General features: G+C 34.5%; 6 protein-coding genes and 1 pseudogene across 8 annotated transcripts in view; 3 read left to right on the top strand and 4 right to left on the bottom strand.

Annotated features, from left to right (window-relative positions):
• The window catches only part of LOC109710465 (protein decapping 5-like), a 9,053-nt gene extending 1,445 nt beyond the window's left edge, over positions 1-7,608 (top strand). Inside the window, exons 2-8 of one of the 2 annotated variants that reach the window (XM_020233056.1) lie at positions 1,817-1,917; positions 3,722-3,799; positions 3,884-4,795; positions 5,099-5,164; positions 6,132-6,323; positions 6,444-6,554; positions 6,922-7,608. In XM_020233056.1, the coding sequence (XP_020088645.1) occupies positions 1,817-1,917; positions 3,722-3,799; positions 3,884-4,795; positions 5,099-5,164; positions 6,132-6,323; positions 6,444-6,554; positions 6,922-7,101 (1,640 nt within the window). In that variant the 3' untranslated portion in view covers positions 7,102-7,608. Of the gene's footprint in view, positions 1-1,816; positions 1,918-3,721; positions 3,800-3,883; positions 4,796-5,098; positions 5,165-6,131; positions 6,330-6,443; positions 6,555-6,921 lie in introns of both variants that reach the window. The other variant, XM_020233054.1, reaches the window with a different exon arrangement.
• LOC109710730 (transcription factor bHLH83-like) lies at positions 12,097-13,621 on the top strand. The gene is made up of 5 exons (XM_020233469.1): positions 12,097-12,684; positions 12,895-12,996; positions 13,164-13,229; positions 13,317-13,382; positions 13,496-13,621. Exons 1-5 carry the CDS (start codon positions 12,097-12,099, stop codon positions 13,619-13,621), a joined length of 948 nt encoding a protein of 315 aa, XP_020089058.1.
• Positions 21,627-29,970, bottom strand: LOC109710518 (heat shock 70 kDa protein 17). The gene is made up of 14 exons (XM_020233169.1): positions 28,981-29,970; positions 26,738-26,970; positions 26,035-26,194; positions 25,268-25,513; positions 25,018-25,154; positions 24,575-24,911; positions 24,323-24,484; positions 23,857-23,931; positions 23,676-23,776; positions 23,524-23,593; positions 23,326-23,382; positions 23,148-23,209; positions 22,330-22,402; positions 21,627-22,227 (listed from the first exon to the last, which is right to left on the bottom strand). Exons 1-14 carry the CDS (start codon positions 29,764-29,766, stop codon positions 22,036-22,038), a joined length of 2,691 nt encoding a protein of 896 aa, XP_020088758.1. The 5' UTR covers positions 29,767-29,970; the 3' UTR covers positions 21,627-22,035.
• LOC109710729 (protein MOTHER of FT and TFL1 homolog 1-like) lies at positions 40,457-46,042 on the top strand. The gene is made up of 4 exons (XM_020233468.1): positions 40,457-40,516; positions 40,989-41,050; positions 41,210-41,250; positions 45,571-46,042. The coding sequence occupies exons 1-4, from the start codon at positions 40,457-40,459 to the stop codon at positions 45,798-45,800; spliced, it is 393 nt and encodes a 130-aa protein (XP_020089057.1). The 3' UTR covers positions 45,801-46,042.
• On the bottom strand, positions 49,497-60,365 carry LOC109710522 (ATP-dependent DNA helicase homolog RECG, chloroplastic). Its single transcript, XM_020233175.1, has 18 exons — positions 60,294-60,365; positions 60,016-60,087; positions 58,913-59,016; positions 58,683-58,818; positions 57,455-57,928; positions 57,063-57,175; positions 56,729-56,963; positions 56,026-56,189; positions 54,598-54,679; positions 54,317-54,406; positions 53,946-54,179; positions 53,750-53,821; positions 52,974-53,126; positions 52,613-52,756; positions 52,147-52,305; positions 51,884-51,967; positions 50,468-51,040; positions 49,497-49,904 (listed from the first exon to the last, which is right to left on the bottom strand). The coding sequence occupies exons 2-18, from the start codon at positions 60,058-60,060 to the stop codon at positions 49,812-49,814; spliced, it is 2,955 nt and encodes a 984-aa protein (XP_020088764.1). The 5' UTR covers positions 60,061-60,087; positions 60,294-60,365; the 3' UTR covers positions 49,497-49,811.
• Positions 62,178-64,863, bottom strand: LOC109710728 (annotated as a pseudogene).
• Positions 72,055-72,089, bottom strand: part of LOC109711014 (putative receptor-like protein kinase At4g00960) — a 3,079-nt gene continuing 3,044 nt past the window's right edge. For both annotated transcript variants that reach the window (XM_020233881.1, XM_020233882.1), the window contains exon 7: positions 72,055-72,089. This exon is cut by the window's right edge and continues 387 nt beyond it. The gene's annotated coding sequence lies outside the window, so the exon portion shown is untranslated.

The following is a 72,089-nucleotide window of genomic DNA, read 5'->3' as shown; positions in this document are numbered from 1 at the left end:
ATACATCAGTTATGTATTTTTCTTTTCCGCAAATGAGAAAAGAGATTCCTTTTGGTGGTTTATTAAGAAAATAAAAAAGGAACATTTCTGTTTATATATTCAAGCGTTTTTTTTTGCTATTTAGATAGACGAAGCATAGTTCCTCTCTTCTTGCTATCATGAATTTAGACTTTAGTGCTGATTCATGAACACAAAGCCTCAAATTTTAAATGATTTAGGTGAAATTAATCATATTTGGCCCATGTTCCATAGCATACTTTCATTGCCTTATTTTGGCTCGTGCAAAGCAATGACCGAGACTTCCCTTTCTTCTAAGAATCACATTTGAGGCTTCTTGTTTCTTGCTTTCCTTTTGTAAGCTATTAGTTTTTGAGCGAAGGTTTTTGGAATGATGTCAATGATGATTTGGGCAGCAAAAAGGGAGGTAGTTGGATGATATTATGGGTTATTTCAGCAGCAAAAGATAACTTTGTCAGTAATTATCTTTAAGCATTAAGTATAAAGAAGACCATTCACCTCTTTTGTGATTCCCTATTGTTGTTTGTTACGAGAGAGTCAGCTTTTATGTATGTGTAATAAAAAGAATCCATTTTCTTTCTTTTTTTTTTTTTAAAATATTTCTCATCTAATTTATTACATATAGTGGAAGAGGTCTAATAATAAGGATAAGGAAATCAAATAGCTTTCTCCGATTGAAGAGTTGAAAAGGAGTTTATGGGTGGTTATAATAAGCATAGGTTGTTTTGTGCTTCAATTTATTTTAATAGATTTTACAGCTATGTTGTTACAATAACGTTGATGCTGCTTTGCGGATCAACATTTCTATTTAATGTTATATTTTTTATTGTCATTTGTTATATTTTTTCTGGAGACAAGTTCTCTTTTTGCTTGTAAAAAAAAACTTCGCACATGTTCTCTCCTTTAGGGTATTACTGACTAAGGGCATGTTGGATTGAGCATTATTATAACTATAATTTGTAAATATGTTTTGGTGATAAGTTTTATATGACCTGATTTCATGCGTAGTTGTTTGGATGTCAATAGACTTATTAAGAAATTTTTTACTATTGTGCCATTTAGTTCTTGAAATTCAATGTATATTATAATCGTCGGTTCTGAAATCATGATATATCAGGGTATCCATTTGTACTTTTCGGAAAAATAGAGGGCCTCTACTTTTCCTATAACTCTTTTGTTGAAGATGTCCATGCAACCTTCTTACAAACCATATCCCAAATATTATTCGAAGATTGTTTGGGGACATTTTTGTATGAGTTTTGGGTTATTATAACTCCATATATCTAATTCTTTTGTCCAACCTACTGATGTCGTATGCAGCAAGGGGCATGTTTGTTTCACGAAAAGTGGAGGGGTGAAGTTATTTTTGGCTATAAAATGCCCTCTTCTGTTGTTTGGTTCGCAATAAATTAAATTCGTGCGTAACACCACTTTCCTAAAACGCCGTAATTGACTTAGCCCTTGGTGGTGGCGAAGTTAATTATGGACAAGAAAGAGAAAGAAAAAATTAGTAAAAAAATTAACTGCTGTTAGTTTTTTTCACTCTTTAATGTAGTGTGTAAATTTTCAATAAAGCAAACACAACGATAACTACAATTCGAAAGCCGTTGACTTCCCATCAAACAAACAATGGAGCAAATTTCTTTTTCATCTGAACTTTAGTTCAACTGAAAGTTTTTCAATCTGAAGATCAGTTACAGGAAAACTAACAGGTCCTAGTTGCGTAGCTTGTTTCAGTTTTGACCTCAATGTATCTCTTTAATTTGAATTTCTTATTTCTTCTCTTCTTCTCTTGTAGTACAATTATTTGGAACTGAAGGACGAAAGAAAGATGGCCAGCAAATTCCTGCTAGTGACAAAATTTATGAGTATATCCTCTTTCGTGGCACTGATATTAAGGTAATTGAAAATTCAAATGCAGTATATTATTAATATACTTGTAATGCATAAGTTGGTGATTAAGTAGGTGACAACTATGGTCTCCTAGTTTTCTTTGTTTAAGTTGGCGGCATCTTTTACACTGGATCATAGGGAATTAAAGGACAATTTAACCTTGTACTCCTGCTATCTTTCTCCTAATAATGACATGCCTGATGGATTTAATGTGGATGATACATGAACATATAATACATCTAGAGAGCATTAGTGCAATCCTTCTATTCTACTTCTTAGCAATTCCATTGTTATGAAGGGCCTCTTTGGCCTAGTGATCGCGTTGCGATGAGCAAAAGCGCTGGTTAGGGTGACACGGCCGCATGGTGGAATGTAGGTTTTCTTAGGTTGCTGTTCTTGCGGCCGAACAGCCAAAAGCACTGGAAGCATGTTTTGCCATCTCAATAAACCGGTGAAATTGAGCGATGTTTTGATACTGCTACACGATTTTGACTGGCTTTGCTGTTTATAAGGTTGTCAGCTGTTTGTCTTAAAAAACCATTCAGTCTTATGTCACTAAGATGTATGGCTTGATAGAAAGATGGAATGGACAACTAGGACTATATTCTAATATTCTTGGTAGATGGCTTTATTGAAAGAAGGGCAAAAGTGCATACCCTCTTGAGTTGTATTAATGAATATATATAGTACAAGAGATTGTCTTACTATAGTAACAATGACTACTATAGTAAGAGTATAACTAGGATTACATGTTATATAATCCTACTCTATAGAAGGCAATGATACTATTCTATATAAGGCAATAAAACACAATATCCTAATATATCGTAACATCCTAATATAGATAAAATATATCGTAACATTTATCTCATTCTGTTTGTAGTAGACGATGAGATAACCCCTTGCTTCAAATTACGACGTAACACACTTAGGGCATGTTTGTTTCAACGTAAGTAGACTTTGGGTAGAAGTGGACTTTGGGTTGAAGTGGAGTTTAGGTGAAAATTAATTCACTTCCGCTGTTTGTTTCTAACCGTGGAAGTGCAGTTCTGTGAGTTCTGTTGTTTGTTTAGTAGGAAGTAGATGACGTAAAAAGTGTAGCTCTCCACCCCCGGTATACTTACCTCCGAAGTGATATTATTGTCTATTTTGTAACTTAGTGAATAATAAATTATAATAAATAAAAATTAATATAATTATATATGTATATAATTATATATATGTATAATTATAAAATAAAATTTTAAAAAATTATATTATTTGTTTGCATATAAATTATAATAATGCAACAAATAAAATTCTAAAGTTAAAAAATTATTAACATTTAACAAATTCATTTTTTATCATTTTCTAAATATACAAATTAGACAAAAAATATATTAAAACTTACCTAACCAAATTTGATCACATTACCTAACCAAATTTAACAAGTTCCTTTGCCTCTTTGCACTTCACCGGAATTGACTTCGCCCCGTGGGAGGGCGAAGTCAATTACCCTATTTTGGGTGAACTCGACTTTCGGCCGTAATAAAATTACGGCAAAACAAACAACGGAAGTGATAGTTTACGGCGTAAACAACTTCCCCCCTCTCCACTTCCCTCTCACTTTCACCCAAACAAACACACCCTTAGTCATGAGCTTTTCTAAGCCACTAGCGTTTTTTTGATTCATGGAGGTACATATAAATTTAATGACTTCCGACTTTGTTAAATTATTTCCTGAAGTATAATTTTGAAGTATTGTCAAATTTTACATTTACAGAATCCCTGATGCATTTTGCAATTTACAAATTACTTGCTTTTTCCGCAGGACTTGCAAGTTAAGTCCTCGCCAGCGCCAGCGCCAGCTCAAGCTACTTCTGTCCACAACGATCCCGCTATTATTCAGGTAAAATTATTGCACTATCCGACATCATTCTCATACTTTTATCTTTTCTAGTTGTGGCTCATTATCTAATATTCTGTTATGCAGTCGCATTATTCGCACACAACGTCTACAACTTCAACGTTGCCATCTATTACAACTGGAAACATAACCGATCTCAATTCCCACACTGTCCCATTAGGGCTTCAAAGGCCGACGTTTCAGGCCAGTTTCCCTCCGTATCAGCCCGGTGGGGGCTTAGCTCCGCCAATGTACTGGCAAGGTTACTATGCACCATCAAACGCACCTCCTCATTTACAACAACCACCATCTCTGCTACGTCCGCCACCTGGATTGCCTCTACAATACCCTACAATGAATGCATCGTTACCGTCGTTACCGAATTTATCATCTCAGAATTTACCGGAGTTTCCCCCTTCTTTACTACAACCTTCTCTAAGTACTGCCACTACAAGTCAAAGTCAAACCTCTACTATGTTGCCACCTACTACATCACCCAATAACACTTTGCCAAATGTACCTCTGAAACCGTTAACACCTAACGTTGAAAACGATGTAACCATATCTCCAAGTGCTCCTTCTATTGTCAGCAACAAGCCTGTAGCGGTTCCCGGCCCAGTTTTGGCTTATCAAACTGTGCCTAAACTAGTTCCTGGTATGTCTGTTTCTTCATCTAGCGGGGTCCAGGTGGAGACTTCGGTTCCGCTGGCGATGCTAGGTCAGCTTTTGCAGACTGGGGCCTCCATTCAAGATCAGCTTTTGCAGACCGGGCCCTCGAACCCAGGTCAGCCTTCACAGACAGCTCCTACTACGCTAGGTCAGCCTTTGCAAACTGCTCCCTCGACGGTCGCTTCATCTCCGCCCTTGCAAGCGCCTAAAGAGAAAGAAGCTAAACCGTTGGAAACTAAGAGCAAACCTCTATTGCCTGAACCGTCAGAGCATACTTCCAGAGAGACTAGGGAGCCACTGTTGCCACCTCCAGAGCCAACTCCTCAGAAGGTATGTGAGTTTTATTCTAGTAATTGCATCAATTATTTTTTATTCTGAGAGTAGTCGTTTGTGTCTATTTCAGCTTAGTTTGTTCAACTTTTGGCTTATCTGATCCTTTTCATTAGTATAGCGCCTAAAGAGTTTCAGTGCTCATTAGTAATTTCAACAAGCAAATGAAATACTTGCCAAATGGTTCATGATTTTAAATCTTTCTTAAACGTTATAAGCTTGATTTAATCGAAATGTGCTAAACCCTTATATTTGATACTATGTTAATCTTAATGAATATTGATGTAATAATTTGTTTTCCAGATTAATGGAGCTGTCTCATACCCACAGTACAACAACAGGGGCCGTGGAAGAGGAAGAGGGACCGGAGTATGTCATTTCCTTCTCGCTTAAAAGCATAGCCACCGCACATTTTCCGTGCGATCATCTATAATGATGCATATTTTATCATTTCCATGGGCTTGGCTTTACTTATTAAAACCTAATATGGTTTGGTAACTTCATTAGCAGCTTTGTTTGGGGTCTAGGGTTTAGGGTTTAACTTAAATTAACTTTTACATAGGATGTCGATTTGAAGTGTGGTCGTTCTATCTTAGTTACCAAGAAAATTTAAGGTGTTTTAGTGATTATCTTGATTTTCCGAAGCTTTGTGAGAATTTGTACCTCATCTTCCTTGGTGCGCGCGCTCCTTGCACCTCGTGCCTTGTTGCACTTCATGCTTTTTAAACTATAATGCATTATAGTATGGTTAGGCATGTAACTTTTACTAGACATCTTCTGGGGAAGAAGGGCAGGTGGGGGTGGGGGTGGTTGCATAGATACATGTATGCAAAACACGTACTTTACACAAGCACATGTTTAAACTACTGAAATGCCAAACAGCTTATTGTTAAATTCTCCCCTTACTGCCTTATTTTTGCGAATTCTCTCAACATTTCCAAGTGGATCTCAAATCGTGAAATTAGGGTGCACTGCAGGTCTACCTCAGTTTTAGCTGCGTGCTAGTTAAAGATCTGAGCCTATTTTATTAAGAAATTGGAGTTCTCAGTTTTTCCCTGTTTTTTTTAACCATTCACGATAGTCATGGGTATTTTGCTGGTTAATTCACCTTGTTTTTGTGAAGTTACATTATCCATATTTCCAACTTAATTCCTAGCGCATCATTTGCCAATTCTTAAGTTTCCATCTGTCAAAAAATTCTCTCCATTGCATTTTGGAATTTGAGTAGTGTTGTACGCTCTTTAAATGCACCTGCAGAGTTATACTGTTATATTTTTATCCCTCTATTTGCTATCATCACCATTTGTAAACCCTAATTATATTTTTGCTCCATCAGTATTCACGTCCTGTTACGAACTTCACTGAAGACTTTGATTTCACGGCGATGAATGAGAAGTTCAAAAAAGACGAAGTATGGGGCCATCTTGGTAAAAACAAAGCCCAGTTAAGAGATACGGATGGAGAACTGGGAGAGGATGAAGATGACGCTGCTCTGGACTATGATGAAGCAGAGGCTATTAAGTCAGAGGTTAAGGTTGGAGATTTGTTTCGCTTTCTTTTACGGATTACATCCTCCTTATCCTTAATGTTGCTAACAACAATAATTTTGTTCCCCTTTTTTTTTTTTTATTTCCTTTTCCCTGTATAGCCTGTTTATGTTAAAGACGACTTTTTCGATTCGCTGTCTTGTGGTTCAATGGACCGGGGGGCACGGAATGGGCGGACCAGGTTTTCTGAGCAGCTGAGAATTGATACGGAGGTACGTATATGGTGGAAGCCATTTTCATGGCTTTTAAATGCTTTTTAGACTTGGCTTCAGATTTGCTTTTCTACTCGAGAAGCAGAAGTCAGATGTCTAACAAATGTTTAAGTTCGGAGATTTTTACCTGTGATAGGAAGCCAGCAAAAAAATTAGCTTCTAAGATCCAAAAGAACAAAACCCCAATCCCCAATTCTTGAAGCTCTTCTAGAATTTTCTTTTTTTTTTTTTTTTGAAGTTAAGAAAAACATTTTAGAGCTTTGTCAAATAGTTCTTCTAAAAAGTGCTTTTACAAAAGGTCCAGCTGGGCCTTACGGAATATATATCATGTCCTACCACTTTGTTTTTGTTTTTGTTTTTCCTACAGACTTTCGGTGATTTCCCAAGGCACCGGCCGATGCGAGGTGGTGGCGGACGGGGTTATCGCGGTGGCGGCGGTGGTCGGGCACAGGGCTTCTACGGTCGCAGGGGGTACGGCTACATGGGCAGGGGGTACGGCTACATGGGCAGGGGCCGTGGCCATTATTTCCCAAACCACGATTCCTAAGGGGAAAAAACAAGCCCCTCATGCGCGAAATTCTCAAACGAAACTGCGAGGGAGAAAGGGGAAAAAAATATTGGGGGCTATGCTTGTAACTATAGCTGGAGGTTTAGGATCCATGCTTGCGTAAAAATACCGAAATAAATGTGTTCCACCGCGATGGAAATAATGTTGTATCAGCCTTTTATGGGAATTGAATTTGAAGAAATTTGCGTTGCGGTCGCCATGGATCCAACCCTACTTCTATATTTTGATATCCTCCATGTGTATTATCGTATCGAAAATGCTGCCGTGTATCAAATAATCTCCTGTTGTTGCATCAAGAGGATGTGTGGTGTCAGATAAATGCCAAGAAACTCGTAATATTTTGGGCTTTTGTTGGTGTCATTTTCAGATCATAACCTTTCTTTTTGTCGGTATTGGCTGTTGTTGGTGTCATTTTCAGATCATAACCTTTCGTTTTGTCGGTATTGGCTGTGAATCTAAGTTGAAGTTAAGACATTGCGATGTTGAGTTTTCGGTGCGCATCGAGTCTATCTGGTTCAGAATCCTCTGAACTTATGTACTGCAGCAATCTGAATTTTCTGCGCAAGCTGTGAACTATTTGCAGGTCTGTTTTTTTGTTTTTGTTTTTGTTTTTTTTGTGATTTTGTGTTTGGAAGACAACTTGCTGAGTATCTCAGATTGAATTGCTACTCTTGGACATGAATACTCTCCACTTTCAGAAATATTTAGGTTTTCGATTCTCTCAACTAATTCACAATCGTTTCGTGTTCTTAATATTTAGCACAGTTGGTAGAAATACTTTTTATTTATTTTTTGCAATTTGATTTTTTTTCTTTCTATTGTTGATTGGTTTATGCATGCAGTTCGAGTCGTCTTGTAAATACAGTCCCAACAGCTATGACTTTGGTATATAGTCTATTAATATACGTGGTCATTTTGATAAAATTTTTAACTTAATAACCATAAAAAAGCTCAAATAAAAAAAATAAAAAAATTATTTTTTTCTAATATAAGTAAAAATAATTTGGTCGTTCATCAGGATATTTCTGAAATTTTAAAAGAATAAAATATATATAAATTTTTGAAAGTAAAAAAAAATAGTAAAAAAATATATATTTATAGGAGGTACATATAGTAGAGCAGAGAATGTGGAGTCTAGGGTTTCTGAAAGTGGTGGTGGGCATGCATCATGCATGGCATGCTTAAGTTGCTGCAGCCGCAATTCTCATCTCAGCTTCTACACTCTGATGTGACAAGAAACTAATATAAAAAATTTTAAAAAAATCAAATTAAGCTGCATTAAATGCATAGCAAGTCTCTTCTTTGTGTTATATATATATATATAACACGAGGAGAAAGCTTTATTATTGTTATTATTATTATTATTATATAGCGTTGAGCGGGATTACTATTAGTAGTAAACGAACTCCATTGCCATCTATTTATTTTTGATGATCGTACTTTCAAATCGATGATCGATACTGTCGAATATGATCTATACCACTGGAAGCATTTAGAAACAAAATTTCATACTTTTTCGATATTATTCTCTTCTCCATTAAGTGGACACAAAAATGATCGTCAACTTGAAGGCTCCATCATCGAAAACAAATGGGTGGCAACAAAATTTGTTTGCTACCGATAACATTTCGGCCCAACTCTTATTATATATATATATATAGAGAGAGAGAGAGTTCGGTTACTATACTATCAATAGTACCAAGCGTTTGGTACTATCGAATTTTTTATTGTTAAATCTATCCCTTTGACCATTTTCACCTGTTAAATTATACTATTCAATCAACCACTCACTCAACAACCCTAGGAGACCACTATCATTCTAACCGCACATCTTTTTATTCAAGAGCCGAAAACCCGATAGCATCAAGCGCTTAGTACTATCGACAGTATTATAGCATATATATATATATATATATATATATATATATATATATATATATATATATATATAGAACTAGGTTGGATACTCATCATACATATGCAATTGGTGTATTAGGTTTTCGGCCCTTGGATTGAGAAATTGTAGTTAGAATGATGTGGGCCCCTAGGTTGAGTGGTGGTTGGTTGAATAGTATAATCTAACGGATAAAAATAATCAAAGGGGTTAATCTAACGGCAGAAACTTGGATAGCACCAAATACTTTGTGCTATCGATAGCATAGCAGCCGAACTCTTTCTCGCTCTATATATATATACATAAAAATGCATATATATATATATATATATATATAAATATATATATAATATATATATAACTCGGATCATTTTCAGCCATTAGATTACTATTCAACCACACTCACTTAACCCTAGGGCCCACATCATCCTAACCGCATATTCTCTTAATCCAATGGCTAAAAACGCTACAAACACCAATAGCTTGATACTTTTAAAAATATAAGAGCTCAATTATATATATATATATATATATATATATATATATATGATATATATATATATATATTATAGTCCGGCTATGGGCTTGTAAAAGTATCAAGTATTTGGTGCTTGTAAATTTTTTACCGTTGAATCTACGCCTTTGATCATTTTCACCCGTTAGATTAACTATAGTCAACCACCCACTTAACCTCAAGGGGTCCACATCATGTTAACCGCATATCCCTTAATCCAAGGGCTAAAAACATACAAGCACTAATGACTTGATACTTTTAAAAATAGAAGCTCAATTTATATATATAATATATATATATAATATATATATATATATATATATAAATATAATATATATATATATAAAACCACGTGGCTTTCAGCGCCACGTGATGTAGAACTCTTAATTTTATGGAGAGAGAGAGAGATAGAGAGAGAAGAGAGAGAGAGAGAGAGAGACGAAAATTAATTTATGGAATCTTAGACGTGGGGTTGCGATTAGATCCGCAGCTTGTGTCTCTTCATTCGGGGCTTGGGACGTCAACTGATCAGATTGATCATCGATCCATTAACAAAAAATCGGATCCTACGATCCAACTATCAAAACCTGAAATTTATATCTCAGCTTGAATTCGACAGATTTTAAATCAAGAACGTTCCAAATCCGAACCCGAATAACTATTTTTATGTACTATATTTCAAAACATATTATATTAAATCAAAAATATTAGTTAAAATATAAATTTAAATAGAATATCAAATATTCATATTATATTCTATAAAACTAAAATCAATTCGGTTTTGTGTCGGGCGCAAAGATAAAATCCATACTCAAATTCAAATCTGCAGTGTTTTTTATTTTTTGTATCTGTATTCGAAACTATATCCGTTTAGCATCGGATAAATCTGCCCTATTCAGATTTAGGTTCGGATTCGAAAAAAGTTTCGGATATCTTTATCCATTGACATCCCTATTTGGGAAGAGGAAGAAGGGAGAGAAGAGCAAGAGTACTTTGGTACATAATTTTTAGCGTAAATTGCACGTTTGGTCCTCAAATAATGAGTTAGATGATATTTTGGTCCTCAAATTTTAAATTGTTACAAATTTTTGGCTCCAACTTTTTAAATTGTTGCAATTTTGTCTCATCACCTACTTTCTAACTTGTTGTAATAAAACCCTATAGTACAATTTAGTCTATCAAATAATGATGCGCGGCTAATGTAGTATTGACATAGCAGTATTATAGCTGATGACGAGAAATGTGACTAAGAAATCACATCATTATCGCATCAACGACACATCATCATTCAGCCAACTAAATACATCGGAGGATTTGATCACATCAATATAGAAAGTATGGGTCAAAAATTATAATAAATTAAAGTTTATAAAAACTTTTTTTAAAATTTTGTGGCTATTTGGATTTGTTCTGTTTCTTTTTCTACTTTTGCTAGAGAATAGTTTTGTACATATTTTCTAAAAAAAAAAAACTCTTTGCAAAAGACTGTGCTCAATTGTTTGTACCCATTTATGTTTCTGCTTTCATTTATAAAATTATAATTATCATCAGCAAAATACTTGGTAATAGAATTATTTGAAAATCTTTAACCCATAGAAAGCACAGATAAAATAAGTCAAAATTAGAAGTTCTAATATTAATTTAAAATCTTTACATGATCAAGATTAAAAATTTTGAATATTTCGAGGCAAAAACTTTTGATGAGTCTTAAAACTAATCAATTTCTAAGCCGTTTAAATATTTCAGATCACATTCGACAATGTCGACCTTCAATTTGAAAGTTTTATCATTAAATTTAATACATGTGTTAGGATGAAGACCTTCAAACTTATTACATGAAAACATCCCCACCAAACTCAATCTGTATAATAATTAATAATATATATGTGTACATGCATGAATTATTTATTACACACAATTAATGCTTTTGGTAATTAGTTTAATTTAAAATCCCTGGAGACTTGAAGCAATCCCTACTAGAGACTTGAAGCTTCCAAAGTTAATGCCTACCTCCCTCTCTCTCTCTCTCTCTCTCTCTCTCTCTCTCTAATAAAGCAGTATAAATTACACTTTGGTCCTCAAATTATAAGACAAGTGATATTTTGATTCACAAATTTTAATTTATTATAATTTCTAACTTGAACTCTCACAATTGTTGAAATTAAATTCTGCAACACAATTCAGTTGACTAAATGTAAAAATAATATAACGTTTGTGTTATTGGGCGCATCATTGATCACAGTGCTGCTGTATCACTTTTACATTAGCAGTGTATCGATATTTAGTAAGCTAAATTAGCCTTATAGGACTTGATTGCTGTAATTCTGAAATTTCGAATAAAAAATTATAATAAATTAAAGTTTGATAATCAAAGTGCCATCTGACTCATAGTTTGAGAACCAAACTTGCAATTTACCCATAAAATAAGATTGAGATCACTTGGCCATGCATTCACAATATCACTAAGCACTCTCACAAAGGAGTATATATATGTAAGCTTCTCTTCTTCCTTGAGCCCATCTTTGCCAGAATCTCTCTCTCTCTCTCTCTCTCTCTCTCTCTCTCCATGGCTTTTGCAAAGGAGCAAGCACCGAAAGAGTCGACGAGGCCGCATTCGATCTACGACACCATTTCCCTCGAGCTTTTCGGCTATAAAGGCCATCGCCACACTTCTTCATTGCTCAATGAGGTGAGCTACTGCGAGGGGCTCCCTCCGATCCTCGCCGACACTAGCAACTCGTCTTCTAGTGCATCGTTCGCGCTCGGAGTGCTCAACTCTCCACCGCAAGAAGCACACTCCGGCTTGAGCAGCTCGAAGACGAAGTCTGATAGTTGTTGGGCCTACTCGACATCTTCGGTGCTCAGCTTCGACCTAGGGGATCAATTTCCGCATAGTAGTTACGCGAATCACAACGACCAAGAGGAGGAATGTGATGTGTGGATCAATGCAATGGATCAAAATCACACCATGAATCAATCTAGCTTTGAGTATTCTTGGATTGTTCACGATCATAGTTACGAGACGAGAAGCGCCGCAAAGGATGACGCGTACGGAGAAGAGCAATTTGCGTTGCTACATCCGAGTTCGATCTCCATGAACGGCGCGCAAGAGGTTTCGCGGCAAGACAAGCTCTCTCAAAAGCGCCCTTATGCGGTTATTATCAGCTCAATTTGTTAAAGAATGTTGTTAAATAACTGATTTTCTCTAAAACCTTAAGCTATCAGAGAACGGTGCTTTTTATATATATATATTTTATGTTCAACGTGATTCTTCTATTGTATATATTGAAGAATTAAGTGATTCCATATATGGTTTACCATTTAGGGATCATATGTTAATGTGCACTAGTTACTATTCGCATAGGGTGATCACGAGATGCCGACTCCGAAGAAGCAACGCGGAATCAACAGGAACACAAAGACGAAGCCTACGCCACCGAAGGATCCACAAAGCGTTGCAGCAAAGGTGTGCGAATTAACTTATACATATAACGTACAATCAATCTATTGTTGCATAATTGATTTATCTAAACATTACAATCTCTTATAAAGTTTAACTAGTTAGTAAGATTATTGAATTATGCAAGCAATTGATGAACTTCAACTTTTATTACTTGTTATATTTTGTAACAGGTTCGGAGAGAGCGCATTAGCGAGCGCCTCAAGATTTTGCAAGATCTTGTGCCTAATGGAACAAAAGTGAGCCTCATCTGTAAAACAACCCCTTCATACATATATTTTTCTTATATATGTTCTTAAATCCTTTCGCCACGAACTCTTTCGTAGGTTGATTTGGTTACAATGCTCGAGAAAGCCATAAATTATGTGAAGTTCCTCCAATTGCAAGTGAAGGTATAGATGCATACATACATATTTATTTCTTTCCTCTCGACTAGCTCGATCTCCTTGTTTAATTTGGCGAAAGAGATTCGTGAACGATTGCATTCGATCTTAAATTTGTGCAGGTGTTGTCGACCGACGAGTTTTGGCCTGCGCAAGGGGGAAAAGTGCCGGATATTTCACAAGTTAGGGAGGCCATTGATGCCATTTTGTGCTCTCAAAGAGACATGAGCTCAAACTCTAAGAAGTGAACTCCATGGAGCATATGGAGGAGAAGAATTAAACTAATATATCATAAAAAGGTTAAATATTTATACATAGGAACTTCCTCATGCAAAGAGATCAAATATAAAGAGATATATATATACAGATTAATTTGAGCTCAATTAATAACTAGTGTTGGAGAGAAATTAAGGAAATGGCCCTTAATTATATTTTGTTTGTTCTCCTTAGTTTTATATCTTTCGGATATGTAACCATAGTTATAATTGCAGTTAAGGCTTATTTTTGCTCTCTTTTTGACAGAGTGTATTCAAATTTCTCATTTGAAATTCTGATGAGTAATGATTATATAATAACTATTGTAGTGTATCTTTTATATGGATTCATTTTTCTCAGAAATAGTAGCTTTAAGTGCCAAAATCAACAAATTAAGAGAAATGTTGAGATAATTTTATGGTGTGTTTTCTCTCAAGGGTGATTTATAAGGTTAGAAGCCTATTTCGAGCTAGGGTACATTAATTCAATGCAACCTACATTTTGGCGCATTATGCATGTATGATTTCTAAAAGATCAATATAATAAGAAGTGGCAATCAGAAATAATCTTAACACACTTGCTCACACGCATAATAGAAATTACATGAATCATGCCATGCATATTGATTGCAGAGCAGAGGTAATGGAAGAGAAAACTAATGAAGTTTTAATTTGATTACGTGGTTTGACAAACTTATGAAACTGATATCGATCATTTAAGACGGACTCGGATACCTCCTCCTCTTTCTTAAGCTATTAGAGTAGAAGTTTCTTGATATGGAACTAGCTAGAGGTAGGTATCTTGACTCTATGTATCATTTAACTTCCTCCTATTTATTTGAAATTCACATGTTAGGCTTGTGGTGGATTAGACCTCTTATTTCAAGCACTAATTACCCTCATCTGAAGTGCAAACGCGTTTATAAATAAAAGATCAACTAGAATTACAACCCTACGTACAGATGAGAAGGTGCCAAAGAATTGGCAGATGATCACATCGATCTGATGGTGTGGATCATTGATTTAGATACCCTTTCGCTAAACAAGTGAGAAGGGCTCGGTGATCAATTTGAACTGTGTAAGTTGATGCAAAGTCCCCAAGTGCTAATAGTGCAAGAAAGATTCATTTAAATAGATTGAGAAGCTACAAAGAAACATAATTTAGAAGGGTTATATATATAGTGATCTACTGTGCATGCTAAAATGGGAAAAAAGTGCACTTTGTGATCATAAAGCTATATAATTAAGAATTAAATTCTTTGAATGCCATATCTGTAACAGTACTAAAGATGTGTGGAAACATGTATAAACATTTAATGGGTCAGCCAAAACCTAATTTGACACTATATATATAATATTTAAACTAGATTATTAGTGGGTGATTAATTGTGGCCCTTATTATTTAACACCATTTTGCTTGACTACTAAGGGAGCTGCAAATTAAGAGTTCATTAAATAATTAATGCACAATAGTTAGAAGTACCTGGTAGAAACCCTAAATATGGGTTACTTATTATAATATTGGTAGACACTATATTCATTAATTAGGGAAAAGGAAAAAAATAAACAATTAACACACATCTTTTTTTCTTTCTCTTTTTCTTTTTCTGAAATTTCATTATTCTGAATGGAGCTTCTAGTGGACCCCTACCTTACATTCATTTCAAATTACAAGGGAAAAAAAAAAATATAATCATCTTGAAATAGGATACAGGTTTCTATTTATTCTAAGCAACTTGTAAAAACAATTAGAATAGAGGAAGAAATGTGTTGGAAGCTTACAAATACAATTTGGCTACTTACACCTACCATGCATGTGCTCAATAAAAAATTAAACTACATCTTCCTTATGAATTATAATTATAATTATAATTAATTATGGCCTTAATTAATGAGGAGGTGATCCCTAGTAGGATTCTTGTCCCTCCTAGGGAAATAGCCAAAAAATTATTTGCATCACCCCCTTCCTCTCGATCGTTGCCGTCGATTGATTGATCTAGCGGTGCACGTATCACGCCCGTGCGCCTGCCTGATCTCGATCGCGATGCGCGGTGAGTCGGTCATGAGACCCCTTATTACATGCTTTAGTTAATGCATCATACATCTTTAATTGACTACATAGTTTTATACAATTCTATATATGATCATTAACACAGTTTTACCATTGTGGAATCCTATGGTGCCAAAAATTTGTAGTCAAGGGTGTATTAATTTTGCTCTTAGAAACAACATTTTTTAGTAGATATATATGAAGTTAATATTATTACATTTAGAGCATGCACTATAACATATTAGGTGAAGTTCTAATTAAAGGTAAATTTGATGCAAAATTTTACTACTTATCAACACTTTAATTCGCGATAATCATTTTTGTTACTTTTCTTTGGTTGTTATAATATGACAATTCTATCCATGAATTGACCTATCTCCTCGCGTGAATTACGTCAATTGTCCAATTAAAATCCTCTATATGATCTGTGTGTTCGTGAAAAGTTACATAATGTATAAGAGGGCTATAGCATTACTCATTGGTTCTATATGTTCTTCTTTAATTTTGTAGTTAGTTTGGAAGTTAATATAAACTGTTGTCATTAATTTCCCCCACATGCATGGATTGACAACCTTATTTGGATCAACAAATTACTAATTAACTATAATCCCCCTAATTAGGGTTTTGTAAAATATTTGAATTGTACACATATGTTGGTGGACCACTAGTCTTAATGTGGAGTATATCTCTTGATCCCTAATAAGATAACAAATCCACTAATTGTTATTATCTTAAGATTTAAGTAGTTTGGGGGCCATTAAATGATGATGGATCAGAAGATGAGTAAATGAGACCACTGCATTAATTACTTCCAATTTATGTTTGTGATTTGGGGGACATTTTATTGTTGGGAGATTCAACACAAAATGTAATAGCATTAATTCATTAATAAACTCCATTTATAGTAGTAATAAGAGTATGGTGAGGACATGTCTTAGCCAATTTCTCTATAAGTTAATACCATTCAAAGGTCTTGAAGCTTATTAATTGTAAGTTGCTCAGCAATTAAAGCCAAACAAAAAAAAGTCAAATTCAAATCTTGTTTAGACATTTTAATACATTATTATTGCAAAAAAAAAAAAAAAAAAAGTCAACCAAAGGTACCCATAAAGTAACAACATGAGGAACAACTCAAACTATGCAAGAGTTTGGTTAGATGAATTATGGAAGCTCAAAAGTATAGATCCTCATGTAGAGGTAGTACGCAGCTCGATCGATCGACAGTTGTGTTACATTTTTAAAACATATCGGCATGGGGCTCAATTAGGTGCAATATTTACTCAGAATCATTCCTAAACTAATACAGTTGGTAGGAACATTGTGCTTCAGCTACTTAATTAGCCTTTAAACTCATTCAAGTTGTGCTCTTACGACCTCAAAAAGGGGATGTTCAAATATTATATATTTTATGATCATTTTATATATAGTCTATTCAAATAAATTAAATTCTCTACAATTACCATTTTTAGCAAGGGTGATGCCTTTTTCTTCTTAAAATAAAGTTAAAGAGTGGTATCTCCTCACTTCCCTTGCTCTTACTTGTTAATTCCCTAGCTATAATGCATGCAAATATGCAATGTTAACCCTAAAGACCCATCTTAATTCATTGCTCAATCTCCCTTAAACATATTTGAAAGGATATATAGGATACAAAAATGATTGTATATATGTCTCTATATTTTCATAAGAATATGCTAACAAATATAAACTCTAATTAAAGGACTAAATACAATACTAAAACTGTTGAATATATAAAATAATTAAAACATAGTTCTTTGGTATAATTAAAGGACTAAATACAATGCTAGAATAGTTGGGTATAAAATATTTAAAATATTGTTTTTGATAAATTAAGCTTTTGGAAAATAACGACAGGAATTCCTAAGTTCGAGCCCCTCCAGATTCTTGTCATTATTTAATTTTTTCTCATTTAATTAAGTCCATATTTTAGACCTATCAAAAAATTTTGAGCCTAGATGTGAGAGAGAGAGTTGAATATAAATATTAAAAATACTGTTCTCCGATATCTTAAGTATTTGGAGAACAAAATTTATTTTACATAATTTAACAATGACTACTTTTGTCACAAAACGAGTTGGCATATTACACTGTTCCACATCTCAAGATCTATTTACTTTGCAAATTTAAAAAATTTAGATAAAAGAGATCTCCTATTTGCTAATACTATTAAAATTGATAGTTAATTTATTGAGCATTTTTATTGAATTTACATAATTTCATTGCATTATTATAAATAATTTTACCTGTCACACTTATTTTCACAAAATTTTGTTGAATTGATAATGTGGACAATGCATATGTAAAATGGCAATTGATGTAATTTTTAATACAGAGAGAGAGAAATGAGAAAGGGACTAATGTGCAAAGAGGCCGGCTTTAATAATTTTTTTGGGTTAATTGCGTACAGCTCTATGTAAACATATCAAATAGCAGATATATCCTTACAAAATTTAACTTTTTATTTTTATCCCTGCAAATGTCTTCATATTTTCAAATATACTCTACTGATAGGATCCGTTAGAAAAATATAGTTAACTATAAGTAAAATACTTAATCCTGATTAATGAATGAGTTAAATTGACCTTTTTACCCATCTTATATTATTGAGTAAAATACTTTTTTGGAAGGGCATTTCTGTATAATTCTAACAGTTCGGGCTTTAGGAGGAGTATATTTGTAAGAAGAAAAATAACATTTCACTTATGTGCTGCTAAAAATAAACAATAACCTAACTGTAACAAACCAGATAGGCAAATATGAATATCACCGAATTTTTATAGGGATAAAAATGAAAAGTTAAATTTGATATAGATATATTTGTTATTCGATATGTTTACAATGAGCGGTACTGTAATTAATCATTTTTTTATATATATTAGAAGTAAATTAAAAAAGTGCTTCTCTAAAAAGCCAGAGAATATATATATAGGAGAGTAATTAATGTATACAGGAGAACTTTAACTAATTTGTCTACGTTCTACGAGCCAACACTGTAACAAGTACGTGCATGGTATATATATATATATATTTTAACGCATGCAAAAAAAGAAATAAAAAGAAAAAAAATTATATATTATATATAACAAGACGTGGGGAGCTCTACTCCTATTCCCCTCGGAAACACCACGTGATTTGTTTTTCATTTGTGTACATTTTTTATTTTTTTTTATTTTTTTTTTCATATTTTTGTCAACAGAGAATAAATAAATTAAATAAATGGTGGGCATAATTAATGCATGCACGTGTGAAGCTGGGATGTGGTTGGCTAGATGACGTAATGTGGGTGATTAATTATCATGCACGTGGATTTGCCCAAAAAAATTTGGGAAAACTTCAAACACGCCCCCCTGGTTTAAAACGTATCAAATTGCCTCCCAGTGACTTCATTTTTATTTTTTCGATAGCTTTTTTTTGTTAATATTTCATTAAATTATATACAAAAAACTTTAGATACCCATCTAGATTTATCAAATATTCACTTTAGTATCCTTTAATTTTAACTTTATCACTGATTTAAGAAAAAAAAATAATGAAATTGATAAGAAAAAGAGAAAAAAGAAATCACAGGGGGACAAATTGATACATTTTAAACCACAGGGGGGCAAAGTGAGAATCTACGAAACCACAAGGGGGTTTTTTAAAGTTTTTCCAAAAAAAATTGAGTAATTTTTGATAGAACATTGATAAAAAAATGTATTAAATTTATACGAAAATGTACTTATTTTGATTTGAATATCTAATCTTTTAATTTATTTACGTCCAATCTTAATTTTGATGGCTCTTTTACTTGGAATTTTGTGTGTTATTTAAAAGAAGGCTTAATTAGAGTATTTCATGTGATTTACAGGACCAAATAAATCACATAAAAATAATACTAAAAGATTAGATAACAAAATAAAAAATCTTTAAATGTTAGAGTTTTTTTTTTTTTTTTTTTTTTTTTTTTTTTGAGATGTTAATCGTTTCGTCGATTTTATTTTTTATAGAAATAAATTAAACTAGAAATATGAAACAGTTAGACTTTGAACTTGAAATCTGAAGTACCAATCATCAAACCCTTAGCTAATTACGTAACGGATGTGAGTTAAATCGTTAGGTGGTTGGATCAAAATAGAACAAAGCTCCGATGATAAGTTCTATACATGTTGACTAGGGATGTTAATGGATATAGATATTCGAAATTTTATCCGAATTCATACCCAAATAGAGTAGATTTATTCGATACTAAACAGATATAATTTCGAATACGAGTATAAAAAATAAAAATCTGGAAGATTTGGGGTCAGGTATGGATTTTGTTTCTACCCGACAAACCCAAACCTGCACCCGACTCAAACCCGAATTGATTTTACCGTATATTTTATATATAAATATTTGATGTTATATTTATATTTGTATTTTAAAATTTTAAATCTAATGTAATATGTTTTGGAATGCGGTAAAGAGAAATAATTGATTCGGTTTCGGATTTTCGAATCCAGATCGGGTTTTGAATTTTTGGTTAGGTTCGGATTTGGACATGAAATTTTCAAATCCATCCAAATTAGATTTAGGTTCGGATATCGAGTTTGGTAGTCAAGTTCCGGTTCGGGTGTTTTTAAAAATCGGCCCGAATCAAAAACCCGAAGTGGAACTTGACCCATTGACATCCCTAATGTGGACCCAAGCTCGGCCTGAATTTTATCGGGTCGTAGTATCGGAGGCCCGATGAATCGGACTTGGGCCCAAACCAACCCATAAATTCAAAACATAGTGAAACAAGTTGAAGTGTCTTTCCAATGCACGGAATAGAACGACTCAGAAATAGTCTTAACAAATATAATGATAATTTGGACCAGAGATACAGCCTGTGTGCTGTGCGGGATTGAAGAGGAAACTGTGGATTACTGGTTCACACGGTGCGTATTCATCAAATTCCTTCTTGTGACGGATATGGAGGGTATTCAGGCTACGGACCTAGGAGACGACGTGATTTCCGTTTGGGATAGGCGGATGGGAAGGAGTACAGACTTTGCGTAACAGTCAAATTTGGTGACTTTTTAGTCAAATTTTTAGAGAAAAATTATTTTATTTGACTTTCCCTCTCAAAGTAGGAGTGAGTACCTTTGATTTGATCATATGTTTTTTTGGAAGTATCCGTCGCTTAGGAGACGATAAATTCTAACAATTTGGTATCAGAACTGAATGATCTCTGGAGGATTCTAATCATATGCTTCATCTCTACCATAATTAGATGAGTATACCGTCTCTAGAAGTGTAAACGGATAGAATATTATTCAAAAATATTCATATTCATAGTCGATATTATCCGCATCTGGATAAAAAATATATTGAATATAGATCCGAATATGGTTTTAGATATTCAAAAATATCCGGATATCCAAAACATATGATTATGAATACGAATCTTTTTATATTTTATATTAATTAATTATGCTGTACATCCTAATTATCCCAGTTTGATTGCTTTTTGTAGAGAGAGAATATACATTGTGAAAAAATAAAGTGGCTTTTCGTATTCTTTATTTATTTTATTATGAATTTCATATAAAAACTATATTTATATTTCTCAAATCTTAGGTTTTATTCTATCAAATATAGATATATAAATATTTGAATATGAAGGAAAAACTTTAGTTATTTATTATTATTAATTCTAGTTCCTACGTGCATATTAGTATTAGTACATATTATTATTCGAATAATAACCTAATACGTATCCGACCATACCCAAATCCCTTTAGCGGATATGGTATTGAAAACTTAGCATCCGACGCATCTGTTTCCGAATTCGTATCCGGGGAAAAAAAAAAAAAAAAAGGATGTGGATATGATCCGTCCGTATCCGAACCATTTTCACCCGCAACCATCTCTGATCAAACAATCGGTTAAACTGTCTAAAAAATATAGGGGTAAAGCAGCAAGAAATTACCAAAAGAAATAACAAAAATTAAAAAAAGCAAAAAAGAAAGAATATGTATAAGCCCTATCAGATGTGTCTTCTCTTTACTATTTTGAATGGGTTTAGTACAATAATTTGTGCTAATTTAACATGGCTAGTGAAAAGAAGCCCTAGTCCGTTTTTCATCGAATAATGCAACTCAGCAAAAAGATGTTACGGTTGCTCCGACTAAGACCTTAGTAAGTAAATCTCCAGCCTCTAATAATAATAACTTAATTGTCTAAATCAAAACTGTAGGGTGTCGAATTTAGCATCTTGCTCCTCTAAGTGACGGTAAAAGCCGAATTGTGACGAAGAAGAAGAGTTTACCAGAATGTAGTTTGTCCAACTGATTAGTGTGTTTCATGGTTCTTCCCACAGTAAGTCGTCGCGAGATCACAACTCGTCATGAGGCTCCTCCGGTTGTGTATCGGCGGTGTCCTTGGGATCGACTGTATCTTCTGACGGAGGCTCTGTTTCAGTTGAAGGGGTCTCGTCGGCGGTCGTGTTGTCTTTGCTCGCTGATTCCTCCTTTGGAGGTTTCTCGATCTTCGGCTTCGGCTTTGGAATCCTGTTCACGCTCGCGACCTAATCGTGAAAAACCTTTTTGAGTTATAAAAGTTCAAAAAGATCATAGGTAAAAAATGATACATGTTGGAGTACAAAGTGTGATTAAAGGATTCTATTTACCTTATCTTGTAGCTTGAAAACCTTCGTATAAACTTCTTCTGATGTGAATACTGGAGTGGTGAAGGCGGGAGTACTGGAGAAACAGTAAAACTCTCAATAAACATGAACAAATACAATAGCACAATATTGGATCGAAGAAGTAACTAGTCTTAAAATGCATATAATCAAATAGTAGTTTAGGGAACATCGACAGCATATATCCTAAAGATTAAGGAGAATGTCATAAAAGCAAAGAAAGCTTATAGAACGTATAAGGTTGCAAGATCAATTATTGTTATTCTTGGCAATTTACAGGCTGAAAAGTTCTCTTTTTTGGTCCAGAGCTTTATATAATTAAGGTTTGTATCTATATATTTGGAAAATTTGTACTCTTATCATGATTTATAGACGAATTATATTGAGTATGAAATCTAATTATTTGAGATTAGACCACTTGAACAGTCCATAGTTGGAATCTAACTTCCGGACCAATTTCATTCATGAAAACATCAGCTCATTGTCAACATCAGCTCGTTGTCTAAGACCAATATAGAAAAGAAATGTCTTCGCAGAGAGTTTTATCCAAATCTAATAAAATTTTATCAAATTCGATGCTCATATCATCAAGATGGTCCTGTATATCTGATATGTCCTATCGAGGTTTAACGCTTAAATGCTACCGTTATTTACTACCGTTATTCACGATATTCTTGCCATTATTATAATTTTCAGAATACTTAAAACAAGAACAAAAATATTCAAAAGGAGAACAACAATGATGGATAACAGATAAGTACATAGCTGTCCCAAGTATTATAGAGATTAGGGTTACTACATACTTCTTTTGTAGAGCTTCTTTCTCTTCCAACCAACTCTTCAGCTTCTCTGCTTCACTTAAAACCTGAATGTAAGTTCCATCAAATAACAAAGTGTCAGGAAAAGATACCAAAACTCGCTCAACCCGCTATACAACAAATATGTGAATCAGACATTATAGGTAATGCTCATTAAGCCAACCTCATCTATTCTTGCTCTGGGAAGCCATGGTTTGTTTGCCTCCCAGTTACTTACAATCTGCAAGGACCAGAGTAACAAGGGTCGGAACAACAATTTTTAAATAGAAACTGAGACAATGAATGGACATTACAAAGCACAGTTATTTGCATATCTCACTGGAGCGGCATTACAAAGTACAGTATATTTTAGAAAATGTACCTTCTGAAGCTCACTGAGATATGTTCGAGCACGTTCACAAGCTGTTGGCCGAGCAGTTGACTCGCTCAATCTGGAGAAAAAATATCAAACAATTTGTCACTCATCTCAATCATGCTACCGTCGGGATTCCAAAGCTTACTTGTATAACCCACCTGAAAAAGATTGGATCCCCAATTGCTTTAAGAGATTCAAGGCGATCTTCAAATTCAGTAGCTTGAGCATCCTCGCCATCCATATACAACCATTCTTGCACCTGCATTTGATAAATGAACTTAAATCCCATCATAACTAGATGAATGAAATGCACCTATGAATTCCATAATTAGAACTCACCTCACTGAGTTTATCCACAAAAGATTGACGCTCCTGTTCAGTTGAAACCTTCTCTATCTCTGTGTTATCCTCTATCTGTGACGAGTCATAATAAAAAGTATAATTACCAATTACAAGTGTAGAGTTATTGAATGAAAATAAGACGATAAAAGGGGGGAAAAAAGAGGTCGCATATCTTAGCATGAAGCAGCATTTTTCAGGAAAACAGAAACATGATGCAAAAATCAGACTGATTTCAGCAAATATGAAAGCAAGTCACTTGCAATTCTATAAATTAAAGCAAAGCAATCTTTTGGTTACATCCGGTTGTGAATGAACTTAACCACAACTAGTGAAGGCAGAGAGGAGTATACGATCATCAATCAACAACAAGGAAGAACCAGATAAACAAAAGATGAAAATTGCTACAGAAAACAAAAATTCTACAAAATTTCAGCATTCAACAAGAAAAAGTAAAACAGCCTACCTTTTCCCTTGTAGAATAAATATATTCCTCCAGGTTATTTTTGAGTTCAGCTGTTCTCCTTTTTTCTGCATCCTTTTTATCAAGCGCCTCTAATCTACTCTTTGCTTCTGAAAATAACTCCTTTCCTAGAGCTGCTCCAGGGCCTTCTGTTTTTTCCACCACCTATACCCGTATCAAGAAACTTGTTTAATATCAATTAATATATAGTTTTTAAAAATACCACTACTACTATTAGGAATCACTTTATTTTACCTTCAGTGGAACCCTAAAGGTTCTCTTCTTCAGAACCTTTTCTGTTGCAACCTCTGCAATATTATTCTCATCTGTGGTTGAATTGGCATGATCGGTACCATTCTCAGAATTCGGAGTTGCTTTGTCTGTTGAACCATCATTTGTTGATCCTGCTTCAGCAGATATGTTCAGATTGCTGGTGCTATTGCTTTCTATAGAGACATTCTTTTTGGGAACTTCGACCCACTCAGTAATCTCAATCAATGCTTCTGCTCGATCAAGAGAAACGATTCCACTTCTACTCAGAGAAAAATGTAGATTCGCTTTGATTGGAGCAGAGAGGTTGCGAGTCGCATATCTAAAAATTATATATTAAAACAAGGAGTATTTCATTTATTTAGATCACCAAATTACTATAAGACAAGCAGCAAATATAACTAGAAAAACAATCAGAAGAAATATACTTTTCGCTTGCATCTCTTAAACCAGATACTGAATATTGTGCAAACGTATATGAAGAAACTCCTGGAGGCAATTCACCCGAACGATCGTAGCTGAGTGAGACTTCAAAATCCTTGTTGTGTTTAATAGACCTGAACATCTTCACAGAAATACATACATTAGTTATTATGAAGCTTATGACCGACAAATGCAGCAGAGTAGACAAATTCTAGTTGCAACAACTATAGGTTGACAGAAAAGTTACGAGCCTACCTTGATTGGCATTTTCTTCAACCGTGGCACAAGCAATAAATCGGTAGTTTCATCTTTGACATAATCAGGGCCATCAATATCAAGCACAAAACCATATGGAGAGCCATCTACCAGTCCTAGCTTACGGTTCAGCTTTATTCCATCACTTAGATTCGCAGCAACCAGTGAGGCACCAAGAGCAATTGCTTCGTCAGCATCTAGATGCTTGTCTAGACTATCTCGTCCCAGAAATTCCTGAAGCTTAGCCTACGTCAAACAATGCAATAGTAATTGTAAGACTACAATATTTATATTAGCATTTTCATTATGGATAAGCAAAATAAGGAAAACTATACAAATATACATAATGGAGTTGCATGGTTTACATTTCACCAATCAACCTGCATAGTTAGCAAGAAATTTAACTTAGTGTGTCACGAAAACCATAGGGCACTATAAACATCAGATTGATGTTATTAATTATTTTGACAACGATAAATAAATCTCATTGTTCTGGAATATAATTTATGCGTACATAATGTAGCAAATCTTCCACACTAGCAAACATTATGATAAATTGTAATAGTCAGCTAACCTGGAACTCAACCATCGTTCCAACTAGACATAGGACAAGGAAGATTGACAATATCATATTAAAAATACATGAATATCGTGAAAGCAAAATAATTTACCATCTTGAAGATCGATTATAGTAAGAATGAAAGAACAAGTCTGAGTATAATTTGATCAAACAGCCTCTGAAGTTAAATTGTGAAAAATTAACTAACCTGCAATTTAGGCACACGAGTGGCTCCACCTATCAGCTCTACTGCGTAAAGGTCTTCTATCTTCAGACCTGTATGTTTTAGCACTTCTTTTATAGGAAGGAGAGCTTTCTCCCAAAGATCACCACAAAGTTCTTCGAATTTCTCACGTGTAATTGTGCTTCTGGAGAAGGAAATTCACGAACGGTGTGTTAGAACTATGAGTCACAGATTTGCAGTTAAATTTACTAGGGCTGAAAGAAAGTCAGAGAAAATTCAGGGAAGCAGAAGATGAAAAGTAAACATGATAGTGAAAGTTAAGACTAGACAATTACGACTATAAAAAAACTAGAGTAAGATGAACATGTTCAATATGCTATGAAAATTTGAATGAAACAGGAATAATTTTGTTTCAATCCACCTTCCAATCGTACAGAATAATATTTACAATGATAAAATCTAAAAAAATTGAATATATCACTCATACCAATGATAGTACGGATGGTTTGCGACCGAATTGAATAGCTATAGAAACTAATCAGGAAATTCCTTGATCTTCAAGAATATTAAATATACACTTAGACAAGAATAGCTTTAGAAAGGGCAACGAACTCAACTTTGAAGATCCAAAAAATATTAAAAAAGACATTGAAACAAGCAACTGTAATAGCTTCCATAAATATCACTGTATATGATGATTATAAACAAAGACTGGAGATGCTTGTACCTAAAATCGACATCATTGTACAGTGATTCAACTGATATCGGAGCCGCAGTATTTGCACTTAGAATTTCTTTTGTTCGTTTCACTTGTTTTTTTAATTTAGCCATTGCTTTAGGAGATTTCCTCACGTCAACTCCATTTCCTACTTGCTTATTAAACTCATCTGCGAAATACTCCACCAAACGCATTTCCATGTCCTGACCCCCAAGTCTAGAGTTCCATCTGACATCCTTAACCTGTCAGCAGTAACTTATCAGCATTACGATTCATAAAAACTGTAAAGAGAGAGGAAAAAAATGATTGGATAAAGCTAGATAAAAGGCTACATATGCTTTGCTATAGTTGGCAATCTGTCACCTCAGAAAGAATCACAAAGAAGACTAAAAGAGTAATTAAGTTTACCTCATATTTAAGAAGTTAACATTTATTTAAATATTTTCAAAGCTAAAGCTTGAAATATAAGGATTTGATTGTTGTGTAACTTGTGCATAATCACTATGGAGGACCTATGCAAGTCTTTAATAAACACGGCTTGATAATTCCTCTTTCAACTTCTATGAAATTTAACATCTACCTGAGCCTGCATAAACCTTGATAATATATCATTTAAAAATCAGTTGTTTTGCTAGGTAGATCTCTTGACTTCTGTAAACAAACATTACAAACTTCAATTGCTGGAAAGCAACTGCCAGATACCCTTGGACAAGGTACCGTCAACCCTAGGGAGATGTCTCAAACCAACTATTTCAGTATTACACTAGTTACCGAACGTATAAAATAGAAAATAATCATAGCGCCATATTTTAGCAAATGCTGAGGTATGACAACATTCTGACTCGTTTGAAGTTTTGTCTTATCACCATCTAAGGAGTCTTCACTTCAACATGTGTGCTCAGGAGACATTGCAGTATTGTTAACATATCTGTGTTAGTGTTGGTTTGAAGTTTTGTCTTATTTATCATCTAAGTAGTCTTCACTTCAACACGTGTGCCCAAGGAACATGTGCCGTATGGTTAACATATCCGTTTTAGTGTTTTTACCCCAGACTAATTCAGTTAAAGACATGGGACTTCTGTAATGGTCCCAAAACCCGTCCATAAACATAACTAGTCTTTTTAGTTATGGAACCTGTTCAAAACGGTAGAGGATATCAATTAACTGTTTTTCATATCCTTCATTTAGTAACCCTGTTTTCAACATCTAACTAAAACTAATCAAATTAACAACACCTGCTTTCACTAAAAAATACTAAAAAAAGTAACAGCATTGCAATCCATGAGGAGGACAATCACATCAAAATATTTTGCTGGATCAGATTGCAGCTTTTCTAGTTTTATGAACATCCTTTGCCTTATGCTTTTGCTTACTCAGAAACCAGCCATAAATTCAGAACATCCTGGAGACAATAGCTTGTACAGCTGTACCTTTCTAAACACTAACGTTATAAAGAAACAAAACAACAGTATGACATTTTTTTTAATGTCATGCTTCTCCATCAAATCAATCCATCAGTAAAATTTTGTCCTAAACTGTTACTACTGCAAAGTATAAAGGATCAATGGTGTAATCATGACCTGTCTAGGACAGTAAATTGATGAGTTGTTTGGCCAATGAGAGCATTGGGTGACACTTTAGCGACAATAATATTCACAGTTCTCAACAAATCAATTGCAAAATACATCAATTTCTTCTCTCTTTCAAACAATTGCTGCAGATATTCACGAATTTTCTAAGAATAAATAACCTAAAACCATCTTCCAGTAAAGTGTACAGAATAAACCACTAAAGAGGCTAATTCTGTCAAAAGATCAGAGGACTTCAAAATCTACCCCTCACTGCGTGGAAGGATTAGTAAGAAAGGACAAAATTTAAATTCCTACAGGAAATTTCAACAAGACTAGCTCTTTTTAGCACTTAACAAAATGATGAAAGGTTATGTTCCTATTAAGAATAATCCTGAGCCGATTCCTATCAAATTGTTCTTTTGGATTACATGGTAACAGAGCCAGTCCTAAACCCCCTCAAATCCAAGAGCTTGTTAGTCTCCGCATCCACCATTTACAGCATTTTATCTCCACCCTGTGCCTCTTCCATTACCTTTCTATCAGTGCACGTGGTATGTTTCCTATCAGATCAATCTTTTAGGTTATGGTTTTACCCTCTAATATACAGCTTCCCTAATTAAGCAGCAAAAAATAGAAGATTAGAACCATTCATGTACAAAGATTTTCTCGGCAAGGGCATACCTGAAGCATGTTCACCGGTACGGTTTTCCCAAACTCCTTTATACTGTACATGGAGAAGTAAACCAATGCGGCATAGGTATTACTAGAACCCATATCATAAATTATAACATAGCGAGACCCATTCGAGAAGTCGTTATCAATCGCATACTGCAACGCAGCTCCGGCGTGCTCGTTGACGAGCGACAGCACATTGATTCCGGCGAGCTGCGCGGCCTGAACCATCGCCCTCCGCTCCGCCTGCCCAAAATACGGTGGCACGGTGATCACAACGTCCTTAACCGGAACCCTAGCGTGCGAGTCAGCCAAGCTCATCCCGTAATTGAGGATCATGGCAAGCAACTCTTCTGCAGTGTAGATCGTGACCCCGTCGTCGATCCGGATCGCGGCCGATCCACGCGAATCCTCGACGAGATCGAAGGGGAGGTAGAGCGATTCGGCGAGAGCCTTGGCGTAATTGTAGGGTTTCCCGACCATGTCGCGGATCTGGGAGTAGACCTTGTCGGGGTAGCGCGCGGCGATCCCCGCGGCCTCCTCGCCGACGAGGCGGTCGCCGCCGTGGAAGGCGACGAGGGCGGGGGACTTGCGCTTCGACATCTCGTTAATGGCGATCGAGATCGGGCTCTGCCCCGGCTTCAGGTTCACCACCGCCACCTTCATCCACTCCGAGCCGAGGTCGACGCTTGCCACCGCGGATCCCGCGGGGACGGGTAAGAGCGCGGCGATCGCGAGCGAGAAGAGTAAGAGGGCGGCGATCGCGGCCCGCGAGAACCTCCTCGTCGTCGTCATCTTCCGGGGCGCCCCCCTGTGGGGATCGCGAGCGCGATCGAGGTCGGAGAGGGTCGCCAACAATGGACGTGGGGATCAAAGAATCAGGATTAGGATTAGGGTTAGGGTTAGGGTTAGGGTTAGGGTTTTTGGGTGGGATCGATCGAGGAGGAAGAGGAGCGTGGAATGGTCGAGAATGGGAGGGAAACGGCGCGAGAGGGAGAGGGAGAGGGAGAGAGAGAGAGATCGTGTATTTATTTATTTAAAATAATTAATTATTTAAAAAGGGCAAATAACACCCCTAAAGTGGAAGATCAGGCCAATGGAACTTCGCCACGTGGATGTCGATACACGTGGTGGGTTGGGTGCGTTGGAAGCGCGAGAGATGGGGTGGGGAGCAGTTCGATGGACGGTCGTGATCACATCAGCGAGATCGGATACGGAACTTGGATCGACGGTCGTGATTGAATATGATGACGTCAGCAAGTGACGAGGGATAAAAATATTCAAGCTCATCAAATCACATGAAACAAATTGAGGATTTCAACTCAGTGTAATTAAAAATAATTGATTAAATAAATTATTATGGTAATTAAAATTTCGGATAAATATTTGAGATAATCACCTGATATTTAATTTAATAAGATAAAAAAAGTGACTTAATTAACTAAATTTGATCTTTTGAATTTCATTTTAACATTTTAGATAATTATCAAAGATAGGATTTTTCAAAATTTTTTTAGAGATATAAAAAGATAAATAAATACAAAATTAGTGGGCTTGTTTTTGGGCCACTTGAGGCCCATTAGTGGCCCAAAATAATGTTGGGCTTAACTTGGGCTTTTCGCGGGTTTTTTCGGCGAGCATGTAGGAAGATATTCTAATTCGTAAATTTTATATTTAAGAACACTTTATATAATAACTAGCGACGTTTCAAAGCGTCGGCAATAATAACTCTGACGCTTGTAAAAGCGTCGAACAAAGAGTCGTTAAGTAAACATGTCGGGATAAATATACCGACACTTTAATATAACGTCGGAGAATTTTTATCAGTATTTGATAAAAATATATTTATTGATGACGCTTAATCATAGTGTCTGCATATGCCAAATATTAAAGATGATAGAATAGAGCGTCATTTAAAATATAATTTTTTTTTTCTCAGTAACCTTTTTGGGACAATAAATTTTTTTTTTTCAAACAACGATGTGTCGTACAACAGAGTAAAACAAGCTTGAAGTATAATGATAGGGAGATACGGTGGATTAACGTCTTTATCGGATGCTCCCACGCTTTTAAAAAAGAGGAATCTTCTCTTCTAACTTAATCTAAACTAAAAGCAATTAAGAAGAATCATTTTTTGGTTAATAAAGAAATAATTTTTTCTTTACAAAAGAGAAACTCTTACTTGTAGGTCTAAAATTGTAATACTAAGGTATCGTTTGGTTCAGGGATAAGTAAAAAATGGGTATTTCAGGGATATATATAAATTGAGGTATAAGCATGGATTAGATCAATTTTGCGTTTGGATGAAAATTGAGTTATTTCTGGGAATAAGAAAAATAGCGTTTTGCTAGGTAGGATGGAATAAGACGCGTGGCTAGGTAGGATGAAATAAGAATTAAAGTGGGTAGTAATAAATAAAAAATAATGATATTATCCATTTCTTTATATTAGAATTAGAATTTTTATATTTTATATTTATATTTTAAAATTTAAAATATAAACTTTTAAATTTTAAAAATCAAAATTTAATTTTAAAATTTAAAAATCTCAAATTTACAATTTAAAAAATTTAAAATTTAAAATTTAAAACTTTAAATTTAAGATGAAATTTTAATTTAAAAATACAAAATATCAAATTCTAAATATAAAAAAAATTAAAATATCAAATTTTAATATTTAAAATTAATTGGTTTAAAATTTAAATTTTTAATTTTGTAATTTTAAAAATTAATAAATTTTAATATTCAAACTTACGAAATTTAAATTTTTTAATATATTAAAAATTCTCTCTCTCTCTCTCTTCACGGGTGGAACAAGCTGAGTTATCCCCGCTTGTTCCACCTTAGGGTGGAAACACTAAAATCCATTCCTTAACGGGCTATTCTAGAATAATCTGTTATGGTGGGAATTAGTGTTCCCACCAATTTTTTTTGATGTTTGCGGAATAAGTGTGGAATAAACTCTTTATTCCATCCTTAACTCCCAAACCAAACAGGGCCTAAGAGTTCATCTGGTATACTATTAACAGTATATAAATTAGTAGTGTTTGCTATCAGCGCCATGTGGCACTCCAAACTCATCTCAGCCGCCAAAGAAAAATAAATATTTTAAGTATTTTAATCCAATAAAAATAATATTCTTTTTAGACGGCTGAGATGGATACAACATGTCATATGGCGCCGATCCGAACAATCTCCAAATTATTATGTTTGGGGACTATGTCCACCAAAATTTTGTCCTGAAAAGGACCGCAAAAAAAAAACATGATAAACATTCCTTATGTTGAGGTGGCATTGCTTTTTTACTTTTTTTTGTACTTCAAATATTCTAACTTCTATCATACTTTAAATATTCTAGTGGACCAAAACTCCTTTTATATCACATGGTGACTTTTATTTCTCCAACTAAAAAAATGAAAGAACTATATGTACACTCTATATATATATATATATATATATGGACGCACATTTTAGACCCCAAGTACTCATCCTAGAGTTTATAAATAATTTTTGGATTAAACAATACTGATAAAATTTAGTGAGTGATAATAATCTTTTAATTAGTGGAATTAATGTAAAATTTACATTATATATATATAAAAATAAATATATATAAAGAATACATGTAGCATTGGTGCTTCAACTGTTATTTCTATTGTTTTTCCACCAACCTAAGTCATTTATTATTACTATATCCATATTCTCCAAAGAAAGAGAGAGAGAGGGAGAGAGAGAGAGATTCTCCAATTATTGTTTGTACTTCTTTTCTAGTCCCAATTGAAAACATCAATTTTATTCTCCAAGAGAGAGAGAGATTAAATTTTGAGAGATGTAGAGAGAGAGAGAGAGAGAGAGAGAGAGAGAGAGAGAGAGTGTGAGTTAAGTATTAAAATTGTTTTCTCAAATTGTTTTGGTTTAGGAGTATAGTGAGGATTCTAGTAAACACCTCAACACTTTCATTCAAAGGAAATGAAATTTGAAGATCAGTAAAATATCTTCTTTTTTTTTAAAAAAAAATTTGACGAATAATAATTGTGCGTAAAACGTTCATTAATTTTCTTACTTATGTGTTCATTCGCTCGCTCAATTTACCTGTAAAAAAGAAATAAACCTAACACCAGTTATTATTCGGTATTATTTTTCGTTCTGATCAGTTGTTTTTAACCGGTAAAGCGCAATAATTAAGGTTTATTGTGATAATGATAGTTGATAAAAACAGGTAGTGACACACCATCTAGGATAGGAATAAAACTTCCCTTTCAACTACATGAGAATAAAAGAGTATCAAACCTAAAAGAGATCATCAAAGTTCCTCAATTTCTGGCTATGATGGTAACAAATAAGTATAATTAATCTATGAAACCTATATAAATTTATAATGGGTTAATTTCATACAGATCCCTGCAAATATTATGAATGTCAAATATATTCCTATAAAGTTTAACTTTCATATATTATCTCTATAAAAGTCCAGATGTTTTCAAATATATCTCTTTTGTTTGTTACCATTAGAAAACAGTTTATATTTTTAATTTTGTTATTACAAATATGTCCCTCCAAAAGCTATAACAGTACAATATAAGAGGGATAAAATGTCAAAAGCTAATCAGGGTTAAGTATTTAATCTATGGTTAACTAAATTTTTCTAACGGATTCTAATAGCAGGAATATATTTAAAAACATCAAAATTTTTGCAAGAACAACATATGAAATTAAGTTAAACTTTGTAGGAATATATTTATTATTCACTATATTTGTAGGGAGCTGTATGAAATTAAGCCTTTTATAAATTGCACTATTAGTTGCCTCAACCTTGTAAGTTGGACTCTAGATTCTCCTGAATATTTTAAAGTGTTTCACTTTAGTCGATATTCTAATTTATTAAAGAAGCTTTTACGTACTTTTACTTATCTATCCCTGACTACTGTTCAAATTTTTAAATTTATTCTGAAATTATCAAAATTTCCTCCTAAAGCCCAAGTCCCATTAGTAAACCCTAGTGGATTGGGGATATTTGAAGGGAGTTTTGGAAATTAAGAAGAACATTTTGGTCAACCAGAAATATATTAGATAATTTTGAAGCTTAAATGGTACATTAAGATATTATTTCTTTATTTAAATTATTGTGCACACTGATACATTAGTTCTAATTTTATCAGATCAATTTTCTGGGAATACAGTATTAGAGCCAGCTGAAACCTCATTCGTTCTGTGAGATCGTCGGATCAATCCCATACCTTCAGCCGCATTACATAATGAGTTATATTCCTATCTCCTACCTAACCTATCAATTTCAGTGCCACAGAACTGATGTATTTAATATTCACAGATGTACAAATGCACTGAGTGTATACAATATTTTTTTATTTATATACATTTAAGACTAAAGTAAATGCTTCTAAAAAGTAGGAGTATACATTTTTTTTAAATTATTATTAAAAAGTGTGAGGATCAAAGCAAAGCTTTGACTAGAAGTTTAGGCACTAGTGTTGTTTTTTTTTTTTTTTTTTTTTTTTTTTTTGAGAAATAGGTAGCACGCTACCCGCTTCGTTTATTTCATTTAGAAATAAACTTAGGTAGAAATGTGAATCAACTAGGATTCGAACTTGGGTCTCGAATACCAACCACCAAGTCCTTTGCCACTTGCTCTAGGGACGGTCAGTGTTTAGGCACTAGTGTTACAAATTAACCTAGTCTATATATCTATATATTCCCCCTTCATAGGTTGTTAATTAGATCCTCCTTATCTATTACTTTATATGTTGATGAGGGAATAAGTATCCACTTAAGATCACTTTTGCACTAAATCAAAGCAATCTAAAAGCAAAATCTCTTTAGTCATGTTCCAAAAAAAATTCTTTTCTTTTTGTATCTTAATTATTTGAATCCTAGAATTGATTCTCCATTTTGGATCCAAAGAACCCAATAAGAGATTTTAAAAAGAGAAGCTTCTAATACACTAATTATCCTAATGTTTTAAAACTCCAAGAAGATAAATAAATTATTTTACAAAGTTTTCAAATAAAAAATATAAATCAAACTGATTGAACCGTCTGATAGATAATCTATGGTAAGTGATAGTTTGGACCGGTTCAGTTAAAACCTGATTGGTTCACCTGTTTACCGGTTAAAATGCTGGTTCAAACCGGTTCAGTTAAAACCGTCTGAAAATGAACCGGCCTAGGGATAGGATCACGGTCTAGCCAGTTCGACCGGCCGGTTCGATCCGATTTTTAGAAAACTGATTATTCCCACACTACCTTAATTAGACTCTACTAAAGATAATTTATTATATTTTGAAGCTCGAATAAATGTGCGATTAACAAACGAAATGAGATTACCACCAAGAGGCCGTTCGTTTCTTAGCATTACAAAAATGCTTTTTATTTTTATTTTGAAGGTAAAAACGTATAAAACTTATCTGGCCTATAGACTATTTGATTCGACTATCCAACTTATCAAAATTTTGATTTTAGTATCCAACCTTTCAATTTATTTGATTTAAGAATTTTGATCGCTCTTCGGGATATAAAATTGAAGTTGATTGGAGACTTTAATAACTTTATATTTACATAAGTTGTATAAAAAATACTGGCTAAACCCGTAAGCATAAAAGCCGGTATTCAAACTTTGAAAATCAAGAGTCATAATTGGTTCAAATCAAATAAATTGGAAGGTCGGGTAATAAAATCAAAATTTTTAAAAATTAGATAGTCAAATCCAAATGAGCAATAGTTAAGAAATTTTGTCCATCCCGTCCATCCACACTAATAACTCTTTAAGCCTAAATCACCTTCATGCACACAATGCTTACGCTCAGCTATTAGTTTTATGTGTCCGCCACATATAATCTCCTCGTACTCTTCCACATTATACAATTTGGGACTGTTGAGATGTGACGCCCCGACTTCCCAGGGAATCACCCATCCTAGAACTACTACCGTCCTAATACACTTAACTCTCTTAACCTTTTAGACCTATCCACCGCCTAAAATACTTAAGCCGGGTTAAGAGTTCTAGCCTATTATATTTTATATATATGACTATATGGGGTCTCACAATCTTCCTCCCTTTAAGTCCTGACATCCTCGTCAGGCTTAAACTCACAAATATCAGGCGATGTAAGACTCGTCTCGTTAGTCTTGTCATTCCGACCCTGGCTCAGCCGAAACTCATCTCACACTTCCGGCTGGTAATTGGCTTTAATATCAACTGTGACGCTAGCTCCGACTTCCCAGGAGGTCATCCATCCTAAGACTACTCTCGTTGTAGCACGCTTAACTCTCTTAACCTCTTGGGCCTAGCCATCGCCCAAAATGTTTAAGCCGGATTAAGAATTCTAACCCTATTATATCTTATATATAAGACTATATGGGGTCTCACATGAGATGTTACAATCTTATGTCATCCCAATTTGATTTCATAGTAATAAATTTTCAATGTTTTAAAAATCGGGTTAAACAACGATCTGAAAATGTTACTCAATCAAAGATCACCAGTTCAAAATAGGTCTGACAAGTTTTTTTTAAAAAATTCGGATCCGGAAACTTCACCTAAATGATTTGTTATATCACATTAATTCCATAACTAAACATCTATCTAAGATTCCACTTACAAAATATATCTAAATAAAAGTAAAAGAAATTATTTTTGTACTTAGAACTTTCAAAATCAATCGATAACGAGATCATTTATTTAATTTATGTGGTTATATTTTTTGGAATATAACAGTTATTATTGTTCAACTCATTTTTATTAAGTTCTACATCTAAATTCCAATATTTAAAAAAAGGGCATATTGATAATGTGGCAAAAATGTTGGATTCAAATTGAAGCAAAACTTTATTAAAGTGTGAGGAAAAATTTTATAATTTAGCCTTATATTTAGATAAAAATGTATAGGAACTAGGGGTCGCAATCCAACTTGCTATTCGCGAGCCAGCTAGCGTTCGACTCGAAGTGAGCTCGAGATTGAATCACTCGTTTAATAAACGAACCGAACACGAGCTGAATTTTTCAACTCGTTTAATAAACGAGCTGAACGCGAGCTAGGGTAAGCTCGCTCGTGTTCGGCTCGATAACAGCTCGAATACATATATGTTATATTTATGTATATAAATAAATAATTTATTTTAGCTTAACCTAAATATAAAGCTAACTCAATTATAAAAAAAATTATTTATATGTAAAATTTCAACTATTAGATCAAAGTCAAATGGGTAAGATTTTATAAATTTATTTTCTATACGTATCTTTTATAATACTTTTAACTTGTTGTCCATGAGCCAGCTCGTATTTAGCTTGTGTTTGGCTCGTTTATTAATGAGCCGAGCACGAGCTGAATTTTTCGGCTCGATACTTTAACAAGCCAGCTCGTGTTCGGCTCGTTGACACTTCTGATAGGAACACTATCTAATATAGACTATTTTGAAGTAGTCCCCTCGAATTTTATATTTTTTTTATTGAAACTCCTTCATCTTCCAATTTTTTTGTTTGAATTTTAATGCCAATTAAGTTAATACTTTTATTAAATTTAATGGCTCTATTAGTAATTAATCATTAATTTATCTCATTTAATTTGCTAAAAAGTAATTAAAGCTATTAAATTTGGTGTAATTATTAATGAATTTGATAAAATTACTAAATTTTTTTACTAAAATTAGTTAATTTATTAAAAAAAATCAAAAATCTTTTAATATATAGTAGAAGGGGTCTCAATTTTTTTTTTTTTTGTGACCACAAATTATTGGGTTAATTTCATACAATTCCCTGCAAACATAGTCTATGACAAATATATCGCTACAAAGTTCAACTTTTATATATTGTCTCTACAAAAGTTCTAATGTTTTCAAATATGTCCCTCTAATTTGTTACCGTCAGAGAATCGTTTATATTTTCAATATTACCATCACAAATATATCCCTCCAAAAGCCATACTAGTATAATACAAAGGGGTAAAAATGTCAAAAACTGACTAGGGTTAAGTATTTAACCTGTGGTTAACTAACTTTTCTTAATAGATTCTAACGGCAGAGACATATTTGAAAACATCAGGATTTTTGCAAAAACAATATATGAAAGTTGAACTTTGTAGGAATATATTTGCTATTCACTATGTTTGCAGGGACATGTATGAAATTAACCCCAAATTATTTATCCTGCAGGTCTGAATGGTTTTCGGGGTTATTTAGTTGCACGTAATTAATTACTACTATAAAAAATTTTGTTATAATTGTGTGCTAATCTACATAAGGATGCTCAACTGCAGCAATTGAATTACTTCCAAACTGAAGTTTCAACTGCAATAGTCAGAAAAGTAACTTTAACAAAATGTACGCAAGCATACCTCAATAACCATTTTATTTTTTTTTTTACTCTACGGAGAAAGTAATCTAATCATCTCATATATAAAATAATAAAATTTTTATACGTGCACTTTTCAACTGTATATAAGTAAATAAATTATTTATAATTACAGTACTTTCTACTATACCTAATAGATGCAGATATTTATAACGGTAAATTATACTTTTGGTCAATAAATTATGAGACGCGTGACACTTCGGTCTCCGAACTTTAATCCGTTGTAATTTCTGACTCGAACTTTTTGAATTATCGTAATCAAGTCCCACAATCTAATTTAGTTGGCGAAATAGAAGTAATATAACATCTTAATTATTGTCGCATTATCAACAACAATACTTCTACATTAATAATTTGTTAATATTCAGTCAATTAGATTGTGAAAGCAATAATTTAGAATGTTTGAGTAAAAAATCATAGCAAATTAAAATTTGGAGACCAAAGTATCACCCGCCTTATAATTTAAGGATCAAAAGTATAATTTACTTTAATTATAGATATCGTATGATGATATATACTTTTAACTATATTGTATTTATAATTACATCAAATTAAAGTGTAGTACATAAGGATGTTCTAGAGTACACTAGAACATAATTTTATAATTAATTAATTAATTACTAATTTATCTTTTGTCTTTTGGGTTTTTATTTTCGTGTCCTTATAAGAGATAATCTACATCTATGAGAATCAAAATTTCTAAAATAAAAAATTTTAAAAAAAAGTTAGTATAATGCATTTTTTTATTTACTATTTATATTTGAAAAATGTAGCATTTTACCCTTTGTTTTTTTTTCATATAGTTTTTCAATTGTAATATGAGTTACTAAAATTTATGAATTTTCATGAATAAATTCTGTAAATGTAACAAAATAAGGTAAACAATTTGTCCCTCTTTGATTTAACTTATTTTTGTAGATAAACCCTGTATATATAACTGAGTTATTGTGATATGCACAACATAATATTACACACGAAAATAAATTAAAATATATTCTCATCGTACGTACTTTCTCATTGCAGATAAATAGAGCCAAGATATTTGAAGTTAACCAACACCGATACATATTCCGCGGTATTTTTTTATCGCAGCCTACACAACCTCTCCATAATTCCAAACAGAACCTTAGTATCTTGAAGATCCAACGACATCAAAGCTTATATATACAAAATTAGTTTTTTGAAGCAATTTCAAGCATATATAACCCTTCTAAAACTTTAAAAATATACATATACATACCCCTTCAAAATTTAAAATATCATTCATGCCCCTCTAAATATATAAATCTTCGACAAAAGCCGCTCTAAAACCACAAACCCTGTTCTCCTTTATGTCCATAAGAACACTATTAATAATATTTGTGAGATTACAACCCTTTTAGAAGGATGATGAAGAAATTAACAATTAATTTTTAAAACAATGATAAATATACATCCCCTTTAGTGTGCATATCTTATATCCCACTCATACTAAAAAAAGGGTGTGATAAGAGAAAATATTCTTATCCTAAAAGTGAGTGATGTGTACAATGTAAGTACATTCCAAAAAANAGTACCCTGTGGTTTAAAGTGTATCAAGTTAGTACCCTGTGGTTTCGCACTTTCTCACTTTAGTACCCTGTGGTTTAAAGTGTATCAAGTTAGCACTTTGTGGTTTTATTTTTCTATCAAATTAGTATCCTGTAGTTTTATTTTTGTATCAAGTTAGTATCCTGTGGTTTTATTTTTCTCTTAATGAAATATTAAACCACAGGGTACTAAAGTGAGAAAGTGCGAAACCACAGGGTACTAACTTGATACACTTTAAACCACTGGGTACTAAAGTGAGAAAATGCGAAACCACTCGGTACAAACTTGATACACTTTAAACCACATGGTACTAAAGCGAGAAAGAGTGAAACCACAAGGGGCGTATTTGAAGTTTTTTTTTTTCATAAAAATGTACATACATGTAAATAGCCAATTCTCCAAGGGTATATATGTAATTTTACCCAAACATGAGGCTATAAAAGCCCTCACCCTCCACATCTCCCACAACTCATATTTTACCATCCCCCCTCTCTCTCTCTCTCTCTCTCTCCCTCTCTCTCTCTCTCTCTCTCTCTCTCTCTCTCTCTACAGCAATGTGCTACGTGGGGAAGGCGACGAAGATCTTCTTCTTCGTGGTGATCCTGTTGGTGGTGGTGGGTCTCGTCGTGGGCTTCGGGCTTCTCCNCCCACATCTCTAGCCTCCGCGCCGGCCGCTAAGCCTGCCACCCCCCCGACCGCCGCCGCCTCCCGAACTGCAGCGTCGGCAACAACTGCACGAACCGCGGCATCTGGTATATATGTATATCTATCTATGATCATCATGCATGCATGGCACCATCACATTCACATTCACACCATCACATGCATGGCACCACGACGCTCACAAGCACTAATAATAATAACTGAACTCAGTAAATTAAGTAAGCATTTATTACATTTCGGGCCGATGGTTCGAGACCGACCACATGCTCAGAAACAAGAATTGTACTGCGGCGTATAAAATATGAAAACATCATTTTCTGATGACTTAAGTGCATAGTTAATTATACTTTATATGTGTTTATAATTAATTGATTAATTAATTAATTTAATTAATTGGGGTGTGTGTGTATGCATTTGTTGCAGATTATGACTGATCCAGATGCACCCAGCCCTAGTGAGCCAACTATGAGGGAGTGGATTCACTGGTAAATTCTAGAACTTTTTTTTTTATATAAATTAGTTATTTTTTATGTATTTTTTTTTACTTTAATTTTTGTTTTCTCTAGTTTGTAATTTGTTTACAATTTTTCTTACACTCTCTACTCTTTTTTCTTCTTTTTTTTTTTTGTTCATGATTGGATTAGGATGGTGGTTAACATACCAGGTGGAAAAGATCCTTCTCAAGGTAAGTAATTTATTAAAAATGTTTATTTATTAATTATTTAATGAAGTAACTAACAATGATAATATATAAAATAAAGTGTAAACTCCTATACATAAAACAAAATTAATCACAAGTGTTTATTTATATGTGTGAATATATAACTTGTGTCACATTATTAATTTTTCCAATAAATTCCCTTGGTAGGGACCATATTTTATTCTCCATTAATTTGATGAGTTCATTTTATCAACAAGAGCACAAATTAATTGGATGTGAAAAAATAACTACTATTTTTGTTTTTGAATATTACTCTTTTTCTTGGGAAACTAAAGTTGTAATGATTAGTATTAAATCATTAATTACCATTTGAGCATTAGAATATTTTAAAAACTTATTAATCTTTGTTTATTAATCTGATACAGCGACTTGTAAGTAAAATATTTTTGTTTTAAAGTAAGTATTACGTGGTGGATCATGAGTTAGATAAAGTTTAGATAATTGCGAAACATGTTTTTTTTTGGTTTTTTTTTTTCCTATATAATAATGATTTTGATTAGTTTATTAATTAAGTAATTAACAAATGAATAATATGTAAATACGAGATCATTAATTAATTATTTGTTAGGGGGGATCCTGAGGGACCCTGAAGAGCCACTGCACCCTCTCTCTCTCTCTCTCTCTCTCTCTCTCTAGAATCCGAGTTGGACTTTCCCACGTGTCAGTGCATGTCTCCCACACGTGTCAACACAATCCTTGGCCACCACAAGTGTCACTCGCACGTGCCTACACATGTATGTTCCCAATAAGCGCCCCAGATGTTGCCACGTGTTGCTCTAATTTTCTTTTAGGTTAAATAAATTATATTATTATATAAAAGCCACCTTGTATTACTTTAGCCCTTGTCTCGATTACCCTCCACTATAATAATAATAATAATAATAAAAAATATACAAAATTTATCTGAGCTGTAGGTTATTTTGAAAAATATTTAATTTTTTTTAAATTTTGATTTTACTATCTAACTTTTTAAATTTATTTGATTTGATTTGATTCAGTTAACGATACTTTGACTTCAAAATTTGCATACGTCGTTTATTTTTACAGGTCTATTTAGTATGCTACACTCAATTAACGCTACTATGCATTCATTAAATTAAATAATTAGCTTAAATTTTAAGGTCAAAGAGTCGTTGACTTATTCAAATCAAACAAATTGAAAAGATTGGGTAGTAAAATTAAAATATTAAAAGGTTGGGTGGTGATTTAAAAATAATTCATAGTTTTAATAAGTTTTGTGTATTTTTACCTAAAAAATTGCATCAATTTATTCTCGGCTCGTGTACTCTGTCATTATTTCAAATAGGTCCAGCTATTTGGGATAATCGTTGAATTTAGTTATAAAACTTTATAAAAATAAATTTACAGATAAAATTATCAATAAGTAGTGCAATAGAATCATATAATTTGAATAAGTTGCTCAATAAATTATTAATTTTGATAGCATAAGCATAATAGGATACCTCTCCTTTATCTTTTTTTTTGGATCTATATAATTTTCAAAATTTTAAATTCTAAAAGTTAATTTTTATATTGTAAAACTAAATTTTGGCATCAAATAGATATTTCTAGATTGTTGGCATGTATCTTTTTATTATTTATTGATTATTTGGCTAAAATTAGTCAGTTTGAATTGTTAAAATTCCAATTTAGGTGGTGAATTACAAAATTTTGAAATTTAAAATTTCAAAAGTTTTGATGGGTACGTACAATTAAAGAAGGAAAAGTTCATATGATTTGGTGCATGTATCGAGTTTTTATTGCTTAGACCAAGCGCATAGGGATGTCAATGGGTTAGATTTGGGGCGGGTTCTAAAAAATCCGAACCTGAACCCGAACCCGACCACTAAATTCGAAACCAAATCAAAACCTGGATCCTACGGATTAGAAATTTCATATCCAAATTCGAACTCAATCAAAATTTTGAAATCCGAATCCGAGCCCAAAACAATTACTTCTCTTTACTATATTACAAAACATATCATATTAAATGTAAATTTTTAAAATACAAATTCAGATATAACATCAAACATATGTATAATTATGTGTGTGTGTGTAATGTAAAATCAATCGGGTCGGGTACAAACAAAATCCATATCCGAATCTAAATCTATTGGGTTATCGTTTTTTATATCCGTATATCCGTTTAACATCGAATGAATATGCTTCGTTCGGGTTCGGGTTCAGATTCAAATAAAATTTTGTGTATCTTTACCCATTGATATCCCTATAATTGTATCGTAGGAGAGGTTTCTCTATTGTAATACTCTGCATCATCCAATCAAAATACCACCGTATTTGGTACAATAATAAATATTTAAATATAAAATTATCATATTATTCTCGATTAAACTCTCTATCATTCTCCGTAGCACACTATAATGGACTATGTTTTTTCTTTTTTTTTTTTTAAGGTAGACAATTATGGTGTATATGAAATATCAAAAGGCTATTCTATGGCAATCTAAACTTTTAGGACAACTAGTTGTTTATTATATATTAAATTAAATTAGGAGATCTCCTCAGTTCAGACAATTTTAGGGCACGATTATAAAGATCAAAAAGTCTCGAGCTGAGACATCAGAAAAAAGTGTTGGGTACAAAACGTTAACCGCTCGGGTTTGTAAAATGATCGACTGTTTAACAAATTATTAAAATTCACGCTAAACAATATTAAGATTCATAAATTAGTAATTTTTATTCCGCAACACTATATGTGTACATTTCAAAAAAAAGAAAAAGAAAAAAGGAATCTTATACCTCTTTCATCCAAGGGCTGATATTGAGCTATTATTTTATCCATTTTTTTATTAATTTTAAAATCTAAAAAAATTTGCGCAATTTAGGATGAAGATGTGTAAGATTCCTTTTTTCTTTTTCTTTTTTTTGAAATGTACACATATAGTGTTGCGGAATAAAAATTACTAATTTATGAATCTTAATATTGTTTAGCGTGAATTTTAATAATTTGTTAAACAGTCGATCATTTTACAAACCCGAGCGGTTAACGTTTTGTACCCAACACTTTTTTCTGATGTCTCAGCTCGAGACTTTTTGATCTTTATAATCGTGCCCTAAAATTGTCTGAACTGAGGAGATCTCCTAATTTAATTTAATATATAATAAACAACTAGTTGTCCTAAAAGTTTAGATTGCCATAGAATAGCCTTTTGATATTTCATATACACCATAATTGTCCACGTTAAAAAAAAAAAAAGAAAAAACATAGTCCATTATAGTGTGCTACGGAGAATGATAGAGAGTTTAATCGAGAATAATATGATAATTTTATATTTAAATATTTATTATTGTACCAAATACGGTGGTATTTTGATTGGATGATGCAGAGTATTACAATAGAGAAACCTCTCCTACGATACAATTATAGGGATATCAATGGGTAAAGATACACAAAATTTTATTTGAATCTGAACCCGAACCCGAACGAAGCATATTCATTCGATGTTAAACGGATATACGGATATAAAAAACGATAACCCAATAGATTTAGATTCGGATATGGATTTTGTTTGTACCCGACCCGATTGATTTTACATTACACACACACACATAATTATACATATGTTTGATGTTATATCTGAATTTGTATTTTAAAAATTTACATTTAATATGATATGTTTTGTAATATAGTAAAGAGAAGTAATTGTTTTGGGCTCGGATTCGGATTTCAAAATTTTGATTGAGTTCGAATTTGGATATGAAATTTCTAATCCGTAGGATCCAGGTTTTGATTTGGTTTCGAATTTAGTGGTCGGGTTCGGGTTCAGGTTCGGATTTTTTAGAACCCGCCCCAAATCTAACCCATTGACATCCCTATGCGCTTGGTCTAAGCAATAAAAACTCGATACATGCACCAAATCATATGAACTTTTCCTTCTTTAATTGTACGTACCCATCAAAACTTTTGAAATTTTAAATTTCAAAATTTTGTAATTCACCACCTAAATTGGAATTTTAACAATTCAAACTGACTAATTTTAGCCAAATAATCAATAAATAATAAAAAGATACATGCCAACAATCTAGAAATATCTATTTGATGCCAAAATTTAGTTTTACAATATAAAAATTAACTTTTAGAATTTAAAATTTTGAAAATTATATAGATCCAAAAAAAAAGATAAAGGAGAGGTATCCTATTATGCTTATGCTATCAAAATTAATAATTTATTGAGCAACTTATTCAAATTATATGATTCTATTNCACATGTATAAAAACTTACAATTGCAACTTTTCGGGTGCGGCGACGACGGCGGCGGCAGGGCAGGAGGTGGTGGAGTACATGGGACCGCAGCCGCCGGTGGGCATCCACCGATACGTGCTAGTGCTTTTCGAGCAGAAATCGCAACTGGCGAGCGTGGCGTCCCCCGCCGCCCGCCCCAACTTCAACACGCGTGTCTTCGCCGCGCAGCACGACCTCGGCCTCCCCGTCGCCGCCGTCTACTTCAATTCCCAGAAGGAGCCGATGTCCGCCCGCCGCCGCCGCCGCTGAAAAACATATATATATGTGTGCAGCAGTTGTTGCAGAATGTGTCACTTGTTTGGCTCCCACAAAACTTAGTAGTATTCTCTTCATATCTGGTGTTTGTGTTATGCTTTTTGCATGCCTTCTCTCTCTCTCTCTCTCTCTCTCTCTCTCTCTCTCTAAACTTGGGTTGGTTGTTGAAACTTTTTTCATTCCATAAGATGATGGTTTGGTGGTTCCTTGGTTTGTGTTTAATATGTGTGATATGATCAACAAATAGTGTTGCTATTCTATTTTTTTTGTTTACTTTTGTTTTTTTTTTTGCACAATACTTTGTTTACTTACTAGGTAGTTTTTTTTTTTTGACTAAATTATAGAAATTTTTTTCATAAATAGTTATTCTTTTTACTTTTTCTTGTTGACTTTTAAAAATTTATATTTTGTCCTTTTAAAATTTCAGAAATACTTTTAGGGGCCACGGTGTTAATGGAGACGGCAAAATGAACAAATTGCTCATACTTTTTTTATAAGAAAAAAATAATTTTTTAATATATTTTGGCCAATTTGCATAAAAAATCTATAAATTTTGAGCTTTTGCAAAATTGGGCCGTCTTTTTTGATTTTGCAGATTCGGTCTGAATTTTCAGCAAATTGATCAAAATACGCTTATTACTTTTTCTCTTTCCTCTTTCTCTCTCTCTCTCTTTTTTTTTCTCTCGTTCATTCTTTTTTCTCTCGTCGAAGAAAGCAGCGGAGGCNTTCTCTCGTTCTTTTTTTTTCGCCGAAAAAAAAGCGAAGGCAGAGGCGGAAGCCTCTCACCCTCATGGTCTCGCCCTCGCCCTCGCCCACGCATCCCCCACCTTCCTCGCCTCCGATCCCGCCGAGGCCGCGCCGCGACATTTTTTTTTCTTTTTTCTTTTCTTTTCTTTCCTTCTCCGACTCTCCTCCACCATCTCCGATGACGACCTCTCTCTCGCCCTTTCCCGCCCTTCTCGTCCTCTCCCTCTCCCTCCTCCTCTGCCGCCTCCGACGACGATGCATCTTCGCCGACACTGACACTGTGAAGAGCGTTGCGGCGCTGTAGCCTCGGAGCGAGGGGTTCTTAGCGGCGGTGTCGCCGGCGCTGTGGTCGTTGGCAGAGAGGGGTGACAAAAAAAAAACTATAGAAGAAGCAAGAAAAAAAAAAGATAAAAAATTATAGAAAAAAAATGAAAATGAAATTGCACCGTTAAATTAAAATTGCACTGTTTTAAAATAACGTTGTACTATTATGGACATAAATTACACTACTTAAGATGTAAACTGCAGCTTTAAGATGAAAATTACACTCTTTAAACAAAAATTATACTTTTTGAGACATATTTACACTATTTCTTTCCTTATTGCACTCTTTCAGATATAAACTGCATCCATTAAGATGAAAGTTACACTCTATAAACGAAAATTGCACTCTTTGAGAGATATTTACACTATTTCTCCTCTTCTTGCACATTTTGAGATGTAAACTGCATGCATCTCTTTAAAAAATATTTATACTTTCTCCTTTTGTTGCACTGTTTCTACTCTTGTTGCACTATTTCTTCTCTTATTACACTATTTTTTCTCTTAAACTGCACACTTTAAAAAAAAAATTAGTGTAACAATAGGAGAAATAGTACAACAAGAGGAGAAATAGTACAACAAAAGGAGAAACAATACAACTAGAGGAAAAACAGTATAAATATCTCTTAAAGGGGTGCAGTTTACATCTCTTAAAGAGTATAGCAAGAGAAAAAATAGTGTAAATATCTCTCAAAGGGTGCAACTTTCGTTTAAAGAATGTAATTTTCATCTTAATGGATGCAATTTATACCTGAAAGAGTGCAATAAGAGAAGAAACAGTGTAAATAACTCCCAAAGAGTGTAAATTTCTTTTAAAGAGTATAATTTTCATCTTAAAGCTGCAGTTTACATTTTACGTAATGAACTTATATTCATAATAGTGCAACATTTTTTTAAAATGGTGCAATTTTATTTTAACGGTGTAATTTCATCTTCATCTTTCTTTTTCTATAATTGTTTATCTTTATTTTTTTTTCTTGCTTCTTTTATTATTTTTTTTGGTCACCCCTCTCTGCCAACGGACACGGCGCCAGCGACGACGCTGCTAAGGACCCCCCGCTCCGAGGCTGCAGCGCCGCAACGACCTCCACGGTGTCGACGTCGGCGAAGATGCGTCGTCGTCGGAGGCGGCAGAGGAGAAAGGAGAGGGAGAGAACGAGAAGGGCGGGAAAGAACGAGAGAGGTGTCGTCGTCGGAAACGATGGAGGAGAGTCGGAGAGGAAAAAAAAAAAAAAAAGTCGCAGCGCGGCCTCGGCGGGGTAGGAGGCGAGGAAGGTGGGGGTGCGCGGGCGCGGGCGAGAGCGAGGGCGAGAGCATGAGGGTGAGAGGCGAGGCGGGCCGTTTCCGTTTCCGCCTCTGCCTCCGCTGCCTCTTCGGCGAGAGAAAAAAAAAAGAACGAGAGAAAAAAAAAGAGGAGAGAGAAAGAGGAAAGAGAAAAAGTAATAAGGGTATTTTGGTTAGTTTGCTGAAAATACGGCCCGAATCTGCAAAATCGGAAAAGGTGACCCACTTTTGCAAAAGCCCAAAACTAGTAAATTTTTTATGCAAATTGGCCATATATTTTTGTCATTTTGAAGAGTGTTTTCGGTCTGAATTATAAGAAATGGACGGACTAGTAGTAAAACCCTAATAGAGAAAAAGGAGGCTAAATGCAATAACTTGAAATATTGAAGGCGTGAAATATAAATTTTTAGAAGTTAGAGAGAAAAGTTAAAAGAGGGGTATTTATAAGAAGGTTTTTTTGTTATTTAGCCCAATTTTTTTAGTTTATTCCTTACATTTACATAATAGTGTACTACTAAGATTATTTTTGGCCTATTATAATTATCATTCTCTTTACAACTTCATTTTTTTTTTTTCTCCAATTGTATCAATAATACAATGAAGATTCTCTATGCCAGTATGCTTGTTAAATATTATAAAATGTTTATGTGAATATAGAATTACTTATGTGAATATTATTTTCCACATTCAGTGCGCACACTTGATAAAAGTTCGAATCCTAATTATTTTATATTTTTCTAGCTGGATAACTAAATGTATAGAATGTTATTTTTCTCTTTTAGAATTAAAAAAAAAAAAGGACATCAAAGTAGTCAACGCAATAATTAACAAACCCCAAAAGCCAAATATTATTTAAGCCACAATTTAGTTAATTTAAGCAATGTATGTTTTTTAATAAAAAGGGGCTAAATTACACTTTTTATCCTCAAACTATGAGGTGCGTGACACTTTGGTCTCAAACTTAAATTTACTATGATTTATGACTTGACACTTTGGTCTCAAACTTTAATTTACTATGATTTATGACTTGAACTTAACTGTCGAGTTTCACAATTTAATTTATTTGAATAAATATTAATATATTGGTAATATTAAAGTGATAGTGATGTATCATTATTATGATTGATGACGCGACAATAGTTAAAAAATATTACATCACTTTATCAGTAATATCTAATCAAGTAAATTAAGCTGTAGAACCTAATTGTTCTAATAATTTACAAAAATTAAGTCTGAAATTACAACTTTCTCATAGTTTGAGGACTAAAAGTGTGTAATTTCGCCAAAAATAAAAAAAAAAAAAGACCAAAACCACTAATCACTTGATGCATGATAATGTACCAAAAAGCTATTAAACATTTTCCTTTTTCTTTTTTCTTTTTTCTTTTTTTTTTTTTCCTTTGTACAAAAGCACCTTAATCATAAAGTGCTTACAAAATGAGCACTTCTCCAGTTGCAGTGCACTTCCATTTGTTACAACACTGGGACCAAATCTTAATGAGAACCCCTCCAAAATTTCCAAAATTAAAACCTAATCCCCAGCTTCAGAAAATTAGAAAAAAAAAAAAAAAAGAGGAGAAAAAAAACCACCCCAGTAGCATTGTTTTACTCTCACATACTATAACAATTTTGGTTCTTCATTTGCTACAAAATTCAGTCTCCTAATATACACAAAGGTTGTCGCATGCTCAGCTCGGCTTTTAGCTTCGGATAGAGCTCGAGATCGTGGCTCCTCGCCAAAACTTCCTGCGAATTCGCAAAATAAAAGGGTTATCAATCAAAATATGATGCATTAAACCAAGTTTCGTCGTAAAATGGGTTAAAAGAAACACAAAGAGAGAGCATTAATTTCAAAAATTCTGGTCCTCGAAGTTTGATTTCAAAGTTTCAAATTTGATTCTGTTGACATTTGCACTTTTTCGGACAGCAAACTAAAAAGGACTTAATTGTTATGCAGAACAAACTTCAAGGACTAAATATTAAAAAAGACAACATAAAATTGTACAGAACTTACCTTCCAAAATTTATTTGATTTAAATTAGTCAACGACATTTTGACTTCAAAATTTAAGCTAATTGCTTTACTTTAACAAAATATAATAAATAAATCTCTAAAAATAAACGACGCATTTGAATTTTAAAGTTAAAATGTCGTTGATTGGCTCAAATCCAATAAATTGAAAGATTTGATAGTAATAAGGGTAGCTGATTCGAAATGGCTTATATAGTTCAGGTAAGTTTTGTACGTTTTCACTAAAGAATTAAAATTAATGAATACGAAGAAAGTTAAATTTAAGGTGATGGTTTTACCAGTGCAGCAAGTTGAGCTTCTTGAAGAATATTCCCATCAATCTCGAGCCGAGCAATCGGAAACTCCGGCAAATGCCCAGACTGCTTCTTGCCTAGCAGGTTCCCGGGCCCGCGAAGAAGAAGATCCGCATTCGCCAAATAAAACCCGTCGCACGACTTCTCCAGCACCTTCAACCGCGCCACCGACCCCGACATGGACGACAAGAACACGCACCGTGACTTCCGCTCCCCTCGCCCCACTCTCCCCCTAAGCTGGTGCAGCTGCGCGATTCCGAACCTCTCGGCATTCACCACGACCATCATCGACGCGTCGGGGATGTCGACGCCGATCTCGATGACTTGGGTCGCGAGGAGGATGCGGGTTCCGCCCGATTTGAAGTCCCTCAGCGCGTTCTCTTTCTCCTCGCCGGACATTCGCCCGTGGAGTAGCCCGCATTTGTAATCTTCGAACTTTCCCGATATGCTGGAGAAATCGGCGGTAGCGGCACGGAGCTGGGGCAGCTGCTCGGATTCTTGTATGATTGGGTACACAAGATAGACTTTTCCGCCGGATATTAACTCTTCTCTCATCATCTACATGCGAATCGCGATAATTAACAACAACAATGATTAAAAAAAGTTATTATTAACAATAAATCTATGCAACTACACCAACTTAATGAAGGTACAAAGAACTTTAAATAGCGCATAAGAAATCGACAAAAGTAAATCCAAACGCTTTTTACTCAATTCTAACGAACTCGATTTAGATCGAAAAATATGGAAAAATAATCTAATACAGGAGTAACATGTCAAACTTTGTGTAGGCATTCATTATATGTCTATTTCAAGTTTGTGTGCTATCATTTTACATGTTTAAGAATATTATCATATGAGGGTCGGATGTCGTAAACTAAAAAACAGATGATGCTTTTTTAGGGGTCAGATGCCATAGACCTAACAAAACAAAATATTCTCTATTTCATAAGCTATTAACTTCCTAAAGAACAAATTTTCCCACAAAACATCACCGGTAGCAAGGATTTAAGTACCATGGCATGGGGTCATGCCGAAAACACGGTACAAAACGGCGTGTGCCGTGCCGTACTGATGCGTGTCGACACACAACTTGCTAATTTTTTAAAAAAAGAGGATTTTGAGATATGTCATCGGCATGAGCGTCGTATCGTCTCGATAAATTGTCAGCATAATACAATACGGTGGGCACAGCCCGTGCCGATGGGCACTTAAATCCTTGACCAGTAATCATGCTCGATTACAAATTTACTAAAATATTTGATGACGTCGGAAAGGTAGCAGGCTCAAAAACAGAGAAACACTGAATAGGCTCAAAAATAAGCTGCATAACCGTGAATTTTGAATAAATTTGTCACTTAAAAAGAAACCAAATGCTGAGATCAATATCATCAGTATCACCTGGTAGACTTTCTCGAAACCAATTTCATTTCCTTCAAGAGCTGAAGTCTCTATAGGCTTCCTTCCTGGAGGCAAATCCGTAATCTGTCACAAAAGAAGATTAAGCAAAGAGATCATATTTAGAGCATAAGAGGACAGTGATCAATATCAGGAATAGAGCAAGATCCAACTTGTTAAACGCCGCAAGAAAACGAGAACTGTAAAATGCTGCGGCAAGAACATATAACTAAATAGTATATGAATCTATAAAACATCTCATATACCTGAGTAAGAGACATATCGCCATATAAAGCCAAAGCTAACGTCCTCGGAATCGGAGTAGCTGAGATAGCGAGAATATGAGGTGCCATGTGCGCCTTTTCTTTAGAAATCTCTTCTAGATTTGTACAATCATTTTTCCAGCATGACGGAGAAGAATATAGCTGCAAAATTCAACGAGATGATCTTATATATCATGTTACAACTTGTGCATGTCGAGGATGGGACACATTATCCACAAAGTAACATAATGTAAATGCAAGGGGGGAAAAAGAATTAGTGTTAAAGCTATTCATGTAGACATCCATCATGAACAGGATATATATTAATCAAGTTTACACGTAGATCAAAATAGAAGTATAGAATTTTCCAAAAGAAAAAGCGGCAATAATGATCGGGCATACGAATTGTACGATTTGTACATTTTTCACAAAATCAAGGTATGGCCATGGACAGCAAACAGGAAACTACCTTACTGTTGAACCTTCCTCTCTGAATCACTCCGAAGCGGTGCTGTTCATCGATAACAGCAATACGTAAAGCTGAGTATTCGATTTTCTCGGATATTAGGCTGTGAGTTCCCACGACCATGTCTAGATCTCCTAACTGAAGGCCCTGTAAACCAACAAGAGATGATCAAAGAACCGAATTTGCGGGGTAAGTTGGTTTTCGGAAGACACTTTTGCACATAATAAGAATTCCAGATTCTGAAGGGAACATGAAGATTACGTGTACAGATAATTCAGGGGTATGCATGTAAATATCTCATGAAAGAAACACCAAAAAAATCATTCGTGAGGATGAACAGAAGATCATAAGAAGAAACTCATGCCTTGAGAATTATCCTCGACTCCCTTGAAGAGGTGGAGCCAGTTAACAAGGCAACGTTAGGTTTACCTTCGCCCCCCTCCATACCCTCCAACAAAGAATTTAAATGCTCGTAATGTTGGATGGCGAGTAGTTCGGTTGGAACCATGAAAGCAGCCTAAATCAAGCTTTGATAGTTAGCATCACATGGTACATAAGTATTAACTTTCACTTATACTGCCGAAGTAATGCAAAGAAAGGTGATGGGGAAATATAATTCAATAAGAGATAACACTCAAAAAAATTAAATCAAATTCCATCACTTTGCGGGAAACTTCTAGCGATTGAAAATTTTGTACCTACATATATTAAGCCCTCATCAAGCAGTGTGGTAGTTGTAAAGGTCAAAAAAATTCAGCGATGCAAAGTGCGAAGAATTGTTTAGCCCCCGAAGCAATGATGCCTTAGTCGAGCTATCTGAAGAAGCATCAACAACTTTCTACTAAATTCTCCCCCAAGAGCTCCCAACTCCGGCGGAAGTAAATGCCTCAAATTGGAGCTTCTGCCTTTGGATCTCAGAAGCATATGTTAGCTTCGTGCAACAGCAAAAGCTCCAGAATTTTGTTTACTAAATGCCAGACTACAGCTTATTGAAATATAGAAGTTGTTCCAGAGTCCAGGCCAAACAGGCACTAAATACCGAATTTTGCACATGTTACTAAAAGTACGATGTAACCTATGCAAAATAATGCATCTTATGCTTGCAAACCCAAGTAAATAGTAAAAATTATTGCTAATTACCTGAAATCCTGAGCCAATAACTTCCATACAAGCCAAGAAAGCAACGACAGTTTTCCCACAGCCAACATCACCCTACAAAAGAAAATTTTATGTACAAGGCGACCAATCGCAATCCATCAAAAAAGTCATTAAAGATCGCCAGAAGCAACAACTTCATGTAACACAATAAATAAAATTTAAAAAGCCATGCCAATACCTGCAAAAGTCTGTTCATAGGAACTGGCCTCTTGAGATCCCAAATAATCTCCGAAACCGCATTCAACTGACTAGGAGTCAGAGAATATGGAAGCGCCTTCAACAGCCTTTGGGTGAGGGGGGACCAATCCTCGACACACGCAGCATTTAGTTCGTGGAGTTTGTACTTGCCCAACAATTCTTCCTTTTCGATCCGTGTCCCAAGTGCTTCGAGCATTTGATATAGCCTTCCCAACTGGAACAAATAACCAATAACACCATAGTACGAGAATGATAAAAAATATTAAGGGCTTTTATGCGTATTCTTTCGAGCATTTAATATAGCCGTCGAGCACTATATTTTTCGGCACATGCAATTACAGCTAGAATTACCTGAAGGTAAAAGAAATCGTCAAATATCAGTCTTCTGCGAGCCAAATCAGCTTCTGCTAAATTATTCGGTCGATGAATTCCCGTGTATGCCTGAAATTAGCCACGAAAATATATCAAAAAATAGATATAAGCAGCAAGAAAGGTAAATTAAATACTAAATCTAATAATTAGAAGAAGCAAGGTGGCAACCATATTTCAAAATAGGATACGATGTAAAAAAGGGTTTAGTAAATTAAACTATGAAACAGAAGAAATAAGTATATAACCAGTTAGTAACATACATCAAAAAGGTTTAGCAAATTGAACTCCGCAAGAATCTCAGAAGGTATAGGATCTATGTCGGAATTCAAAATCTTCAAGGCTCTGCATATGGAAGTTAGAGTACAGCTTTGTAAATATAAGAAACCAAATCTTAGTTTTCACGAGGAAAAAGTGAACTGAAGCAATACATAAGCAAACAGGTTTTAGATATGTAATTCTTAAAACAAAATATTACAATGCTCTTACTAAGCTAAACTTACGAAGCACCATGAAAAGAATGAATTGAAATAAATGGGATAAAAAGAAAGGACGAAACTTCCCTACTGCAAAATGGTCCTTTAGAACTGCAAAGTTAACTAATACTGTAAAACAAAGAATAACAACAGGAAAGAAACTCAATCCAATAACAAATCAATTAGCCCAAACGTTTGAAAACTGCTTAACATAAACGACGATAAGAGAGAGGATTATCTAAATACATCAAGCGCAAGTTAACAGAAGGGAAAGTAAAGTATAATAATAACAACGTAAAAAAACGGATATCTCGAGCCAACTTTAACAAATAAACCATGTAGGGGCCTGCCAAGTCCAGAAAGCCCTAATCAACATGGATTGTTTTCTCAAATAATATTAAGGGTGCGTTTGGTTCATGTTATCGTTCTAAGATTCTCAGTAATCCAATAGGAATAAAATATATATATATATATATGACGGTATTTAGCTAAATGCACAAAGTAATTTGATTGGTAATGTTGGATTCATTTGGAAAGAAGATTCACCCCGAAGTAATAATATCATTTCTTTGGAAAAGAGTTGGTATCTTTATATTAATGAATTAGGATAATCATAAAATTCATAACTCGACCCACTCTTTTTCTCCCTCCCCACCTCGATCACCTACTTTTCCCTTTACTCTCTAATCTCATATCTCTCTCTACAACCTCATCCCTCTCTCTAAACCAAAACTCTCCTTTCCTCTCTTTAACCCCACCTCTATCTCATCTATTAACCTCGACTCTTATCACTCCCTCTATCTCTAATTATACTCTCTCTCTAACCTATGCTCTCTCTCTTCCCCCCTCTCTCTATTCACAACTCTCTACCTTTAACCTCAAATATCTCTCTCTCTCTCTCTAAACTAAGCTCTCCCAATTTAACCTAAAAACAAATTCCTCCTGATTGTTGAAAGGAAAAAGATGTTCACATTAATGCTAACATTACCTGAAATTAATTAACGAAATAAATACATCAATTATATATTCCAAGTAATCTCAAATACTATGACTATCCGAACCAAACAATGAAATGCAACATTTTAGTTATAGAATGAGTAGGAATCAAATCCTTAGCAATCCCTTTATTCCTGACAATCTTTCATAGCGCAAACCAAATGCACACTAACAGCAATAATAGTAATTGCAATAATAATGATAGCAGATAAAAATAACCTAGATATGACATCCCCAAGGAAGCTTTGTTTTAGTCCTGCTTTGGACGGGTATAGAGGATAGGGCCTTCTCTCTAGTTGTGCATGGTGCTCTTCCTCCTCTTCTAGCATGTCGATACTATACTCTCTCATTTCATAATGGCCTTTGCTACGCATTTTCTTAACCTGACAAGAAAGGTAAAATCACAGAGGTAAGAATTATTTTGCACTCAAAATTATTTTAGTTAAGATTATCTTATATAACGGCAGTGTATTATTATGAACATGATGGCATTATATGACCAAGTACAAGGACGTATATCTTTTTCATGAACAAGATGAGATCTTCAAGAACAGCACTTGTATTTCTTGCAACGAAAACAAACTTTTAGCCCTCGAAAATGGAGTTTCTCACAAAAAATGTCTTCGAGTCTAGGAGTCATCAAACTCATGGCCAAAGTTAGTTTTGTGTTAGAAGCTATTTAAAGAGGGGCCTTTCGATTTACGAGGTTATATAGAAAAAGGAATCAAGTTTTTAAAGATTATATATAAAACTGGAGAATCATTGAGTATATATGTAAATAGATATGCTTGCAAAAGTAACATATAATTATCTCGAAACTCGAAAGGGATTCAGAAAATGCTAAATACATTCCCACATAACAATCAGTAGAAAAATACAACAAAAAAATGAAGAAAACATCAGGAATTCGAAAATCACCAACCTTGCCACTAACATATACATGATCTCCCTCCTTATACTTTGACTCTATACTTCTAAGGAAAGGCTGATATGTAAAGCGAGAACCACGAAAGAACTTCTTTAGATGCAAATAAACCATCTTCTTTTCTTCGGCATCACAGTTATCACCCGTAACTTCAGAAGTTGATTCACAATTGAGAAGCTCACACGCCACAACTACCTCAAGGAACGCAAAAGAAGAGCTAGCCTTGATTCCCCTGAGGGAAAAAAAAAATAAAGGCATGAGAGAAAAATAGAGAGAGATACAGCAAAGGAGGCTAAATTTGCTCGCATGTTCCTATTTCAGAATTACTTACTTGGAAGATAAAATAGTTCCAACAAACATCAAATAGTGCCCATCATCTATTGGACCTTGAGCATTTTGCAGATCAGCATAGGTTCGAGGAAAATGGTGCAGCAATTTTCGCACCTACAGGGGAGTATGTTGTAGAATTAATTTTAATGTAACTAGAATAAATAAAAGGGTCTTGTGCATATCTATCCCTGCAAAATCATATATATCCCTATAAAATATCATATTTCAAAAATACCTCTTGAAGGTGCAGTCCTTAAATAGGCTTAATTTGGGGACATGGGTAGAAATTAAGTTTTCGAAAGGTATACAGGAAAATTTAGATTTTGCAGGGGCACAAACATAGATATCTCTAAATTAAACTCGTATCCTTCAAACTATCTTCAAAAATCTCACCGTGTGGAAACCGCTTTCTTCAAGCTGGCGACACTGCCTGCTAGTTGTGCCAGGTAAACATCGGATATTCTTGTCCAAAATCGGCGCATCTGATCCGCTAACTTCAGACGATGGCTTATGACTAACTATCTCTTTAGTAACCAATGCTTCTTGAGAGTGGTATGGGTTAATTGAAGAAACTTCTTCGCTCGACGAGAGAGTGTTTATACTTGTGAATGATGTCCGCAACCAATTCCATGCTTCAACAAGTTTGCCGGAATTAGGGAGCGAAAGCTTTTCACCGTGTTCGGTGGTTGGGAACTCATCATACAGCTCTATGAAAGATGAATCGCCCAGCTTGATACACGGGAAATTTGCGAAATTTAACGAGAAATCAAATTCATCATTTGCTATTAAATCTGACTCGGTTTCTTTTCGAATTCTCTCTTGCTCGATTAGATCTTGTATGTTACTGTAGCCCATTAGAACTGATACCTGCAAGAGCCCAATGAAACTAACTTAAGGATGCGAAAGGTAAAGGTACAAATTTCATTGATTTCACCACAGGAGTTAAAAACCTAAGGTTGTTAAATGTACCAAAAGATTAGAGAAACCATATAACATGGAGACAAATTTAGAATTTTCTCTACAAATAAATAAAAATAAATTTCATAGAGACAGTTCTTCATCTACCCTCATTACCCTGGTCAACCCATGGCACATGTTTTATCCATTACACGCGGAGAAAGGAAACGAACCAAACTATCATGTTCAAAAGAAATTGATCATAAAATTAGGAGCAAGGATTTAAGTGTCGTGGCACAGGGTCGTGCCGAAAACTTGCCGGCACGGTACGGCACAGTGCATGCCGAGCCGTGCCGATGCGTGCTGGTCAAAAAAATTCTTGTGTGCTGACACATAATAGTATGAAATATTTATTTTCTTTAGCAACAAAATATTCTAACTATTTTATTATGTCTTTTTATCACATATTCTGAATTTTATTGAGGAAATTACTAACTAATTTAAAGAATAGAGGGTTTTGAGCTGTGCCATTGGCACGGGGTTTGTATCGTGCCGGTATCTTGTTGGCACGGTACGGCACGGTGGATACGGCCCGTGCCGACGGGCACTTAAAACCTTGATTAGGAGGAAATGTGAGTAAATATACAATTTACAGATTGATGCTGTTTGATGACTCATGCCATGAATACAAGAGCTAAAGAAAAGTAGAAAACCAGGTAACAACCTTATTAAGAAATTTTGACCTCTCTGACATGCTTGCTGTGCCATACCCATTCACTTCTTCCAACAGCTTTTGAGCAGACAAGTGATCTGATCGAGAATACCATTTCGAAAGCTTTGAATGGAGAAAACTGCTAAACCTGCAAATGGCACCGACGGTATGAACAAAAGCTCAAACTCTTTGTGCAAAGTCACGAAATGTAATAAAAATGATGCTTGTTATCTGCATATTACCTCATTGTCCTACCAAATGTGTTCTGATATCCACTGGCGACTTCCAATGATATGGCACTCGCTAGACGACTCTCATTGAGACCATTTCGAGGAATGCATTTCAGCTGGAATCCAAAGAGTTTCAAGTTCAAATTAGGATTACGAGTACATTAAGCAATATGGTGAGCAAAATGGCAAAATATTAGTAATTTAGTTATCGAAACCCTATCAAACACCATCAAACTGTTACATAGAAAAGAAAGAACTTGTATTAGGCACAACTTCTTCTTTGTAGGAAGAACTTGTCGATGCAAGCTCTTTATAGTTAATGGTCACCATTCTATCAAAATGTAAGACCTTAAACCAACAACTACTTATAAACTTCTCTTTTACTCTTTTTCTTTCTTGCATATAGAAGACCTCAAGTTTCCATCAAGTTCTCTAACTGCCGTCGCGTGTGGCTGTTACATGACACGAAACAAAACCATGCCAAATCCCCCTTAAACTTAAACAAACTACAGATCGCCGCCCAAGCTTTAAACTTGGGATTGCCAGAACTTCCGAAACTTCAGCCAAGTTACAAATCACAATCGAAACTTTAAACATCAGAAACAATTGGAATACTTTAAAAAAATATTTTTCTTCTCTATCATGTAACAGTCGCGTGTTAATAGCAGGTAGATTTTCAAAAATTACTAAAGTTAGGTGACATAAACTGATTGTTCACGTGATAAATTTATACTTTTTAATCTTTAGGCGACGCTTACAATCGGGCAAAACTTTTGATGGCCTTAGAGCTTTTTCCCCACTAGCAAATCGCAAAATAGTCCAAAATCTTCAGGGTTCCAAATTTCATGAAAATTCGTTTTTTTGTTTTATTTTCCAGATTTTTAATCCGAAAAATGAAAATTATGAATAGGATGTTCCTCATGAAAATTTTTTATTCTTTTTTTTTTCCAAAAAATAGTTTTTTTATGATTTTATGAGGAACCAAACACTCCCTAAGGCATTGTCTAAGTACTTCTTACAAAGAAAGAAACCTATTATTATCCATACTAAGCCAAAACATCAAAGAGGAGAAAACATATAATACCACAAAAAACATCAAAGGACAAGAACAATACCCTGCAACATGCTTGTATTAATGACTCAGTGACAAACTGCGCCATTTGAGGGCGCAATCAATCACATCATACCTGCAAAAAAAAATTCTCAATAATTTCAGGGAAAAAATAAAAAGAAAGCACAAAACCACCTCGAAAAATTGCGGTTTTGCGATAAAAAAAACCCCTCAAAATCAATTTTTTTTGTTGCAAAATCCCCTTTTCGGGTGGTAATTTCAAAACCCAACGAGTGAAATCGTTGGAAAATGAGGAGAAAAGGAGAAGGGATCGAAGAGTACTTGAGATATTAGAGAGAGAATGGATTTGTGCTGCTCCCGCTTGAGAGAGAGAGAGAGGGAGAGAGAAAAAGTGGGGAGCGAGATATGTAGACTGTAGAGCAGCAGTTTTTTGCATTTAGACCCCTCAGATTTCTTATGTTTACAAATAGCTTCCTACAAAACTATAATTACAAGAATGGCCCTCTTTTTATCAACGCAAGTGCAATTGTGAGCAAAGATGACGAACCAAAAATTTTAAGTTGAACACGATAATTTATTTACTATATTATATATTATATCAATTGAATTAATGTGTTCTATTTTGTTTAGTCACGTAATCTTTTTAAATATATATTTTTTAAGTTGCTAAATTAAAAAAAATACAGTAAATAAATTATCATGCTCAACTTAAATATCATAACTGGCCCAATCTGCTTGCTGGATAAGAAGAGGAACATTTCTGCAATTATAATTCTATAATTTTTTTTAAGATGGCAAATGCAAAAAAAAGCTCTGGAGAGCTTACAACTCAAAGAAAAAAAAGAGCAATATTAACCATATATATCCTAACTTAGAGTGTAAATTTTATACATATTTTTTCTTACAGACTATATTTCTCAGCTAGTTTTCTTAAATTTTTCTTTTTTACTAAATTTCTAAGAAAATTTATCAACTCTCGAATCCCAAGGTGTAAGATGTATACCCTTATTCAGTTATAAAAGTTGCATCTATCCCTAGTTCCCTACAAATAGGGGCGTAGTGAGGGGTCCACATTACCCAGGCCGAAACGGGCCGAGGTTTCGCGGAGCTTGAGCCGGCTATGGATTTGGCCTGGCCCGGCTTTCGTCGACCTCGAGCCCATCACAGCGCCCCCCGGACCGCGCGGCCCGGACCGGCTCTTTATATTTTTATAAAACAAATTAAAATGCTTTCCAATAGTTAGAAAAAAAATTAACTGTTGGAGAGGTATTCTGGTCCAAAATATTTTTGAGAGATAGGTAGCATGCTATCCATTTCGTTTATTTCATTTAGAAATAAACTTAGCTGAAAATGTGAATCAACTAGGATTCGAACTTAGGTCTCGAATACCAACCACCAAGCCTTTTGCCATTTGTTCTAGAGACGGTCAGTTATTTTGGTTCAAAATTTGATATTCATTTTTTTTTTTAATCTTTTATTACAGTTTTGGAGGAGTGAGATTTTGGGGGGTGGGCCTTCCCCTGCCCAGAGAACTTTGTCCCTGAACCAGGTCTCCAAGGACCAAATCCCCAGGAGGGGTTTGGATGGTTCAGATCCCAAATTGTTCTTCTATATTTTGAACCCTAGTAATAATAACTGAACTTAAGTATTTTGAGCCAGTAGTTTCGACCCAATAAGTTATTATAATTCGCGGGGCGAATCATTATATTTGGTATCAGAAATAAATACCTATCGAATATATGAGAACTAAGTTTGGCAGGAGCCACCTTTAAAATTTCACATCGTCTAATAATTATAATCTATATGTATGATTGGATTTGGACCTTATGAGAACATCAGGTGGTTTGTAACGCCCCTAATAATCGCACAAAGGATGGGAAAGAAATTGTGGCATATATGTGTGATCGAATTTGAGCCTAACGCGGACGTCATAAAGTCTATAACGTTCAAATAATCTCACATCGGATAAGAAGAATTTGTGAATAAAAATATAAGAATTTGAGACTTTAATAATAATAATAACCAAAATGGTCTCAAAACCCTACCATCTTCAATTCTTATGTCTTAGTGATTTTGTTCTATCCAAGCTTGAAATAATTTACTGTCCAAAACTTCCTCTCATTTCTTGAGAAAAAAATAAAAAGAAAAAAAAAAGTAAAGTTGGCAAAAAATTTTGAGGCACTGGATATCACCATCATCACAACATCAACCAGAAGCACGAATCTTAAAGACCAGCAACTTAATATTCTGGTACACCTAATAATAATAATAATAATAATAATTACAATAAAGAAGCTGATCAAATCTTCNACTTACGAGTACAGCGGAAAAAAAAAGCATTAAACCTAAACCTAGGACCAGGAAAGGAACGACTGACGGAGACGACGGACGAAATGATGGGACCGCAGAAGATTTATCGTGGCCGTTGATCTCGGCAGAATCGACGGCGAGGGGCATGTCGTCGTCGCCGGGGACTGAGCAAGTGGTGGGATCCACCTCTTTTCCGCCCCCGGCGGTAGCGGCTGCGGCGGCCTTGTCCGCCGCCATGAAGGTGCGGAGGACGGCGGCGGCGGCGGGGAGGTAGCGGGTCCCGTTTTTCGCCAGCAGCCAAGTTAGTCCCATTATCTGGCAATCGCGGCCGCGGGCCCTGCCGACCGCTTTGCTTTTCATCGTCGCGGTGGCGTTGCCGCCCACCGCCGCCGCCGCTTCAGCCTTCAGCTGCAGAATTTGATGTAATAGAAGGTCACCATATTTTCATAGAATAATTTAACTGCTATCCAACAACAATAATAGTACAAAAATTCTATAAGGAAGAGTTAAATGTCCTTCATTCAATTAACACTTAAAAATTTGACTTTTATATGATCATATTTCTTCGACTTAAACGCAACCTAAATCTATAGTTCGACGGTTCGAAATTGAAATCGAAACTAAAATCATCAAATTTTTCCTTTTTGTTTTCGTAGTTAAGGTTATTTTTGTTTAGCATCGGTTAAAACTGTTCCGTTCGGATTCGGTTAAAATGTGGAATATGCTTGAGCATTGATGTCCCTGTATATAGATTGAGATTGGGAGGTTCACATCAACACAGCTATGCAGAACCTCACAATGGTCCCAGTTTGTGCTGGGACCCTGATTTGTACAATCCATTTCACCACCCTTTGGATTAATTTTGGAAAAAATTTAAAAATATAAAAAATAGAAAAAAAAATTTTAAAAATTATTTCACTTCTTGAATGGATTGGTTTAAGATAAACAGCCCTGTCCCACTATGTAGTATACAGTATTTCTGCGATTGTTGCCAAGTAGGGCAGTCAATGAGGTGAACACGAGTGAGCTTGAGTCAACTCGTGTTCGCTTAGTTTAATAAACGAGCCGAACACGAACTGATTCGTTAAAATGCTTACGAGCTTGCTCGTGAATAGCAAGTAAAATTATCAATTCTACCACTAAGTGAAAAGTTGGAAGAACATTAAGAAAAGTAAAATTTTAATCTATTAATTAAAATTCACAAAGTATAGAGGTTCTCCTAAAATCCAAATATATATGTAGAGTTCGGCTATGGTGATTTTAAAAGCACCAAACACTTGTTGCTAGTTAGTTTCTCACCGCTGAATCTATTTTTTTGATTATATTTTTTGGCTTAAATAAACCAGCATTCTATCATGTGGCGGAAGGCTAGGTTGTGCCAAATCACGATCAAAATGACGGGAGGTTAGGCTGAGCCGAGTCATATTTGAAATGGCGGGAGGCTGATTGGGCGGAGTCACAATCGAGACCTATCGACACTATGTCTATACGATTTAAATGAATTGGTTGCGTATTAACAGCTAGAACTTTTAAAATTAATGATTAGCGCCAACGAATCGACAAGTGATACCAAAGCCAGTGATGGCACGAGTTCAAGTTTTACGCAACTTATTAGTCTCCTATTTTAGCCTACTAATAAATAACCAACAATAGCCCTAACAACAAGGAGGATGTTGGGTTGAGCGGTTCTTAGGTAAAGTAATATGCGGTTAGAATGATAGTGGTCATCTAGAGTTGAGACAAGGATACTGATCCCAGCTCGCATTCAGCTCAGTAAGATTTTCAGTCAGTTTGTATCCGCATCGGTGTCGAGTTTATTTCCAGCCAAACACGAACTGCCTCGTGAACAACCACGGCTTTGCGTCTCGGATTTTCTATCCTAGTGAAACGTACTGCTAGCAAAGAGAGAGAGAGAGAGAGAGAGAGAGAGAGAGAGAGACCTGGTTGAGGGCGCGGAGGCAGCGGGAGCAGGCGGCGAGGCCGGGGGCGGAGCAGGCGCGCTGGAGGCGGCGGGCGGCGGCGGCGGTGGGGGGCGACCAGCGGGCGGCAGAGGGGGGAGGGGCAGGAGGGGCGGCGGAGGCGGACGGCGCAGGAGTCGATGCGGGGAGGAGGGAGGCGCGGGGCCGCCGCGGGAGCGGAGGGCGCGGGCGGCCGCGGCCGCGCACGAACTCGGAGTCGTCCGGCAGCAGCGGGAGCTCGCCGCCCACACCGCCGCCGCCGCCGGCAGCAGGAGCAGGCGGGGAGAGGGAGAGTGCTGTCGGGCGTAGGCGGCGTAGAGCCAGCCGCCAGCAGGGCAGCAGTGGGAGGAGGAGGGGGAGAGGAGGAGGCAGGAGGAGGGACGGCGGGGGAGGCTGTCGGAGGGCGGAGAGGGCAGGCGGAGGAGACGGCCGACTGCTCCGGGAAAGGCGGGGATGGTGGTCGGGTGGAGGAGACGGGGGGGCAGCAGGAGGAGAGGGGCGGGCTCGGCGGGCACGGCTGGCAGGGCAGCGGTCAGGAGAGAGAAATGGGAGATGAACAAGAAGAAGAAGAAGAAGAAGAAGAAGAAGTAGGATTGGAGAGAGAATGCAGCAGGAGAAGGCATTGTTCTCATCACACTCTCTCTCTCTCTCTCTCTCTCTCTCTCTCTCCCTGCAAGGTTTGTTGCTTGGTAGGTGGGGAGTATGATTAGTTAGGGAGGAGGGGAGGTGTGCTTTGCTTTTGCTGTGGCTTTTGCTTTTGCTTTTGGAGGAAGAGATACTGCATGGACTAGTTTGTGGTCATATACATATAGAGAGAGAGAGAGAGAAAAGAGCTTTCTTTCTCAAAGTAATAATAATAGGTTAACGCCGACTGTTCCTAGAGCAAGTGACAACGAACTTGGTAGTTGGTACTCGAGATTTCAAGTTCGAATCCTAGTTGATTCACATTTCTAGCTAAGTTTATTTCTAAATGAAATAAACGAAGCGGGTAGCATGCTACCTATCTCTCAAAATAATAATAATAATAATAACAATAATATGGTTAATTTCATATCGTTCCCTGTAAACATAGTGAATGATAAATATATCTCTATAAAGTTTAATTTTTATATGTTATTTCTACAAAAGTCTTGATGTTTTCAAATATGTCCCTCTGGTTTCTTATTATTAGAGAACCGTTAGAGAACTGTTTATATTTTCAATTTTGCCATCACAAATATGTCCATCCAAAAGTCATAACAGTATATTATAAGAGGGGTAAAAATGTCAAAAACTAACCAGGATTAAGTATTTAACCTATGATTAACTAAACTTTTCTAACGGATTCTAACGCCAGGAATATATTTGAAAACATCAGAAATTTTGTAGGGACAACAAATGAAAGTTGAACTTTGTATGAATATATTTGTCATTCACTATGTTTGGAGAGACTTATATGAAATTAATCCATAATAAATAATAATAATAATAATTTGCAGTTACTAATTTAATAGTTAATAAACGAAGTAAATAGCATGCTTTCTTTCTCTCTCAAAAAAAAGACTTAGTAGTTAGTAGCCTTATGTTGTTAAGTACAATTATGTTATTATTACATTCTAATTAGTAATTATTAAATTTGAAATTCCATTATTAAACTCTAAGCACTATCTAATTCGGCTAAAATATAATTTATATATTTCTACTTAAAAAATAAAATAAGAGCATACCTATGTATACTTTCTTTTCAAGCCCTTTTGGCCTAGTAATTAATATGATGCAAGTGGAATTATGAACTATAAAATTAAGGTCACACATAACTCATTTCTCAAATAAGTTTGCTAAAAAAACTATTATTAAATTATTTTTTATTCATATTGTTTTGTGTCGTATTATTTTTAAATCAGATAAATTAATTTTTCACACTACTTTTCAATTTTTGAAAGTTATTTTTTGTCGTGTTTGATTAAATTCAAAGTGCAGCATTATGCCCTGTACAGAATAAAAAATAATTTATTACTGAATAACTTATTGGGATATACACATCTAAGTCATGCAAACTTAGAAACTTGTCAATTATTATACAAGCTCTACAAAAACTGCTTACAATGTGATTAAAATCTTAGATGATAATAATAATAATAAAATAAAATAGTAATAGAAAAAAATAAAAAGAATGTGGTGGTGATTCAGGTTTCATCATTGCTCAGACAATTCTTGCCCTAGAGAGCATGTGGAGTGTTTGGATTCTTTTGTGCTCCCACACAAATATATTTTGGCATTATTACATGTGAGTTGTTTCCTCTCATCTTATATATGATTTATCTGAAAAAAAAATTTAATGGTCTATATACTATGCTATTAATAGCACGAAGCATTTGGTGCTACCAAGTTTTTCGCCGTTAGATCTATCTTTTCGATCATTTTCACACGTTAGATTATACTATTCAATCAACCACCTACTCAACCCTAGGGGGCCGACATCATCCTAACTGCACATCACTTAATCTAATGGCCAAAAACTTGGTAGCACTAATGACTTGGTGCTATTAATAGAATATTAGCCTAGTTCTATATATATATATATATATATATATATATATATATATATATATATATATATATAGAGTTCGGCTACTATACTTTTATGAGTATTGGCTCCCTTATACTCATAAGTTTTTGGCCTTTAGATTTATTTTATTGATCATTTTATCCGTTAGATTATACTATTCAACCAACTACCCACTCAACCCTAGGGGGCCACTATTATTCTAAGTGGGGACCACCATCATCCTAACCACATATCCCATCGATCAACGGTTAAAAATTTATGAGTACAAGGGAGTCTATACTCATAAGAGTATAGTAATCCTAGCCTATATATATATAGAGAGAGAGAGAGAGAGAGTTGTGCTAGAATACTATCGGTAGTAAACGAGCTGTTTTACTACCGATTTGTTTTCGATGATAGAACTTTCAAATTGACGAGGCTCCGTTGAACATGATCTATACCACTTGAAATGTTTAGAAATCAAATTTCAAATCTTTTCGACATCATTTGCCTAATGATCAAAGAGTTTCAAAATTTGTAATTTTAATGGTCAATAAGAGGCGTTTTCTCGTTTAACGGCGTAAAGATATCCAAATCAATTGAATTTTTGTTTAAAAATTCTTTAAACTATTTAAAACAAGATCTATACTCTTGATCTTGATTACAAGACTCCTATCATCATTTTTTAAAGAGTATTCATTTTCAGCCATTCATTTTTCTATTCACTTGATGGATAAAAGAACAATATCGAAAGTGCGTGAAATTTGATTTCTAGGTAGTTTAAATGGTTTAGATCATATTTAACGGAGCCGATCGTCAATTTGAAAGCTCTATCATCGAAAACAAATTGGTAGTAAAACGGCTCGTTTACTACCGATAGTATTCTAGCTCAACACTCTCTCTCTCTCTCTCTCTCTCTCTCTATATATATATATATATATGTAGTTTTTTTAAAAAAAAAATTGTATAAGGCAAGCTCCACTTTTATATTTGGCCAAGCAAATTAATTATATTATCCATAATCACTAATTAAAAATGCAAATAATTTTTTTTGGTAAATTGGTTTAGGAGATCCCTTCAACTATAGCCCTGTTTAAAATGGCCCTCTCAAATTAATTTTATCTTTTTCAACTAACATACCTTAATTAATATTTTTCCCTTTTGCTTAATTTCCTCAACCACCTAATTAAAAACCTATGCTAATGCTTGGTGTGTTGGTGATCCATTGACTAAAGAATCCAAGCAATGATTTTTTTTTCTTTTTTTAATTCTAAGGGAGTGTTTGGTTCCTAGCTCAAAAAATGCTAAAAAAACTATTTTTCAAAATAAAGTATTTCGATGATAAATAATTCTTTTCATAATTATTGTTTTCAGAATAAAAAGAATTGAAAAATAAATACTTTTTAAGAGAACTAAACAAATAGAAAAATACTCTTTCAGCCCGTCAGCGAATTATTATCTCACATTTTTTTTGGAGAGAACCAAATATTTACTAATAACCATTTCAAATAAGTTTGCACTTACAAATATAAAAAGTAACTAAACTCATGGAGTGATCCTAGTTAGTAATAGCCAAATACTAACTCCATTTTTATCTTTTCCAAGTAATTAATATACTTCTAGTTCTCTTTTGGGATCTTATAAACTTAGGACAAGGATTAACATCCATTGTAGCTTAGCATGTGGGTTTAACTTATTCACTAGCCATTAGCTTTTGTACTCTTATTAATTGACCATAGATGTGAGAATCATGAGTGGAATTAACACACATTAGTAAGCTAATGGACATATATTAATAAAGTAATGATCCAAATTTTTTTGAGAATGTATTATGTGGACCTGGACTATGGACAATCAACATGCACCAATCTTATGTTATTTATTTATTTTTCCTTTAGAAAAGTATATTTAGCACATGTTATAACATACAACAATATATGATTAATATATAGTATGCTGAACACTTTCTTTCTTGATCCATTTACTTAGAAAATCAATTTGATAGGAAAAAAAAAGAAAAAGACTTGCATGGTTTAAAACTGGTTCACGTAAACACTAAATTAGCGGGATTTAATAAGAGAGTTTGTGAGTACCCGCACAATGAGTGATCACAACAGTATATTCTACTAACATCAACTCGGCCATCTGATCAACTTATCTATATATTTATAAGTAAACTGAAGTGAACATAGCAATACACCCGACGACATCGTAGACCAGGTCTAGGGCACGCAACAATTTGTTTCTCCCATGAATACTATTCTTAATTAATTAAGATCCTCAAATCTTACTAAAAGGAATAATGTTTCATAGAACTCTTCAAAAAAAAAGAAAAAAAAAAGAAAAAAAAGAAGAAACAAAAGTGCACAAACACCAATAAAGGAGATGTAAGGAAATGTAGGGGGTTGGGAATAATGAAAAGCATGAGTACTATGTGCACAGTAAAACATAAATATATCAACCAAATGCTTACTGTTTATGGGACTTTTTGGCTTCTTGCTTTGCTTTGGCTTCTTAAAAAAGTGCTTCCCCACACCACACCCCCCACTCCCTGCGCGTGACTCTCTTTATATATCTTTGCTAGGTGCTTCTTTTTTTTCCTTTTTTTTTTAATTTTGTGTGTGTGTGTGTGTGTGTGTGTGTGTGTGTGTGTGTTGTTTGTGGTGTGTGTGTGTGTTGTTAAAGAACGGTGTTTAAATATTTTTATATTTAACACTCCCCTTCACGTCTGGGCTTGAGACTTTTTAATCGGCCCATGACGTGGGCTTGAATTAAATGGGCCTCACGTCTGGGCTCGAGACTTTTTAATCGGCCCATGACGTGGGCTTGAATTAAATGGGAGGAAATTAATATGCTAGGAGCCTGGTGTGACTCGAACTCAGGACCTCCTGCTCTGATACCATGGGAAACAACCGTTGTACTCTAAAAGCTTAAGCTGTTAAAGAACGGTGTTTAAACATTTTTATATTTAACATGTGTGTGTGTGTGTGACAAACACAAAAATTTAGCACAGCTGAGCTGGTACAGATGAAACTGGTTAGGATAAATTATGATTAATTTTAACACCGGATTCGATGGGATGCGAATATCTTTTATTTTGAAAAAAATCATTCGAAAACAAAATTATATTTAAACAAAATGAGGCGATATAGAATTGAAAAAGTCCTACACAGTTCATTTTTTTTATCTCAATTAGCTAGTTGATCAGCTTGCATAGTGTTTCTAGAGAAACGAGAATTCCATCCGAAAGAGAAGGACTGGAGCATTTTGAACTTCATTCTAATATCCCAAGTGATCGACTTGAATTGGTCAGATCTGAAGTGGATCATTTTAATAATCAATATTGAGTCCGAGAATATCTGAATTCGATAGGATGCGAATATGACCATCAAAATTTAGCATCCGATATATATTTGTATTATCCAAATTCGTAATTAGAAAAAAAGGGTTTTTGTTTATTTACTCTTGATTGTTATTCAAAACTTTTAAATTTACCTTAAAATCACCAAATACTCTTCTAAATCTCAAATCCCTATAGGGGGTATTTTAAGGAATTTTTAAAAATAAATAAGGGCACTTTGATGAATCGGATATATATTAGGCACTTTTGAAGTTTTAAAGAGTATATCAAATTTTATCTTAAAAAAATATGGATATGGATGTGGTTTCGTCAAATATCTAACTGTATTTGACCGTTTTTATCCTTATGAGAAAGGGGATGTTAATATTTATTGTACCGCGATATGGTGATTTTCTATCATATTGGGATTTGTATTAGCGCAAATAAGATATAATGGAACTAAAGTTTTATACTCGTCTTCAAATTTCATCAATAAGATATAATAGAACTAAGATATAATGGAGCTCGCATTCGAACCTAACAATTGCGAAGTCGCGAGTTTGCGTCGTACGTGAACTCGCCGCCGCGTGAGACTGTCTCGCACATGCGGACCGTGCGTTGTCCAAATGCTAGCGATCTCCAACTCCACGAATTGGCGACTTGAACGCCAAACTTTCATGGAAACAAACACGCCCTAACCGAACATTAGTATAATAACATATTCCATTAAAAGGAAAATCATTTTTATTTAAGTCTAAATATATTATATAGGTTGCAACTTACTTATTCAATTTTATAGAACTGACATGATATGACAAATTTAATAATCACTTCAAATTTTTTGGACCCTCTTTGAGAGAGAGTGAATTGTGTTTAAATTAAAATACAATTTTACACAAGAAGATAATTGAGGCATTAAGAAAAGTACAAGGGTAATTTTGTAATTTAGCCTTAAATTAATTTGAGTGAAACAATTGTCAACAGTGAATTGATTCAACTGCATGTATAAATTAGCAAAGTAGGAAAGCAAGGAGAAGCTGCCACATTTCACAGTGAATTGCTTAGAAGTGATATTGATTAGACTACTTAAATTGGAATGAGGCTATTAAAAAATTAGGGTTTCACTTTTTTGGGCTTCATTTGAGGAGTAAGAAGCACTTACTTCACCAAGTGTGGCCCTTTAAATTTTAATTAAGTAGGGTATATGTCACACCATAGGCCCTAAGTTTTTGTCATTTAGAGAGAGAGAGAGAGAGAGAGAGAGAAGTATGGTAGGATTTAACCATCATTGTGAAGGACCACACCTATATGATTTTGTAAGTGTTGAATATAAGATATTAAGAAATTGAGTTTCAAGAGTAATCATTTGTTTCACACCGTATATCAGAGCAGAAGATTCTAAGTTTGAATCCACTTGCACTTTTATTCTTATTTAGTTTTCTCTTATTTAACTTCTGCATCTTTCACCGATTAACAAGTCTAAAAACTGAGATTAATATACTATTCTCTAACCGTTTAAGTTTTCAGAATAATCGAGTGCATTTTAGCAAGTATGGGTAGTTCATTAAATATATCATTTTAATAAAGTTAGGGAGAAAACAAAAGAAAAAGGCTAAGGGGCCTAAAAGATGACTCACTCAAGTCATTGTATTGATGGGTATTGGTGATTTGATGACCTAAGAACTAAGATGACACTTCAACTTTGTTGTTAGTGTGTAAAACCTAATTTTCACCACTCCTATTATTAATTAAGTGATTTATTACTTATTAGCACCAAGATTTTGTATTATCTATGTGATTTTAGCTAAGTTTGCAGATCAAATTTACAAGTGCATGTAATCACAAAACACTCAGATTTTACATTCATGCATCGAAACACGAGCTTTATATATATATATATATATATATATATATATGTATACATATTTATCTATCAAAATAAGATTCTGATCACCCAATATGAGCAAGAGAATTAAATAAAC

The sequence above is a fragment of the Ananas comosus genome, linkage group 5, assembly GCF_001540865.1.
Source record: "Ananas comosus cultivar F153 linkage group 5, ASM154086v1, whole genome shotgun sequence".
NCBI lineage: Eukaryota > Viridiplantae > Streptophyta > Magnoliopsida > Poales > Bromeliaceae > Ananas > Ananas comosus.
This window is presented reverse-complemented; position numbering and strand designations above follow the sequence as displayed.

What these genes read in the sequence shown, in the direction of transcription:
- LOC109710729 (XM_020233468.1), top strand. Translation starts at nt 40,457, where the DNA reads ATGTGCTACGTGGGGAAGGCGACGAAGATCTTCTTCTTCGTGGTGATC. An exon ending in ATGAGGGAGTGGATTCACTG is followed by an intron (nt 41,051 to 41,209) that starts GTAAATTCTAGA and finishes TGATTGGATTAG; the next exon opens with GATGGTGGTTAACATACCAG. An exon ending in TGGAAAAGATCCTTCTCAAG is followed by an intron (nt 41,251 to 45,570) that starts GTAAGTAATTTA and finishes CGGCGGCGGCAG; the next exon opens with GGCAGGAGGTGGTGGAGTAC.
- LOC109710522 (XM_020233175.1), bottom strand. Translation starts at nt 60,060, where the DNA reads ATGGCGCAGTTTGTCACTGAGTCATTAATACAAGCATGTTGCAGG. An exon ending in ACATTTGGTAGGACAATGAG is followed by an intron (nt 58,819 to 58,912) that starts GTAATATGCAGA and finishes TGCCATTTGCAG; the next exon opens with GTTTAGCAGTTTTCTCCATT. An exon ending in GGAACTATTTTATCTTCCAA is followed by an intron (nt 56,964 to 57,062) that starts GTAAGTAATTCT and finishes TTTTTCCCTCAG; the next exon opens with GGGAATCAAGGCTAGCTCTT.
- LOC109710730 (XM_020233469.1), top strand. Translation starts at nt 12,097, where the DNA reads ATGGCTTTTGCAAAGGAGCAAGCACCGAAAGAGTCGACGAGGCCGCAT. An exon ending in TTGTGCCTAATGGAACAAAA is followed by an intron (nt 13,230 to 13,316) that starts GTGAGCCTCATC and finishes ACTCTTTCGTAG; the next exon opens with GTTGATTTGGTTACAATGCT. An exon ending in TCCTCCAATTGCAAGTGAAG is followed by an intron (nt 13,383 to 13,495) that starts GTATAGATGCAT and finishes AAATTTGTGCAG; the next exon opens with GTGTTGTCGACCGACGAGTT.
- LOC109710518 (XM_020233169.1), bottom strand. Translation starts at nt 29,766, where the DNA reads ATGACGACGACGAGGAGGTTCTCGCGGGCCGCGATCGCCGCCCTCTTA. An exon ending in CCTTTAGGGTTCCACTGAAG is followed by an intron (nt 24,485 to 24,574) that starts GTAAAATAAAGT and finishes ATACGGGTATAG; the next exon opens with GTGGTGGAAAAAACAGAAGG. An exon ending in CCAGAGCAAGAATAGATGAG is followed by an intron (nt 23,210 to 23,325) that starts GTTGGCTTAATG and finishes ACTTACATTCAG; the next exon opens with GTTTTAAGTGAAGCAGAGAA.